Source organism: Eptesicus fuscus, chromosome 7, assembly GCF_027574615.1.
Source record: "Eptesicus fuscus isolate TK198812 chromosome 7, DD_ASM_mEF_20220401, whole genome shotgun sequence".
NCBI classification, from domain to species: Eukaryota; Metazoa; Chordata; class Mammalia; order Chiroptera; family Vespertilionidae; genus Eptesicus; species Eptesicus fuscus.
In genome coordinates this window covers 23,778,384-23,850,472 of record NC_072479.1, presented here as the reverse complement: position 1 = coordinate 23,850,472, position 72,089 = coordinate 23,778,384, and the positions used below count along the sequence as shown (strand labels likewise).

Sequence of the window (72,089 nt, the reverse complement as noted above, 5' to 3'; positions counted from 1 at the left end):
TTCAAATAACAAAATATCAAAAGGCAAACTTTGCAAACATCATAGTTTTCCCCCAGTTCCTGTAGCTAGGGTCTGTGGTGGGTGAATCCTATATAATAAAAGGATAATATGCAAATTGACCAAACAGCAGAATGACCGGTTGTTATGACAGCACTGACCACCAGGGAACAGACACTTAATGCAGGAGCTGCCCCCTGGTGGTCATTGCTTTCCCATGGGGGAGCGCTGCCTAGCCAGAAGCCGGGCTCACGGCTGGCGAGTGCAGCAGTGATGGCAGGAGCCTCTCCTGCCTCTGTGGCAGTGCCAAGGATGTCTGACTGCCAGGGAGTGGGCCTAAGCCATCAATCGGACATCCCCTGAGGGCTCCTGGTCTACGAGAGGGTGCAGGTCAGGCTGAAGGACCGCCCCACCCCCCGAGTGCACAAATTTTGTGCACTGGACCTTTAGTAGATGAATAAAATAAATTTTCTTATGAAATACATAATAAAATATCCCAGGTACCTGCTAAATACTGGTTACACTATTTCATTTTTATAGTGACACCCTAAGGTAGGCACTGTTATCAGTCCCATGTCGTAAATGGAATAACAGAGGTATAGAGAAGTTAAGAATTTTACCTAAGGGCCTGTGGCTGATATTTGAGGCCAGGTCCATCTGAAGTCGAAGGTTCTGCTCATAATTATAGCCCCACAGTGGTTGTTTTACAGGTAGAGAGAGAAATGTAGGAAGGCATGCCATGTAAGGATCTGGTGAGTTTCAGAAGGTGAAGATATTGGCGATGTAGCTGTGTTGAAGCCAGCTACACCTTAAGGAGCGCTCAAGAGCTGATTGTTAACTATTCAGGAAATTTGCAAGCTGATTGTTAAACTATGGATAGCATGAAATCAGCTATGGTGGATGTGTTTGCACCTCAGAAATCAGGGTTTTGTTTCCACAGATTTGGTTTTCCAGCACACCACCACCTACTAGAATATTGGAGTTAGCACACAGCATGCATAAAGGGGAAATAGTTGGAGAGGAAGATAGAGACATACATTAAGGTCAGTTTGTAAAGAGCTTAGGTACATGTGAGCATTGCTATGTTACTAAAATGCAAATCAGATTATGTCACTTCCCCACTTTCATCCATAAACTTCCACTGTCAACTGGAACAAGATCTAGACTCCTACCCTGGAGAATGATGTATGCTTTTCTCTTCAACCTTGTCTCTGCAGTTTCCTCCCTCTCTTGGTCTCACTCTCTCATCAAGCTACAGCCACAGTGCTCAACTCATTTCAGGTTCTTAATAAGCCAAGCTCTTTCCAGATTTAGTCCTTCACATTAATTGTTCCCTTTACCTACTACTGTGGTTTTTGCATAGTTATATCCTTCAGGTCTCATTTTATATTTCACTTCCTGAAAAGGCTTTTCTTGACTTCCAAATCTAAAGTAGCTGCCTATTCCCTCTGTCACTTCAGCCGATTTTTATTTTATTTTATTTTTTTTATTATTTTTTTTTATTTATTTTATTTTATTTTATTTTTTTATTAAATTTCTTTATTGATTAAGGTGTCACATATTTGTCCTCATCCCCCCATTCCCATCCCACCCCTCTCCCCACGCATGCCCCAATCCCCTTTTGAACTTAACCGTTGGATAGGCTTATATGCATGCATACAGGTCCTTTGGTTGAACTCTCCCCCTCCCCCCACCCTCCCCCTACCCTCCCCTATCCTCCCTCTGAGGCCCGATAGTCCGATCGATGCCTCCTTGCTTCTGGTTCTGTTCTTGTTCCTCAGTCTATGTTGTTCATCATTTACTCTAGATGAACGAGATCATATGTCACTAGATATATACTAATAAGAACTGAATGTGAGACAAGCAATAATATTTATGCTGACAGGCAAATGAATCAATCTGTAGCGAGCTTCCCCCTGGACCAACAGTTCTTTTGAGACCCAATTTCGATGTCCAGTAGTTCCTTATGTGTACATGTCAGCACTGACCCCTCAGCTCTGGATGGTGGACAAATGGTGGTAATGGAGGTCCGACTCCCTCTGGTTTGGTCTCGGCCGAACCCAGGGGCACGGCGTCACCCGGACTAAGAGGCACGTGGCCTCACCCATACCCAAGGGGCGCGTGGTCTCACCCGGGCCTGGGACCCAGCCTCACCCGGATGGATCCAGGGGCGCACGGCCTCACCCGGACCCAGGATCTGGCTTCACCCGTACCCAGGGATGCTTGGCCTCTCCCAGACCCAGGGGCACGTGGCCTCACCCGGGCTTAGTTGCACAAGGCCTCACCTGGATCCAGGGACACATGGTCTCTCCTGGACCCAGGGACGCTTGGCCTCTCCCAGACCCAGGGCCACTCGGGCTCACCCGGGCCTAGGTGCACGAGGCCTCATCCGGATCCAGGGACGCATGGTCTCACCCGGACCCAGGGACGCTTGGCCTCTCCCAGACCCAGGGCCACTCGGGCTCACCCGGGCCTAGGTGCACGAGGCCTCATCCGGATCCAGGGACACATGGTCTCACCCGGACCCAGGGTCGCTTGGCCTCTCCCAGACCCAGGGCCACTTGGGCTCACCCGGGCCTAGGTGCACGAGGCCTCATCCGGATCCAGGGACGCATGGTCTCGCCCGGACCCAGGGACGCTTGGCCTCTCCCAGACCCAGGGGCACGTGGCCTCACCCGGGCCTAGGTGCACGAGGGCTCACCCGGATCCAGGGACACATGGTCTCACCCAGACCCAGGGACGCTTGGCCTCTCCCAGACCCAGGGCCACTTGGGCTCACCCGGGCCTAGGTGCACGCGCACTTCAGCCGATTTTTAGACTCCGCTTAGCCCATAGGGTGAGGGGTGAGGGTTAAATGCCGAGCCTCTGAAGTCAGGCTGCTGGGGCCCATTATTTCTTCACCCCTTACTTGCTGTGGGACTTGATAAGTTGCTTATCTTCATGAATCAATTTCCTATTTGAAAAATGTGATGCAATTATTTCCTTTTCATGAGGTTTCTGCAGGACTTAATATGTGGAAAAGAGCACAAACTGCATGAGAAAAAGAGCAGTGACTGGCCCATAATAGCACTTAAATATTGTAGAGATTATTATCACTGATAATGGATACTTATTGATTTGTTGTCCAATTTTCTCAACTAAAATATAAGTTCAATGGGAGTAGGCACCTCATCTTTTCAGATTGCTTTTGATTCTTCCCATCACAGACTTCTAGAATAGTAACTGGCATATGATAGGCAAGGGGGCAGGGCGAGGTGGCATGACGATGGGCAGTTCATTTAGGGTTCCTTGTTTGCCTTTCTGACTTCTCTCAGCATTCTGTGTCAATGCTATTTCTGAATCTAGAACAGTGAAAACAAGCCTGTCTCCAGCAGCCCTGGTGGGGATGAAACGAAAGAGCACACTTCATCCTCAGACCATGCTGGCTCTTCGGGAATGTGGGCTCAGTATTGTCAGAACTTTGATTTATTATGAGAAGACAAAAATGTGGACAATCTTTAGTGTGAAATCTCAAAGATTTAAATGTTTCAAACAAATTGAAAGTTTTATAAATTACCTCTGACTAAACTATGTGTACAGGCTAGACTTAGCCAGGGAGCAACCTGTGATCTTGAACTTGATCTCTTTCTTTAAAAAAAAAAAAAAATGTTTTCATTGATTTCAGAGAGAGGAAGGAAGAGGCAGAAAGAGAAAGAAACATTGATGAGAGAGAAATATTGATAAGCCTCCTGCATGCACCTACTGGGGATCGAGCCCACAGCCCAGGCATGTGCCCTCACCGGGAATGGAACCAGTGACTTCCTGGAGCATGGGATGATGCTCAAGCAACTGAGCCACACTGGCCAGGCTGAACTTGATCTCTTGATTTTTGATTGTGAGGTCAGTGTCTTCTTCTCACTGTCTGACACCTTGCAAGCAAACTACCACACTCTGCAGTGACATTTCCCTGAGTCTCAATACCTGGTATTGTGTACTCACCAAACATACCCTCCCTGAAATGATGCCCTTTGGTTTGGATCCTGTTCCTTAGATTTAACAGCTTATTCACTGGAGAGTTATGTGGCTGACACCAAGGTAGGTGGAGCATGCCATGAGTGTAAGGATGGGCAATCTGGGTCTTTTGTTTAAAGGTTTATTATTTAAAAAGAAAGAAAGAAAGAAAAAGATGTCGCCGAGGAAAAGGACTTTTATTTCCCATTTCTCCCCTCCCTCATTTTTCCTTTCCTCTGCCCTATCGTGACATTAGTCTGATGACTATCTTAAGTGCAAATGTTTGCTCTGAGTGATTTTAGGAGAGTTACTATGACACTAATGACTTCCCAATGTTGTCAGACAAGGACCAGGACCAAGGGAGGTCTGCTGCACTGGTCTGGAAATGGGTTCTTGCTAAGTTGCAGGACAAGCATTTCAGGTACTCAGGCACAGGAGGGTTTTAGGTATAGCGGCAGAGTGAATGGAAGGGCGTGCAGGGCATAGGTGCCCCTGGCGAGGCTGCCCCACTGCCTCATCTATGGCTCAGTTCTTCCCGCTGAGGAAGAAGCCTGGCCTCTGGGGTTGCAGGCCCACACTTACCATCGCTAGGCCAGGAGGAGGGCCAGGATGCAGGGCCATTAGCACAGCATATGAGGTCTCAGTAGCCTGGATTAGTCTCTGCTCCGTCCAGTCCACAGTAGGCACTGGCTTTGGCCAGGACAGCTGCTAACAGGAGATGCCATGGGTGCTACCCACAGGGTCTTTGTTAGGTTTCCATTATATTTCCTTGGGTTTGGGAATCAGTAAGCTTCCTTTCAAACTACCCCATCCCTTTCCTGGACCTTTCAGAGTTTTGAGCCATTATCCAATCCAATCCTTTCCCAAGCTAATCTCCTCCCCTTTTGGTGGCCATTTTGGCTCCTACTGTGCATGCCTCAGAGTTTTGCTTCTTCCTCTGGCTTCTACTGCGCATGCGCCCAGGGGAGAAATTCCTCTCTCACTCTCTATCCCTCCCCCTGGTAATCCAGGCAAAAGGACCAGATATTCCCCGGGGAGATGGGAAAGCTGGTCTTTCCTGCCTGCTCAAGAATAAAGTCCCTTTGGCTGAGGATGTGTCTGTCCCTTGGGGTGTCTGTGAAGCTGTAGCTTCCTAGTTAATCTGGCTTAATTAGGTGTCTGGCTCCCTTCTCTTTCATTAATTTCTAATTAGCTACCTACTATAATACCAATGCATCCTTTCTTCTTACAAATATTTGGCTGAAGGAGGGAAGTAATCTAGGACAGTGGCATTTAACATTTTATTTTTGCATCAATAAAAAAAATAAATAGGAGTTATGGTCTGAATCTGTGTCCCCCTAAATTCATATGTTGAAATCCTAACCCCCAAGGTGATGATATTAGGAGGTGGGACCTTTGAGAGGTGATTAGGTCCTTAGGGCAGAGCCCTCCTAAATGGAATCAGTACCCTCATAACAGAGTCCAAGAAAGCTCCCCATTATAACATAGGCAGTTATAATGTAAGGATGACCATCTAAGAAGCTGGCCGTCACCAGACACCAAAGTTGCCATTGCCTTGACCTTAGACTTCCTTGTCCCCAGAACTGTGAGAAATAAGTTTGTTGTGTCTAAACCACCGGTTTATGGTATTTTGTTAAAGCAGCATAAATAGGCATATATCTCCACATATATATATTTATTTATTACTAGGGGCCCAGTGCACGAAATTTGTGCACTGGGGGTGGGGGGGGGTCCCTCAGCCCAACCTGCCTCCTCTCACATACTGGGATCCCTCAGGGGATGTCCTACTGATGGCGTAGGCCCAATCCCCACAGGAAGTGGGCCTAAGCCGCAGTCTGGCCTCCCTTTGTGGGAGGCAACCAGCCTGGTCAGGGGAAGGCACCAGCCCCATCACCCTGCTGCTGCAGCCACTGCCAGTCACCACAGCCACCAAGGTGTTTTCATCAACACGGACTCCAGTCCCTTCACCAAGAAAAAATGACAACTTTCTTTAGGCATTTTCAAGATGTGTCTTTCATAGGATATGCATTTCTTTCTTTTTTTTTTTTTTTTTTTTATCCTCGTCTAAGGATATGTTTCTATTGACTTTTAGAGAATGTGGAAGAGAAAGGGAAAGACAGAGAGAAACATCAAAGTAAGAGGAACACTTTGATTGGTTGCCTCCTGCATGAGTCCTGATCTGGGCCCTAGCCAGGGAGGAGCCTGCAACCTAGGTACATGTCCTTGATCAGAATCAACCCAGACCCTGCTGTGGGCAGGCCAAGGCTCTATCCACTGAGTCAAACCGGCTAGGGCAGGATATGACATTTCTTAGCCCTCCAGCAGCGGACCTTCGTTTTTTTCTCCAGAGTGTGGTGGAAAAACCCTAGATCACCTTTTTGGATTCTTATTACCCAAGTTACTAAGAATATTACCAGTGGCATACAGGAAGCTTAGCCAATGTGCAGTCAGAAAAGGTGTTTCCTCTATAGGTCACACCAATCACTGGCTGTGCCCTGCCCAGGTCTAAAGCCTCTGGCCAAAGCTTTAAGGCCTGGGAAGGGGACCTCCAGCTCCCTGTGATTGCAGACACCACCCATTGGGCAGGGGACCCCAGCTCCCTGCAATCCACCACAGGAGCAGATGCCCTCGCAGGAGCGGACCCCTAGTTGCCTGTGATCCATCGCAGGCTCCCCACTGGTGCCCAAGGCTGGCATGGCAGGTGGGCTTGGCTTGTGGGTGTAGTGAAGGTATGGTCAATTTGCATATTACTCTTTTATTAGGTAGGATGTTAAATTTAATCTAGTGTTCTACTGTGTTATGCACATTTTAAAATGCAGGTAAAGTATCAGTTTAAAATAGAGAGGTAAAAAAATGGGATAATGTTCATTACTTTTTTTTATACTCCAAGGGGGATTACCAAGTATATACTTCATGGGTGGACACAACCCTGATCTAACGACACATCAGCCTTTAAAGAGGATGCTTTACCAGACCAGGTGAGTGAGTGGCTGTCCTGAGGTGCTTTTTCTGTCAGTTTTACTTTGGAACGCTGTCAGGATGAAAGTGCTCTGGCATGGACACAGCTGGGACTTCATCCTGCAGCACATCCGCTGGGAATCACAGCAGGCCCGTGGGGTGAAACAGCTGCTTGCTGAGCCTTTCCCCCAAACCCGGGAACTTATTTATGTCTCTCTTCTCTTTGGCTTCTTTTCTTCATTGTACCAGGGTTGTGCAGATCACCCAAAACATAACAAAATGATGGCAGCTGTGTACAAGTCTCACTCAGGGCAGAAAAGGTGACTGTCAATCCAAAAACACCAAATCTGCTATCCGAAGGCAATCTGAAGAGTTAATGTGCTTGCTAGTAATGTGTTCATTGAACCACAGTGCCCATTTCTAGGCTTTCCTGCCCCTTATGGGAAGAAGGGAGTTTGATTAGCATTTCTTGACGTTATCGAGGTGTTTGTTTTATTCTCGGGATTACTGAGTTTGTAATCTCTGAGCTAAACCATGATGCCAGGAACAAAGTCAGAAGCTGCAAAGTCTGAGGCCTCATCTCCCTCCCCAAAACTCTAGGACAGATTTATTTTAACAGCTGTTCACTACCTGATCAGAATTACAGGACTTGTGAAAAGGTCAAGGACAAAGAGCTAAACAGCACATCTGTTCCATCACAGTACTGTATTTCTAGGAAAATGGGAAAAACAAAACATTTGTAGAAAATCCCAGCAGTGATTTTAAGCATGATTCAACTGTGATTGTAGAAGAAGGTATTTGCCTTCTTCCTTAACATTCCTTTTCGTAGAATGCAGTTCTACAGTAAAGCTATTGCATCCATTGGAGAATTTTTTGAACCCAGGCAAAAAGCTGACCTGATTTTTTTATTTTACACAGAGTATTTTTTTTTCTACCATCTAAGTTTGTGGTTAATTATTGGAAACTTTATTTCTGTTATGTGCTGTCTGATTGACACCAATCAGAAAGGACATATGCACTCCTAGGTTCATAGCAGCACAATTTATAATAGCTAAGATTTGGAAACAGCCTAAGTGCCCATCAGCGGATGAGTAAATTAGAAAACTATGGTACACCTACACAATGGAATACTATGCTTCTGTAAAAAAAAAAAAGAAGAAGAAGAAGGCATTATTACCATTTACAACAGCATGGATGGAACTGGAAAGCATTATGCTAAGTGAATTAAGCCAGTCAGAGAAAGACAAATATCACATGATCTCACTCATTTGTGGAATATAATGAACAACATAACCTGATGAATAAAAACAGAACCAGAGTCATATAAGCATGGAATAGACTGTCCCACCTATGAGGAAAGATGGGGGGTGAGGGGATAAGAGCTAATATGTATGCATGCATATGAGCATAACCAATGGACACTGACAGAGGTGGGGCAGGGTTGAGGGCATGTGCTGGGGGTTGGGGATGGCTGGGGAGAGGTTATTGGGGAGAAAAGGAGACTTATGTAATACATTAAACAATAAAGAACTTAATTTTTTTTTCTTTCATTTTTTTATTAAGGAATTATATGTGTACATATCTTACCATTGCCCCCCCCCACTCCCATACATGCCCTCACCCCCCAGAGTTTTGTGTCCATTGGCTATGCTTATATGCTTGCATACAAGTCCTTCAGTTGATCTCTTATCTCTCCCACCTCTCCCTAACCTTCCCGCTGTAATTTGACCTTCTGTTTGATGCTTTACTGTCTCTGTATCTATCCTTTTGTTCAACAGCTTATAATTTTCTTTATTATCCATAGATGAATGAGATCATGTGGTATTTTTCTTTCATGGACTGGCTTATTTCACTTAGCATGATGTTCTCCAATTCCATCCAGGTTGCTGCAAATGGTAGAAATTTCTTCTTTTTTATGGCAGCATAGTATTCCATTGTGTAGATGTACCATAGTTTTCTGATCCAGTCATCAGCTGACGGGCACCTAGGCTGTTTCCAAATCTTAGCTATGGTGAATTGTGCTGCTATGAACATAGGGGTGCATATATCCTTTCTTATTGGTGTTTCCGGTTTCTTAGGATATATTCCTAGAAGTGGGATTACTGGGTCAAATGGGAGTTCCATTTTCAGTTTTTTGAGGAAACTCCATACTGTTCTCCACAGTGGCTGCACCAGTCTGCATTCCCACCAGCAGTGCACGAGGGTTCCATTTTCTCCACATCCTCGCCAACACTTGTCATTTGTTGATTTGTTGATGGTAGCCATTCTGGCCGGTGTGAGATGGTATCGCATTGTCGTTTTGATTTGCATCCCTCAGATAATTAGTGACTTTGAGCATGTTTTCATGTGTCTCTTGGCTTTCCTTCTGTCTTCTTTTGAAAAGATTCTGTTTAGGTCCGTTGCCCATTTTTGTATTGGATCATTTATCTTCCTTTTATTAAGTTGTATAAGCTGCCTGTAAATGTTGGAGATTAAAACTTTATCAGTGATAACATTTGCAAATATCTTCTCCCATACAGTTGGATTTCTTGTTGTTTTGTTGATAGTTTCTTTTGCTGTGAAAAAGCTTTTTATTTTGATGTAGTCCCATCTGTTTATTTTCTCTTTAGCTTCCATTGCCCAAGGGTCAGTATCAGGGAAGAAGTTCTTTCGGCATATGTCTGAGATTTTGCTGCCTGTCGATTCCTCTAGCATTTTTATGGTTTCCCGTCTTAAGTTTAAGTCCTGTATCCATTTTGAGTTTATTTTTGTGTATGGTATAAGTTGGTGATCTAGTTTCATTTTTTTGCATGTATCTGTCCAATTTTCCCACCACCATTTATTGAAGAGACTGTCTTGACTCCATTGTATGTTCATGCCTCCTTTGTCAAATATTAATTGAGCATATTGGTTTGGGTTGACATCTGGATTCTCTATTCTATTCCATTGATCTATATGTCTGTTCTTGTGCCAGTACCATGTTGTTTTGAGAACAGTGGCTTTGTAATACAGCTTGAAATCTGTTATTGAGATCCCTCCTACTTTATTCTTCTTTCTCAGGATTGCTGTGGCTATTTGGGGTCTTTTTTTTTTTAATTCCAGATGAATTTTTGGAGAGTTTTTAATAAATCTGTGAAATATGCCATTGGTATTTTAATGGGGAGTGCATTGAATCTATAGATTGCTTTGGGTAGTATGGACATTTTAATGATGTTGATTCTACCAATCCATGAACATGGTATGTTCTTCCATCTGTTTAAGTCTTCCTCTATCTCTTTTTTCAGTGTCCTGTAGTTTTCTGCGTATAGGTCTTTTACCTCCTTAGTTAAGTTTATTCCTAGGTATCTTAATTTTTTTGGTGCGATGGTAAATGGGATTGCTTTTTTAGTCTCTCTTTCTATAAGTTCACTATTGGTGTATAGAAAGGCCATATATTTCTTGGCGTTTCTTAATTTTGTATCTTGCTACATTGCCGAATTCATTTATTAAGTCTAGTAGTTTTTTGATGGAGTCTTTCGGGATTTTTATGTACAGTATCATTTCATCTGCAAATAAGGATAGCTTTACTTCTTCTTTTCCAATTTGGATGCCTTTTATTTCTTCTTCTTGTCTGATTGCAATGGCTAATATTTCCAGTAGTATGTCAAACAGGAGTGGTGAGAGTGGGCATCCCTGTCTTGTTCCTGTTCTTAGGGGAAACGGTTTTAGTTTTTGTCCATTGAGTATGATGTTTGCTGTGGGTTTATCATATATAGCTTTTATTATGTTGAGGTATGATCCTTCTATTCCAACCTTGTTGAGAGTTTTTATCAGGAAAGAGTGTTGGATTTTGTCAAATGCTTTTTCTGCATCAATTGATATGACTATGTGATTTTTATATCTCAGTTTGTTTATGTGATGTATCATGTTTATTGATTTACGGATATTGTACCATCCTTGCATCCCTGTGATAAATCCTACTTGGTGATGGTGTATGATCTTTCTGATGTACTGCTGGAGCCGACTTGCTAGAATTTTGTTGAGGATTTGGCATCTATGTTCATGAGGGATATTGGCCTGTAATTCTCTTTCATTGTGTTGTCTTTATCTGGTTTTGGTATTAGGGTGATGCTGGCTTCATAGAAGGATCTTGGAAGTGTTCTTTCCTCTTGAATTTTTTGGAATAGTCTGAGGAGGATAGGTTTTAGTTCTTCCTTGAATGTTTGGTAAAACTCTCCTGTGAAGCCGTCTGGCCCCAGGCTTTTGTTTGCTGGAAGCTTTTTGATAACTGCTTCAATTTCTTCCATAGTTACTGGCCTACTGAGCTTTTTAGATTCTTCCTGATTGAGTTTTGGAAGGTTATATTTTTCTAGGAATATGTCCATTTCCTCTAGGTTGTCCAGTTTGTTGGAATAGAGTTGTTCATAGTATTTTGAAACAATCCTTTGTATTTCAGCAGGGTCTGTTGTTATTTCTCCTCTTTCATTTCTGATTTTATTTATTTGGGCCTTCTCTCTTTGTTTCTTGGTGAGTCTGGCTAAAGGTTCATCAATCTTGTTTATTCTTTCAAAGAACCAGCTCTTGGTTTTGTTGATCTTTTGTATTGTTTCTTTGGTCTCTATGTCGTTTATCTCTGCTCTGATCTTTATTATTTCCTTCCTTCTGCTTACACTGGGCTTTTCATGTTGCTCTCTTTCTAACTCTTTGAGTTGTAGGGTTAGGTAATTTATTACCATTGTTTATTGTTTTTTGCAGTAGGCTTGTAGAGCTATGAACTTCCCTCTCAAGACTGCTTTCGCTGTGTCCCATAGATTTTGGATTGTTGTGTTTCATTGTCATTTGTTGCCATAGAGTTTTTTATTTCTTCCTTGATGTCTCTGGTAACCCAGTCATTGTTTAATAGCATGCTTTTTAGTCTCCATGTGTTTGATTTCTTTGGATTGTTTTTATTGTAGTTGATTTCCAGTTTTATGCCACTGTGGTCTGAGAAGATGCTTGATATGATCTCTATCTTCTTGAATTTGGAGAGACTTTGCCTATGTCCTAACATATGGTCTATCTTTGAAAATGACCCATGTGCACTTGAGAAGAATGTATATTCTGTGGCTTTGGGGTGAAATGTTCTAAGGATGTCAATTAATTCCATCTGGTCTAGTGAGTCATTTAGGATCAATGTTTCTTTGCTGATTTTTTGTTTAGAGGATTTGTCCAGTAGTGATATTGGTGTATTAAAGTCTCCTACTATGATTGTATTGCTGTAAATCTCTCCCTTGATATCCTCCAGGAGTTTTTTTTATGTATTTGGGTGCTCCTGTATTGGGTGCGTATATGTTTACCAGAGTTATTTCTTCTTGTTGGATTGCTCCCTTTAGTATTATGAAGTGGCCTTCCTTATCTCTTGTTATGTCCTTCACTTTGAGATCTAATTTGTCAGATATAAGTATTGCTACCCCAGCTTTTTATTCATTTCCATTCGCCTGGAAAACCTTTTTCCATCCCTTCACCCTCAGTCTGTGTGCATCTTTTTTTCTGAGGTGGGTTTCTTGTAGACAGCAGATATATGGGTCTTGTTTTCTTATCCACTCTGTTACCCTATGTCTTTTGATTGGGGCATTTAATCCATTTACATTTAAAGTTATTATTGATAGGTACTTATTTGTCACCATTTTTATTCTATACTCCTGTGTTTCTTCTTCAGTTTCTATTTCTCTATTTCTTCTTCTTATTTTTTTTTTTTTACAGCAGACCCTTTAGCATTTCTTGCATTGCTGGTTTGGTGGTGGTAAATTCCCTTAGCCCTTTTTTGTCTGTGAAGCTTCTGATTTCACCTTCAATTTTGATTGATAGCCTTGCTGGGTACAGTATTATTGGATTGAGACCCTTCCTTTGCATGACTTTGTATATTTCATTCCATTCCCTTTTGGCCTGACGAGTTTCTGTTGAGAAATCAGTTGCTAGTCTGATGGGGGTTCCTTTGTATGTAACTTTCTGTCTCTCTCTGGCCACTTTTAAGATTCTTACTTTGTCGTTGGTGTTTGCCAATTCAATTATAATGTGCCTTGGTGTCGGTCTTTTAGGGTTCATTTTGCTTGGGACTCTGTGAGCTTCTTGGATTTGTGTGGGTTTTTTCTTCCCTATATCAGGAAAGTTTTCTGTCATTATTTCTTCAAACAGGTTTTCTATTCCTTGCTCGGTTTCCTTTCTTTCTGGAACCCCTATTATGCGGATGTTGTTTTGTTTTGTATTGTCCCAAAGTTCCCTTAGGCTCTCCTCCTGCTTTTTCATTTTCTTTTCTAGAAGCTGCTCTACTTGGGTATTTTTTTCCATCTTCTCTTCTAGCTCACTGATGCAGTCCTCTGCTTCTTCTAGTCTACTCTTGATGCTTTCCATTGAGTTCTTTACAGCAGCGACGTCATTTTTCATTTCTTCTTGGTTCTTCTTCATTTCCTCTTGGTTCTTACTCATATTGTCGAATTTGTCTTTCATTCTTTTCAGCCACCTTATGACCATTTCTCTGAATTCTTTCTCTGATAGGTTGCTGGCCTCTAATTCGTTTATTTCCTTTTCTGGTGATGCCTGCTTTTCTTTCTTATGTAGGCTGTTTCTTTGTCTCCCCATGGTCTCTCTTCTCTGGATGTCTGGTTATATAGTTCTCTCTCTCCTGCTTTGATTTAAAGGCACAAAATACAACACAACCAGGTACAACACACAAGGCACTGAACAGTGATGTATTCATGATATTAATAATCTCCAATAAAGGTGACCACCAGAGAAAGGCAAATTAGGGGATCGGAGAGAAAGAAGAGTAAAAAGAAAGAAAGAAAAAAAGGAGTGTCAAAAATGAAATTGGGGAAAGGAAAAAAAAAGAATGAGAGAGACTAGAATGAGACTAAGAGAGAAAAGAGGAACAAACTATATATATGGGGAGAAAACTCCAATAGAACTACCAGTAATCACAGCAAATGCCAGCAACAAGTACCTGGTGATTAATACAACCTACAACACCAACTAATATCAAACTAGGTAAGGGATAACAGAAGTAAAAAAACAAACAAAAACACAGCAAAAAAAAAAAAAGAATAAGCAAAACAATCTCACAAAAAAGCATAAAAATTCGATATAATCAACATTCAAGCAAACAACAACAAAAGGACAGAGAAAAAAATTTTTTTTTATATAGTTAAGACAGTGAAGAGAGAGGTGTGTATGGACTTGAAGCAGGGGATTGGAGATTAGATATATAGGTAGTGTGAAATTTTAGCTAGGGGTAAACAGAAAGAATAGGGAAAATCTAGAGCAGCAAAAGGTTAAGATAAACAGGACACCAAACGGGAAAGGTTAGGCAGAGAGTGATGGCATAAAGGTAGAGTTGAGATAGAATAAAACGATGGTGAAGGAAAAGTGAAAATAGACTGTAGAACACTAATCCCAAAGTAAAATAAAGAGAAAATAAAATGACACTTAAAAAAACAAAAACAAAAAATAAATATAATAAAAAAGGTAAAATAGTAGTAGTAATAATGTTGATTGCAAATAAAAATGTAATAATTAAAAAGGTAAAATCAAGTGAGGAAAAAATAAAAAAATAGTTTCTTAAGTAAATGATGCAAAAAATGAAAATTAAAAAAAATAAAAAATTATTTAAAAAAAAAAGTGCAGTAGTTAAGGTCATTCACTTCCTCTATTGTTCTTTTTGGCATGCCTGTTTCCCAGTCCAGAGAGTATTGCAGTTCCCTGTGTTTCACTGCTCCTCAGTGTTGTAATTCAGTCTTGATTTTTAATCAGGGGGTGTCTTAATTTCTGGTGTTCCTTTATTTTTGATTAGACCAGAGTCAATTTGTGATTCAGCCTCTGGGTGGCAGTGTTTCTGGGTTGACTTCCAGGACTCTAAGGCCTCTCTAGCCTTTTTTCCTCTATGGCACTCACTACCGGTTTGCAGAGGCTGGTGGGCAAGTTCAAGCCAACTGCACACCCCTGAAACTCCCAGGCTATTCCTCTGCATCAGATCAAAACCGGTTGCTCTTTAGAGATTCCCCCCTGTTAGCAGCTCTGAGGCCCCCTTCCACAATCACGGATCACACCAGCCCCAAAAGCCACGGACCTCTCCTGGCTCAGACCTCAGTGCTCTGGGCTGTCACCACAGTTGTTGATTTTCAGGCCTTGGACAAAATCCACCTTCCCTTTCTTTCTTTTTTTTTTTTTTAAATATATTTTATTGATTTTTTTTACAGAGAGGAAGAGAGAGGGATAGAAAGTTAGAAACATCAATGAGAGAGAAACATCGATCAGCTGCCTCTTGCACACCCCCTACTGGGGATGTGCCCGCAACCAAGGTACATGCCCTTGACCGGAATCGAACCTGGGACACTAGAGTCCGCAGGCCGACGCTCTATCCACTGAGCCAAACCGGTTTCAGTCACCTTCCCTTTCAAGATGGCGAGATTTCGCTGTCCATGCCCGTAGCTCCTGCCGTGGGGGCTTCCCTGTCAGGGGAACCCCGTCCAGCAGTCCCCCACCTTCTCCTGGCTGTCCCTCAGCTTGCTAACAAACACTCCCAGTGCGACCCTCAGCTGTTCTCTCTTTCTGCTCCAGGACCAGGCTGGGAACACATCTGCCTACTCTGTCACCATTTTCTCCTCCCAAGAACTTAAATTAAAAATAAAAAATAAATAAAATGCAAAAGAAAGAAAAAGAAATGACCAACAATCCCAAGTACGCTCCTGTCTTTTTGTCATTAAAAATGCCTTCCACTTGTTTTTTTTATTTTATCCTCAGCTAAGAGAGAGAGAGAGAGAGAGAGAGAGAGAGAGAGAGAGAGAGAGACATTGATCTGAGAGAAATATAGCGATTGATTGCCTCCCATATATGCCCTGATTGGGAATCAAACCCTCAACCTAGGCATGTGCCCTGACCTGGAATCAAACTGGCAACCTTTTGTTGCACAGAATAATGCTAATCAACTGAGCCACTCCACCAGGGCTATCCTCGGCTCTTTTAAAATTACATTTCATTAACTGAAATCATCCTCTATCTAAACTTAGGAAGGCATCCTGAGTTGGACAAAGCCAAACTATGCATTCCTCTTAGTAAACTGTCAAACCTAATCTGTAATGTCCCTGCTGTTACAGTCTTAATTCCTCACCGACAACTGTGCATGCATGTGCTATGAGAAGAGACAGCTGGGTGAAGTGTCACATTTTGACAAATATTCTCAATGGTTCAGTGTCAGCCTGGGGAGACACAACAAATGGCATTCCACAGAGGTTACTTATTGGGCCAGTTAACATATTAATTGGTGATTTAGAATAGAAAATATGCTTAGAATATCTGTGATGGACAGTAATTTTCATGGTGGGAATAGATCCAGTTCCTGAGCAGCTCTCTCTACCTTGTAATCTTTCTATTGCATGGAAAAGCTCTGGATGATTTTATATGAAGAAATGGAAATTCGAGGCACCTGACTTTAGGTTGACTTTGCCACTTAAATTGAGTAAGTAATTTTAAAATGGGCAAGGCCTCGACTACCTACACTTTAGACTGACCTCTTTGCCTTCTCTTTGCTTTCATGGGCTGAAAGCATCTCAGTTGTTTACTCTCATTCCTGATTGCCACTGTCTGCAACTCAGCCTGGATTTTCAACACACCCACAGTTGTACTTTCTGAAGTATAAAACCTCATTCAGGGTTTTTAAGGATTTAATTGAAAACATACAATGAAGTAGAAGGTGTTTTTAAAACCCAAATAATAGGAATTATTAAAAACTAGAAAAGCTCTTAAAAGTAATACTAATAATAGGCTTGCTGGTCTATATTAAAACCCAAATGGAGTCAGCCAAAGAATCCCAAACTCAGTCATTCACTTTCTCTCGGTCTGATGGTGACACCTGTCAAGTCCAGAGTGTACACCAAGCTCTTCAGAATCCAGGCTCAGTAAATTCCCACTGGCCCAATGGGATTGCTACATCTTTTCTAGTTAGGCTCCCTGGTCTTCTCTGTGTATCTTCTAACTCTTTGTCTCTGAGTCCCAAGCCTATTATCTTTACCTCAGAATTACTCTGGCTCCCATGGGTCCTTTATTTCTTCTTGGCAACTTAAAAGAGAGAGACCATCAATAATTCCCTTCTCTGAACTTCAAGAAATTATGTATTGACTAAAAATTACCCATTTTTGTCCTTTGGAATTCCTACCTTCTCCTCTCTCAGTTTTTATTTGGTTTACTTGTACACTAGATAGCCATTGAGGCTCATTCTTACAGCTTCACATGATACTCTGAATACCTGTGTAGGCTTAATTTCCTATTGGGCATGAGACCTCAACAGTGTGACTCCATCTAGATGTTACCCTCTCTGTATCATTTCTCATCTCATTAGTCTACAGAAGGCAAAACCATTTTTAAAAATATATTATTATTGATTTCAGAGAGAAAGGGAGAGGGAGAGAGAGATAGAAACATCAATGATGAGAGAGAATCAGTGATTGGCTGCTTCCTGCATGACCCCTACTGGGGTCAAACCCACAACCCAGGTATGTGCCCTTGACTGAAATTGAACCCAGAACCCTTCAGTCTGCAGACTGAAACTCTATCCACTGAGCCAAACCAGCTAGGGCTATAGTACTGTTTTCTATGAAACTATGTTTTTTTTATTTGTACCTTGTATTTCCAAAACTTTATGTCTAAGAAGGCAATTGGATATTTAAAACTCTAAGAACAGCTGAGTTTCATGATTCCAGCCCCACCCAAGGGCTCAACTGTGGCACCTACAAAATGCCATGGATTCCATATGTCTGGAATCTGTCTGTATTTTGCCTCCCAAACCTGCCCTGACTGCCTTGCTTGTTCTTCACTCTGTAGGCTTTTCTTGATGTCTGTTTTCTGAGCTCTACCCTCCTTTTAGACCTAATATTTTAACTCTACTTGCTTCCCAAAACCTCATCTGAGACCAGGGCATCAATCACCTTTTGTTCAGCCAAAAGCTTATTTCCCCTCCCCCATTCCCACACTTAATCTCCGCTCATGGAACTGTAGTCTCTGCAGAGCTAGCACAGGCTCCCCACATTCCTGGGAAGAGAAGTCAGCAATAGCAGGTCAGACACAAAAGTATGAGGCTCGTGTGTAGTAATAGAAATTGTTTTTGTGTGTGATTTTAGGAATTCAATCTCATTGCTTCAAATATTTTTATGTTCTTAATTATTTCTAGTCTTACTGGTTGTACTTTACTCCTTGATGGCATTATAGCCCATCAATGTGTAAATGTGTTGCCATCCTGATGATGAGATAGAAAAGACAAGGAAGGATTAGGCTGCAAAGTGTTTTATAAAGAAGGACTGTTTTCTTATTTTCCAGATGGGTCAGGGAGGCACAGCTGGAAAGAGAATCTGGGTTTTTATCCAAATCCTGTGCTTTCATTTGTCTTGGCAGCTACATTCTGGATATTATGAATTACTGAGAGAATGCAGCGCTCTGGGCTGAGCTCCTGTGCAAGGTAGCACTTTAACTGTAGAGCTGTGCCCTAGCGAGTATAGCTCAGTTGTTTAGAGCATCATCTGACACACCAAAACATGGTGGATTTGATTTCTGGTCAAGCAGGGCACATGTCCAGGTTGTGGGTTCATGCCCCAGTTAAGGATGCATGTGGGAGGCAGCCAATCCATATTTCCATCTCACATGGATGTTTCTTTCTCTCTGTCTCTCATTCTTGCTCTCTCTCTCTCAAATCAATAACAATTAATAAAAAAATCAGTAGAGCTGTGCACATCTTATACATACCTTAAACACTATCTAGGTTATTTAAATCACTCTGTAATCCCTACACACAAAAAGAGACTCTACCCACAAAATGTAGTTTAACATTTCTTACAGATCCACTTCAATCAGTATAATTTTGCTGAACTGAATTCTCTCATTTTCAGAGCTCACATGATTATGCTGCCAATATTACCATAAGAAGAAAAATGAATAAATTTCTCAAAGTAACTTATCTGAATTTGTAATTAAATACCTGCTCTCTCTTCTCCCTTACCTCATATATTCCCCAAATATTGAAAGAAAAATCAGGAATTGCTATTATTTATTTTTCACTTATTATTATTACTAGTGGCCCAGTGCACGAAATTTGTGCATGGGGGGAGGGTATCCCTCAGCTGGGCCTGCACCCTCTCCAATCTGGGACCTCTTGGGGGATGTCAGACATATCCCTCTCGCAAACTGGGACCACTGGCTCCTAACTGCTCACCTGCCTGCCTTCCTGCCTGATCACCCCTAACCACTCTGCCTGCCAGCCTGCTCACCCCCAACTGCCCCCCTGCTGGTATTCTCACCCCCAAATGCCCCACTTGCCAGCCTGATCGTTCCCAACTATACCCCCCCGCCAGCCTGCTTGTCCCCAACTGCCCCCTCTGCCAACCTGCTTGCCCCCAACTCCCCCCTGCCAGCCTGCTCACCCCCAACTGCCCCCCCTGCCAGCCTGCTTGTCCCCAACTGCCCTCCCCTCCTGGCCTGATAGCCCCTAACCGCCTCTGACTCAGCCCCGCCACCATGGCTTTGTCCATAAGGACGTCCGAAAGGTCTCCCAGAAGGTCTCCTGGTCTAATTAGCATATTACCCTTTTATTAGTATAAATTAGTTATAAATTTTTGATGTTCACTATTTTTACTTCCTCTAGCTATATAAAATCAATGATGACTTCTAGCAAAGGCCCCTGATGATTTCAAGAACGTTTATCTGTTTCATAGCTTAATTTTCATTTCTTTTACATTAAATAGCATCCTCAATTAGGGAATAACTATTATGCAAAGTACAATTGCTTAATGTGATCCAGATTACATCCATATCTTGCTATAGGTAGGAAGATTGTTAAGGTTGGAAAGAGGGAGTCTTTTCGTGATAGCTATCTAGTCTCTTCCCTCTTCTATTTCTATCTTTGCCTTTTCCAGTTCTTCCTTCTTGTTTTCCTTTGTATTGCTCTGTTGGCATTATTCTATTGACTCTGGGAAGGCAATGTTATCTCCTTGGTATTTGTTTGAAACCATAATACACCTGAAATTTTCATTTCAACAAGACAGGCTAAATTGGGACTGCATTATCTATGAAATTGTTTGCTACCCAGGCCAAAAATTGTTAGACCTTATAACTCAATCGAAAGGAAAGGATAAATTTAAAATTAACTTTCAATAATACTGTCAATAACTTACCTATCTTCACTTATTCTCCCTTTCTTTTGTATACAATGCATGCTATACCTAATTTTATTTCAGTTAACTAGATTTAAAAAAAATTATTGGGGCCCTGCAAGGAACAAAAAGGACTTCCCCCAAACAAGAAGTTGTATTGGTGTCCTCAAAGCTATTGGCATATCCTAATGAGATCATATAGTTTTAGGAACTATTCTCAGCAATTTTGTCCACTTGGTATTCCAGTAGTGAATACAAAAAAAAAAAAAAAAAAATCAGCAAAATCCATACTGTTCTCTTTTTCCCCTGCCCAAGACTAAAGTATTTTTCTTTTCTATTCAAGACATATACACAAAATTTATTTGAGAATGACATCTCACAGTATGAAATAAACTATATCTAGTTTGTTAAATAATTTTTATGGATATCAACTATAATTTTAAGACAAATGTAAACTGTGGGAACAAGAAACATGTCCATCTTTTCATTTTGGACCCTTAGCACCCAGCACATTGTTTGGAACATTGTAAACACTGAGTGGATATTTGTGAATTTAAAAATCATTAATAATACATTATGGGTATTTGAGGTAGATCTGGTTTAACTACCAACCCCTCCTCGCTGAGTTCCTTAGTTCAAAATGGTTCTGGAATGTTTAAAGAAATAACTGTGATATTCATCTCTGGGTCAGCATCTCTTTGTGGCACTGATTCTGCATTATGATACTGGTTCTCGGTTGTCCACATCTATTTTTGTGTTCATTTCTGGTCTGACACAGTGTGAGTCAGGCTGCATTTTTCTAGGTGGGGTGTTTTCATGTGTTACTCCTGCTCTCATTTGTATGCTGCAATAGTTCAGTCTCGGGTCCTGCATTCAATTTTTCCTCATCCATCCTCCTCATCTCTTGTGTTCTTCCTCCTCTCTCTCCACTGGCTCTTTTCCTACCAGCAAATATTTGGTATTTATAATAATCAAGACATACTCGTTTTAAGAACAAACAAATAACAAAAGGAAATAAACGTCAGGTCACTTGAAATACAAGTCTATCTGGAATGTTTCTATATCCTTTTCTCCTGCTCTTTCTATATCCCATGATAGTATCTCTTCTGCCTATAATAATTCACAAAAATATATTTCCTAAGACCTTCCATCTCAAGATGACCTTCTATGATGTAGAAAGAAAATTCTGTAATTTGTAATTCCATTTTTATTAGTGGTCATATTCTCATTGACATTGAAATTTGGTTTATATATCAGAAGATCACATGTTAAGTCAAATAATGGATCATGAGGGAAGAGTCAGAGACCCGGGATAGTGATGTTTCTATGTGTCAGTTTATTGGTATGTATTGAAGTTTTGAGTTATAAATATACTTCTATTCCTTGTAGGAAAACTTACTCTGTCATATTATAAATTAGCTACAATAGCAGCCTAACAGGATCTAACAAGAAGTAGGCTGAAAAAAATTGAAATCTATTTAAAATATTTATTTACATCAACTACCATAAAGATGAAGTACACCCTAAGTGCTTTGAAATAATCCTATCTAATAAAAGAGTAATATGCAAATTGACCATCACTCCAACACAAGTTGGCTGCCCCCATGTGGTCAAAGATGGCTGCCCCCATGTGGACACAAGATGGCTGCCACAAAATGGCTGGCAGGGGAGGGCAGTTGGGAGGGACCAGGCCTGAAAGGGAGGGCAGTTGGGAATGATCAGAACGGCAAGGGAGGGCAGTTAGGGGTGACTGGGCCAGCAGAGGAGGGCAGTTGAGGGGGACTAGGCCTGCAGGGGAGGGCAGTTGGGGGCAACCAGACCTGCAGGAGAGGGAAGTTGTCGGAGGACCAGTCATGCAGGGGAGGGCAGTTGGGGGCAACCAGGCCTGCAGGGGAGGGCAGTTGCGGGGGAACCAGGCCTGCAGGGGAGAGCAGTTGGGGGTGACCAGGCTGGCAGGGGAGGGCAGTTAAGAGCAACCAGGTCTGCAAGGGAGGGCAGTTAGGGGTGACCAGGCTGGCAGGGCAGGGCAGTTAAGGGTAACCAGGCCAGCAGAGGAGGGCAGTTAGGGGCAATTAGCTGTCAGGGGAGGTGTCGATCAGGCTGGCAGGGGAGTGGTTAGGGGGTGATCAAGGTGGCAGGCAGAAGCAGTTAGGGGCAATCAGGCAGACAGGCAAGTTAAATGTTGGGAGCCAGCAGTCCTGGATTATGATGGGGCAGTTGGACATCCCTCAAGGGGTCCCAGATTGGAGAGGGTGCAGGCTGGGCTAAGGGACACCCCCCCCCATGCACGAATTTCATGCACCGGGCCTCTAGTAACTAATAATATTAGCAAAACATTAATAATAACTGTCAATATTAGGGCCTTTAAATATATTACTTAATTCATCTTTTATTCTCATTAACTTTTATGTTATATAATGGACACAATCCATTGGTATAGTGCTATAAATAAATAACTATACACATATGGTTGTATGCTCAAATAGTTTTCACTCTTGGATCATACAACCAAAAAGGTTTGGAGATCACTGCTTTATATTGCTTCACCTGTTTATGGTAGATGACTTTCCTATAGTCAAAGAAAAAAAAAAAGTATTTTCTCATCAATTACTTTTGGCAAATGAAGCAACCTGTATTTGTCATTGGATAGCTACAATGTGCATTAGCATGCTAAGTGTTCTGAAATGTTCTGCAGTAAACATATATTTTTTTCATTTTAATTGGGTTTGTAAAGCATGTCTCAAACTTATTTAAGAAGCAGTCTTTTTGTTTTTCGTTCTTTTTTGTTTCATGCCCTTTGATAAGTTTTGGTGGCACCACTCTTAACATGTTATGGATTAGGGTTTCACAGACTATTATCGTGGGTTAAGGAGAGAGCAGCAGTAAAGGAAATAGAAACATTCCAGATAGACTTGCATTTCAAGTGACCTGGCCAGGAAAAGGAGGAAGTCTTTTCTAAAAAGGTGTAAATGTCAAAGAAATTTATTTCCTTTTGTTATTTGTTTGTTCTTAAAATGCTGATTGCTGACCCAGGTCTGGTACAGAATTTGGAATAATATCTAAGAAGCATTATTAAGTGAGAAAAGAGATTCCAAAATAATATGAATAGTGTGATTTTATTTAAAAAAAAAACCCTATATGTGCATAAAAATATCTGAGCTGAGATAGATACATACTAAGATGTAAAAACTAAATGATGGATTTACTGATGATTCTGTTATTCCCTTTTGATTAGCACAGTAGTACTTTGCTCCTATCTCTTAATTATTTAAATTCTCTGTGCTTCAATTTTCTCAATTATAAAATGTAGGGTTTAAATGTTTTACTTGATCTAACCTATTTGTATTAATATTTTATACTAAATAAGTATAAAAATATTTTTATACTAAACAAGTATAAAAATATTAGCATAAATAATTTAAATACAATAATAGTCTAACAGGATCTCACAAGAAGTTACTGTGAGCTAATCATAGTGAAAGTGACTCATTTATATTATTTAAAACATTTTTAACAACTCCCACAATTCATAAATGTTAAATTTGAAATAAAACTTATGGCACCATTCAGACCCATGGTCCCTTCAGCCTAGTAGTGCCCCGGACCTGGCTCCAGTGTGTCAAGTACATGCAGTGTGAATGTGCTAATCAATCGGGGTCCTTGATGTTGATATCAAATGTCAAGAACATGGTCTAAATATCTATTTTTCCTTAATAACCCAATATTCATAATCACAATCTACTTTTCTGTTTTACCCCATTTTCTTTATCTGTTTAATTATGGCAAACCTCATTTGGAGGTATTTCTACTTTGTACTATCTCTTAGGGGTTTAGAAATTCCACAGATTTCTTACATGATTAGCTAGAAAATAATAGTTTTTATGTATTTAACTATGTCTTACTCATATTTTATTTTTTGAGCATCCAATAGGACTAGTGGTCAGGGATTTTGTTGCCGTATTTATTAAGTGACACATTGGTGAAGAGCCGGAGAACATCCTGTGGGAACAATCCAAGAATCAGTCAGTCTCAGGAGAATCTCTCTGGAGTAATAATGTGTCATATTTGTCTAGTATTTGCTTCTGGAGTAGTCTGCACTCTCAAGTACCTGAGTGACTACTTTGCCTTGTAAGCCTGTATAGAGTGAGAGGATGCCTAATAATATGGGCAAAAACAAGAATAAAAACTGTAATGCAGCTTTAATTTGCTTTATGTATTTACATGCTTTCTATATTGTTAAACATATGCTCTCATTTTCATGAACACTAAATTCAAAATCTACTTCCCTTACAGTAAATAAAAAACCCCCACATTATTAGGTTAGAAACATGTTTTCTAGGCTGGCTTCTCACTCTGGCAGTGACAACATTAAAGGGAGTGGACTCTTCTGAAGCACTCATCTTGGGTTCATCTTTTAAATCAAAGTTTTCCAACCACAATACTATGATATTTGGAACAGGATAATTCCTTTTTGTGCATTGTTAGCAGCATCCCTGGCCTCTACCCACTGAATGCCAGTCAGTAGCAAGCCCTCTCTGCTCCAAATGTAACAAACAGGAATGTCTACAGATATTGTCATACGTGCCCTGGGGAGGGGGGACATACACATCCCCAGTTGAGAAGCACTGCTTTAAATATTGAAATTTTTTCATTCTATTGATGCATTTGGGGATATAACAGATTAATATTTGATGTCTAGTAGGGAGTCTCTAAAAGAAATACATATTTTCCTGTGTTTCAATTATTTTAGAAAGGAATTTAAGTAATTTTCTTGTAATCTGTAAATATAATCCTAGAGACCTGAGAAAATGGTCTAGGTATAGGTAAAGTGTTTATTTACCTAAGACTTCATACCAGATGTGAATACAAGTATCAGAAGACATATTTTTTCAATGCCTTCCTAAATAGACTGGTGATTGGTTTCAGTCAGTCTATGAAGATATTATCAGTTGGCCTTGATCATGTTGTGCCAGGGACCAAATGTTTTCCTGAATGTTCAATATGCATCCTACTTTTACATGTCTTATAGGTGTCTTGGTTTGGCTTCTATAATAAATCTAACATAGACTGGGTAGCCTAAAAAAGTAAATTAATTTCTCATAGTTCTAGAGGCTGTGAAGTTCAAAATCACTTCCTGGTTTACACCATAAACAGGTGATTTAGATTTGTTTCCTGGTGAAAGCTTCTTCCTGTTTGTGCCTTCACATGGTGGGGGTTAAGGAGAGGGAGAGAGAAAGAAGGAACTCCTGTTTCTTCCTACTCTTCTCACAAGGGTGATAATCCTGTCATGACAGCTCCATCCTCCTGGCCTAATTACCTCCCAAAGGATCCATCTCCAAATATTTCAACCTATGAGACACAAACATTTTGCTCATAAGAGTAGAGGAATTTTGTCATATGAAAAGGCTGAAAGACTGACATTTTCTGTCCAAAGTTTTGTAAAATGTAAGAATGAAAAGTAAAAATGTTAAAAAGTGAGATTAATCTCATGTATAACTGGGAAAATATAAGTATATAAAATTAACTAGGTTTAATTATAGTCTCCTTGATACCGTTACAATAGTCTGGTTATTATTTAACAGGAAATAGAGAGGGGTTTTCAATCTCTGCCCTATTGGAATTTGGGCTGAATAAATCTTTGCTGTAGGGACAGTCCTATGCAATGTAGGATATTTAACAACAGCAATCCTTGCAAGATTGTGACAATCAAAATGCCTCCAAACATTGCCAAATGTGTTCTGGGGAGCAAAATCATGCCAGTTGAGAAGCATTGCCATAGAAGTATAAAGCTAGACTATACCTGAGAACTGTCATAAAAAGAGCGAGGTGGGGGAAGAAGGAATTAAAAAAAGGAGAAAGAAACAACCTTTTGAGCCTCCTGGTGTTTTACTTGACACCTTTTAGTATCACAGAAAAACACATTTAGAGATAATAGGGATTTAAAACGGAGGCAGACAAAAGTGTATCATTTCAGTGTAATTGAAGAGAAACTGAACCCTTGCAATAGTCTCAGTAGGACAGATAACAATTGAAATTGTATCTTTTGCAACTTCTGTGCTTTTGAGGGAATGGCAAAAACACTCATCATTCTGACTGCTACTTGTATGACTTCTGCACATTTCCAGAGTCTATTTTAGGCAACTATAGATTTGATTTAAATGCAAACTATACTATGAGCCATATGTACTCACTAGGGCTTGCACTGATCCATTTCTATTTGACACTCTAAAAGGAATAGCTAGGGCACATACTGAAAAAAACACCATCACTCCAGTACAATAGAAGCCCGTGATGCAACCTGTTTCCTTTGTTGTTCAATGATAGCAACTCGAAATAAAGTTGAAGCTTGTGTGTGCTGCTGTTTGCTAGCTCCACCTTTTTATCTTTTTCCGAGTAACTGTGATGTCAAGCTTCCCACTTGGACCCCTATAAATATCAATAGATATCATTATTTTATCTGCACTAAAGCAGTATCAGGTCAGTGGCTCTGAGATAAAAGGAAGCACAACTGACAACAAACCTGTGGGGGGTCCCTGCTAACATAGAGGGTCCTACGGATGTCAGCCCCTAAAGGTTCAGGCTACTGATTTCTCTACCAGAGTGGAGACAGGGCTAAGCTAAATAGGACAGAACTCCTTGTGTCTGGTTCCAGGGAACCTACAAAGGAAAGATACCAAACCCTTTGTCTTGTTTCTATGACTGATTTTTTCCCATATACTCAAGTATTCCAGAAGAAGAAATCCTTATCTAGCTAAGAATATCTGTTTGGTAATTAAGAAGTCAAAAGAAGAATGTTTCCTTTAAAAGGGTTAAGTTTTCCCAGAGTACCTACCTCCACTCAGGTAGATCCAATTAAGAAGATATTGGCTGGGTCCTTCCAGATGGTAGAGGCTTCCCAGAGTACCTGGGCTTGGGTTGACTCTCTAAGGGAGGCAGCATTTTCAGTGTTTGGACTATCAGCAATGGCTGATCTATTGAAAGCAATAAAATCTTTCACCTGGACTACAGGCTGTTTGTACATTTTGTCACTTGTGCTATATACAACAGATTATATTTGTAGTTGTAGAACACAAAATTTCTGCAATATATAATCTTGTTTGATTGATTTTTGTGAGCACAGATATTGTTAACCAATACACTATAAGCAATGCATATTTATGGCACTGTTTTTTTCCAATGCACACCTTCATTCTTGCACCCACCCATGCAGAAGAAAGCACTATTACTGCAAACTAATGCACCATATCATTAAAGCAAGAAGCAAAAGCATTGATCTATGTGCCCAGGGACAAAAATGAAACAGGGCAAGTCTAGTGTAAACCAGGAAGTGATCCTAAATAAAATATAAAGACCAACTAAAAAGCCAATAACAATCCACTCATAAAGATTGTTAGAATTAGCAAGAGACCATACATATGAAATATACAACAAATTAATATAGTTTCTATATACTACTACAAATATATTAGAAAATAAATGAAAAGTAATATTTAATAACTATTACCTTAAAAAAGTATGTATGACCTGATTATAAAAACAAAAGAACTAAAAATTATTACTCAGACATAAGCAAAAAAGATACATAAATGCAGACATATGCCACCTTGCAGACAAGGAACAATTTATGCACATATCTAATCTAATCCCAGTCAAAATAATGGTAAAACTTTCCTTTTAAATCTTGACAAGATAACTTAAGAATTTATCTACATGAAAAAAATGGAAACTAGCTAAGGATAATGAAATAGAATAATGTTAAGCAAGAATAACTCCCCCAAATACTAAAACATATTCTGAAACTATAACTATTAAATTAGTACAGAAAGTGTACACAATTAGTCTAAAATAAATTATGTTATATAATTTAATATATAATAAAATGGAAGCAGTAATCAGCAATTATTCAGTAGAAAGAGATGGGATAATTGGTTAGGTGTTTGGGAATAAAGTTAGATCTCAAATAAGACAGAAAACTGATTGTAGATTACTTAAATATTCTAAAGTAAAATTTAGACTAGAAAGTCTAGACTAGAAAGTCTTTTTAGACTAGAAAGAGGCAGAAGAAACTGCTTTGTTTCTAAGAATTGTGAAAGGCATATCTTAAAATAAATGTTCACAAATAGTTTCAATAAAATGGAAAATGATTTTTATAACATTAAATTAAAAACAGTAAAATTCTACATATAAAATATTTCAATTTTGTGTGGCATTATATGTATAAGTAAATCAAAACATTTATTTCTCTACAACTGATATCATCATATATTCCTAAGACTCTATTTTTCTGCTTTTTTTGGCAGAAAAATTACAAACTTGCCAATTAAACATATTTTAGTTTCTCAAGGTTTTTTTTAAAAGAGCTTTTACTCCTCATCTATCCTCTTGCTTTCCCTTCAGCCATCAGGCCCTCCTTCCATGATCCTACCTGAAATGCTGCCTGTACATAGGGGAGGGTTAAATTTGTTTCGGTCAAAGAGATGTAACTTTGATCTATCTGCTGTCCCATACTTCTCTGCTGATCTCAGCTGCAGTTGGGTAGATTTGTCTTAATCTATTACCTGCATACTTGTGCTTTTAGTCTCTGAGAATTTAACTAATTTAAGGTTGTTATGATGGTAAATATCCTATATAATAATCCTATATACTAAAAGGGTAATATGCAAATCAACCAAATAGCTGAATGACCAGAGTGCCCATGGCCCCTCTCCCTGGTCAGCCCTGCCCCCGATTGGCCCCCTGCCCCAGCCAGCCCACCCCTGATGGCCCCATCAGGGCGGGCTGGCTGGACCCCACCAGTGCATGAATTTGTGCACTTGGCCTCTAGTTCCTAATAATTTTCTGACTTGCCATAGTCTCTGAACTCAGAGTCCTCACATTGTGAGACTTCTTTGTCCCAAGACCAGGCTTCACCTGGCACACAAGTTGTCTCAGCTCTTCTGTCCTGGGCATATAGAAACTTACAGATTTCCCCCTTGTTCTGCATACTCCTATATAACTACAGAGATACAAACAACATCTATCTTGATGGTTCTATCACTTGTTGAAACTTTCCCTCATATTTTGGTTACAAGGGGAGAGCCCAGATACTCACATATAAAGTCCTGCCATTTTTTCTCCCTCTTGTTTCTTAAATGAGGACACTTTTTCTACCACGAGGGACCTTCCTTTATGTGATATTATTTATGTTCTATAAACTACAGTGAAAAGAAAATACTATAGTTAGAGCCCCAACTTAGAAAATATTTTTATTATTTACTAGAGGCCTGGTGCACAAAATTTGTGTACAGGGGAGGGCCTCAGCACAGCCTATATCCTCTTGCAATCTGGGACCCTTTGGGGGATGTCTGACTGATTGCCTCTAATTGCATCTGCCTGCCAGCCTAATTGCCCCTAACCACTCACCTGCCTGCCTGATCGCCCCTAACCACTCACCTGCCTGCCTGATCGCCCCTAACCACTCTGCATGCCTGCCTGATTGCCACTAACCACTCTGCCTGCCTGCCTGATCACCCCTAACAGCCTTTGCCTCGGCCCCTCCCACCACGGCTTCGTCAGGAAGGACGTCCAGAATGATGTCCAGAAGGTTGTTCAGCTGTCCGGTCTAATTAGCATATTATGCTTTTATTATTATAGATTAGTTTATTTTCTTTTAAAACAATGCATATGTATGGACTCTTGTCTCACTAGAGCCTTGAGAAAGCCAGAATTGAGATGAAGCTGAGAAGTCCTTTTTAAAAATATTCTAGATGATATTTTCTGTTTCTCTATACATTGGTTCAAGGTATAGAAAAAAATCAGAAAATTATGATTAAAAAAGAGTGAAAATTACATTGTTTAATTGTTTCAAAAATCTTATCCCAAATGCATTATGTGTAAAATATGAATATAAAAACTTCTAGTTTTAAAATCTTTTTTTAAAATATATTTTTATTGATTTCAGAGAGGAAGGGAGAGGGATAGAGAGATAGAAACATCAATGATGAGAATCATTGATCAGCTGCCTCCTGCATGCCCCCTGTTGGGGATTGAGCATGCAACCTGGGCATGTGCCCCTGACCGGAATCGAACCCAGGGCCCTTCAGTCCACAGGCTGACGCTCTATCCACTGAGCAAAACCGGCTAGGGCTAGTTTTTAAATCTTGAAATAGCTCTACCCCTGTCTCTTCTTGGGAACTACCCTCAAACAATAAAGAGAAAGAAAAACAAGTGCAATCTTTATATTTGATAAAATTGAAATCATATTAACACAAACTACAATATGAGAGGGTGGCTTTCCAAATACCATAAGTATTAAACAGGTGCAGATTTCAAGAAAGGCTGGGAGAGCATTGTAAAGTAGATGACACCTCGTAGAAGGGAAAATCAGCTGGTCCTTATTTTGTGCAATGGAAACAGAGTGCATCTATTGGTAAGCACTGCCCTGAATGAGTTGTGGTTCAAGAAGGAAGGAAGGAGCTGCCCCGTGTAGATGTACAAGACACACTTATGTTCAGGAAACAAATGCAGGCCAGTGAAACAGAGGTAAACAGTGTGCAACTATCAATCACTGGACAGGAAGGAGTCAAGTCACTAACTCACATAACCTTGTGCTATAAGGAACTTCACATGAACCAGGAAATACTCTTTTGTGCTTAGAATATGGCTCAACTTTTCTCTGACTCCTCATTCAAAGATGAATAATAATTAAAAACAAAAACAAAAAAGTTATATATAACAATATTATAAAGAAATGAACGAAGAAGAAAACCCTTCTTGGAGAAAAATGTTGTTTTAAACAGATAAATTTGGTCACCACATATATCACTGTGAATTATAATAAGTTAATGTAGTAACTGCTTAATGTTAATGTAGTAACTGTAGTCAAAGCAAAAAACAACAGTTCAGGGAAATGTCTGGCTGGTGGTGCTCAGTGGTTAAATGACAACCCAGGAACCAGGAGGTCATGGTTCAATTCCTTGGCAGGGCACATGCAGGGGTTGCAGGCCAGATCCCCAGTAGGGGGTTTGCAGGAGGCCAATTGATGATTCTCTCTCATCATTGATGTTTCTATCTCTCTCCCTCCCCCTTCCTCTCTCTGAAATCAATAACATATTTTAAAAAAGGATTTTGGAGGAAAAAAGTGAAATAAAATTAGAGGAGTTAAAATAGGAGCATGTCAAGGAAGGAAGGAAAAATAGGCCCATCAACTGAAATTTACCTTGGAGCTAAATAAACTTTAAAAAACATAGGCACATATTTTTAACACATTCTAGGCTCCTGTGCCATTTCAGGCCTCTAGGAAACAGACATTGAAACAAAGTAAAGGGTGAAAACAATTTATTGGAGCCTGCCTCTTGCTGAACAGTGCTGCAGCTGTCCGCACTCCATCACTAAAAGGGATGAAGAAGGAAAATGCATGTGATGCCTTCAGATCTGTGGGACAAAAGTGAGGAGGAAGCAGAGGGCAGTAAGGGCCTCAGACCAGGACACAGACAGGAACAAGTGTCAGCCAAACCAATGGGAGCTTTGGAACAGAGAAGAGTCTTATTTTGTAAATTGTTTTTATTTTCCAATTACATTGACATAAATATTATATTAGTTTCAAGTGTACAACCCAGTGATTAGACATCATAAAACTTAGTGATTATCCCAACATAGCAACATTTTCAACTGGTGTGCCTCAAAATATTTTAAATATGCAATACCCAACTATTTAGTCAGGGTACTGACCTCTTTTCCCTCAGGGCAGTGATTTTTAACTGTTTGTTTATTTTTTTAATCTCATGGCAAATATAAACTAATTATTAAATTCTGTGGCACATAAAAATATATATTTTTGCCAATCTGACCAAAAAACAGGTATAATTTTGATTTATTCACACTGGAAAACTATTGTTGTGTTGGCTGTTGTTATTTGTTTGTTTGTTTAGACAATCTAGGAGAAAAGACGTCAGTGCCCCTGACTACTCAGGTATTGCATGTCTTACAAACTTTTGTCAGAGCTACTGTTTGCAAATATCATCTCCCATCTGGTTGGCTGCCTGTTTGTTTTGTGGTCCATTTCTTTCACTGTGCAGAAGCTCTTCAGTTAGACATAGTCCCATTCATTTACTTTTGCCTTTACTTCCCTTGCCTTTGGGGTCAAGTCCATAAAATGTTCTCTACCACCCAGGTCCATACGTTTGATACCTATATTTTCTTCTATGTAACTTATAGTAACTTATAGTTTTGGGTCTTATGTTTAGGTTTTTGATCCATTTTGAATTAATTTTTATACATGGGGACAAACTGTAATCCAGTTTCATTCTTCCAAAATATATAAAGAACTGGTAAAACTCAACACCAAACAACTAAACAATCCAACCAGAAAGAGGGCAGAGGACCTGAAAATAAACCTCTCTCAAGAAGACATACAAACAGCCAATAGATATATGAAAAGATGTTCAACCTCACTGGCAATCAGGGAAATGCAAATTCAAACTACAATGAGATACCACCTTATATCTGTCAGAGTGGCCATTATCAATAAGACTGAAGCATCCATCTTATATAAAAACTGCTGTTTGAAATTTTAACCCTGCTATTTGGCTTCTGTAAATGCTTGCTTGCTTAAATAATAAGGAAAATAAGACTACTCCCACTTGGAGAGGCCATTAAACCTTCCCCGGATGAGGTTATCAGTGCTGGCACCAGGTCTCAAGGCCCCAGCACATAGGGGCTCTTTAAGAACTTGCAAAGGAGGCCTGAAACACCCCATATTTGGGAGACAAAGAAGGTAAAAACATATAAATAGGGAAAGTTCCTCCATGTTGGGGCCCAGAATTTGAGAGACATTTTCCTCTGGGTCTGTGTGTAATAAATGTAACTCCATCTCTCTAAGTGTTGCTTGGTTCTTCTCCAGTTTTCTGTAACAAGACAAGCAATAGCAAGTGTTAGAGAGGTTGTGAAAAAGAAGGGAACCCTCATTCACTGCTGGTGGCAATGTAGACTGGTACAAACACTATGGAAAGCAGTCTGGCAATTCCTCCAAAAATTAAAAATAGAGCTGCCTTATGACCCAGCAACCCCACTCCTGGGTATGTACCCAAAATACTCAAAATCATTTATTCCCAAAGATATATGCACCCCTATGTCCATTGCAGCATTATTCACTGTGGCCAAGACATGGAAACAACCAAAGTGCCCTGCGATAGAGGACTGGATAAAGAAGATGTGGTGCATATACACAATGGAGTACTACACAGCCATAAGAAAGGATGAAATAGTGTCATTTACAACAACATGGATGGACCTTGAGAACATTATGTTAAGTGAAACAAGCAGACAGAAAAAGTTAAGGATCATACGATTTCACTTATATGTGAGAAATAAAACTGAAACTTATGAACCCAAACAGCAGTGTGGTAGTTGCCAGAGGGAGGGGGTTGGGGGAGAAGAAGGTCTTAATATGAGGTGACAGAAGATTTGACTTTGGGTGGTAGGCACATGGTGCAATATACAGATTCTGTAACTTAGAAATTCACACATGAAACCTATATGTTCATGTTGACCAAAGTCACCCCAATAAAATTTAATAAAAATAAAATACAATAAAGACAAAACAACAATAACAACAACACCCAAAACTTTTGTGGCACAGTGGTTGAAAATTGCTGCTGAGATGAAAAACGTTGAAAAATGCTGTGATAGAGGAATCCTGTGTTGGACAGAAATGAGTAGGCCTTGTATTTCTTTAATGCTCAGTCTTCGCCAGGAGTTGCTCAGGAAAAACAAAACTGAAAGTTGAGTCAGATCCTGCAAGCAATCAGGCTGCAAGCTGTCTTCCTAACTGCATTATTGCAAAAGATCGCAAATTCTTTTTTGTAACAACAGACAGGGGCATTTGATGGCTGTTGCAGTCTACCTCATGCCATAAAAAGCACTTCTCCCTATATGTTTGGGATGCAGATCTCCTCAAAGTTTCCAGTCAACCTCTCTTTCCTGGGAGAAACTTAGAGGAGGGAGTTTAGTGGGATGAATTATTCTAGTAGCCTCACTGATGCAGCTGTATTCAGGAATACATCTGGCACTAGTCTCCCATCTTCACTATTGATTGTAAGTTCCTTTTGCCTTCAGTTAGCACTTCCGCCAGTCTTGGTGGCTTAAAGTTGCCCAAATCCTCTTTCCCAAATCTAAGTTCCCGGTAATCATACTATTCTGAGTAGAATTAAGCATTTGCTCAGTGATAGTCACAAGTGATCAAGGGAGTATCAAGCAGCATCCAAGCTGTTTACTTGACTCTGAATATGTTATCTCTAAACCCTACCTTATCTGTCTGATTAAGGTTAATCACTAATGCCAATGATAATTCCTCTTCTTGCCTGCTGGTCTCTGTACAAAAACACACACACAACAAAACACCTCCTAAGTGCTCAGGTGGCAGCCATAGCTTGTAGTTTCAACAGGATCCTTATTTTATTTCTTAGAGAGCATAACCCCTTAGGCAAGAGGACCTTTACTCCTCCTAGGACAGTAAGTCCTTTGGAATGCCATTGGGAATGATGGCTACGTAAGTGGCATCATCTTTTCCCCCCATAACCTTTGGTAGCTAGACTGATGTATCCTTTCTATCTGAGAAATGGTATTTACAGAGAGGTCTCAGATTTGATGTGCATACTGAATGCTGGAAGGTAATATCCCATCCTTGCAGAGTATTATCTCTTCAGGTGTACCACTTCAGAAGTACCTTCACTGCAGTGTCACTTCAGGTGTGCTTTCAGCAGTTTGTTTAATGCTCTGTCAGAATGGCCACTTCTGGATGGTGGGATATGAAGTGCAAACAGCGTATTCCTGTCGTCAGACATGGTACCACTCCTTTACCTTCTTTGCTTTGGAGGGTGTCCCCTGTTCAGATCACGTTCGATTTCTGTAGCTTCCAAGAAAGTAGTAGTGCTAGGCGAGGATCTGTGGGCAGGAAAGGCAAACTCATCCTATCTAATAAAGAGAGAATATGCTAATTGACCATTCCAGCAGAGGTAAATTAATTAAATCTGGCCATGTGTCACCAGATGGCAGATATGGGCCCTATGCTATCCCTTACAGAAATTGGAAAGGCCCTGGAGAATGATTTTAGACCATAGCAAGCTGAACTAAGTAGTAGCCCTGATCACAGTTACCATGTCAGACATGGTATTTTTATTACAGTAAAATAATAGAGATGTAATGTCAGAGGCTGCCATTAGGCTCCTCTTCTTGCCAGATTTTACCCCGATGGCCAATGTGGACTAACTCTAATGTAGGGGTTAATTCAACTTCCAAGTATGTTGATCCTAATTATACATTCAGGAACTATAGAACTGGGTATGTCTGTGGACTCATTAGGCTCAGTGTACATCAGACTTCAACTAGGACTCCATAACCACCTCTCAAATGTCCTTATTGTTACTCTAACAATGGGGCCTTGATAATGCTTCAGTTTTTCAGATAATATCAACTCCAATTCTAGGACCAACAGTCCTTGAACTGTCTGGAATTCCCCTTTTCCCAATGCATAATCAACCAAGTAAGTGGTCATAGTGGCTACGGTGACCCCAAATTTATGAAGAGTCAGGGAACATAATGTAACCTAAGCCATACAAATAAAAGACAGTGGCTTCTTTTGTATATCCTTAGTTATAGGACTACTGTTCAGCTAGACTTCCAGACACTGCTTAGTGCTGATTGTTCTAAAATGGAGAACTTGTGGTAATTTTTATGTGGTCATGAAAGGAGGGAACACAGCATTTACCTACTCTGCCATCTTGACTCCCCCCAAAAAACACAAAATCAAACTTTCATTTTTGAAAGATAATTTTGCTTGATCTAAAATTCTTGCTTGATGGTTGTTTTTGTTTTGTTTTGCTTTTGTTTTTTACTTCAGCAGTTTCATTATGACATTCATCTCCACTTAGCTTTTAATGTTTATGATAAATCAGCTGTTAATCATATTGGGCTTTTCTTATACGAAATTAATCATTTTTTCTCATTACTTTCAGAATTTCCTTTTTATCCCAACATTTTAATTATGATATATATTGGTATGGATCTCCTTGCTTTTATCCCATTTGGACTTTGTTGAAATTTTTGGTTGTATAGATTAATGTTTTTTCATCAAATATGGGAAGTTTTTAGCTATTATTTCTTCAAATATTTTTATGCACCTTTCTCAGTTTTTTCTCTTTTTCTGGTACTCTCACTATGCATATGTTGATGCATTTAATGGTGTCCCACATTTCTCTGAAGCTCTATTCTTTTTTGCTTCTTTCTCTTTTTCTCTGTTTTTCCCCCCATATTGTATAATTTCTATTTACCTATAGTTAAGATCACTTATTTTCTCTACCAGCTCAAATCTACTGGTTAGTCTCTGTCTGAATTTCTCGATTTTTGTTGTTTTTATATACAACTATAAAATTTCTATTTAGTTCTTTTATTATATCTTATGTCTTTTTATTTACATTTTCTATTTGATAAAACGTTTTCATCATACCTTCTTTAACTTTTAGACATGGTTTCCCTTAGTTCTTTGGACACAGTTATAACTGCTAATCTGTTAAATCTAACAATTGGGCCTCTCAAAAGCATTTTTATTGTCAGCCATTTAACAAAAAACTATGAGTGGGGATACATTTTCTGTATCTTTATATGTCATGTAATATTTTTTATTTAAAAGTAGACATTTTAGCTAATATATTGTAGTAACACTGGTTACTGATTCCCCCTGGAGGTAATGTTATTGTCATTTTTTTCTTGACCATTTGCTTATGTGCTTAGTGCGTTTACTGAACTTATTCTCTGAACTCTATTTCCCTCTGTTGTATGTAGCCTTTTATATTTTTGCTCACATTTTTTCCCCCGTCTTTTAGCAGCTACAGTCCCTGTGTCACTGTAATTCATGTATTGATCAAGGGCTGTATTTTAGTCATCTTAGTCAGTTAGATATTTATCCTTTGCCATTGAATTTGTATGCCTGGCCTAGAGGCTGTGTCATAGTTTAAGAAGTTTATAGTTTTTTCTGCATGTTCAGTCAGGGTCTGGTAGCTTGTTTGTTCCCTATCTGATCACACTTGAGAAGGCACATCTTTGTGCATGACCCCTACCCATGACATTTCCATGCTCTGTTCTAAATAAATGCATTTCCCTTATAGCCTTCTCTTCCACACAGCAGAAGCTCTGTGCTTTTCACAGTAGCTGGAGGTGGGGGCAGAGGCTGATTTCTCCTGGACTCACACCTCAGTTCTATAAGGGTACACTAGGAGGGAGGTTAGCTTCTGTCTTCCTGGCTTGCCCATTGGATATGGAACCTTTATTCTATAGGTGAACTAAGGTCAGGGCCCCAATATTCCTGCACTTTTTATGTCTGAATTAAAGCTTCTTTCATACAAGTAGGGGTCAGTTGAGTAAAGAGAGTTTTTGTTTCCTTAGTTCTTTCCACCTAGAATACAGTTTGCTACATGGAGTTAGGAGGCATGAAAAATACTCTGGAGGGGGAGGGAACCCTGGACATCTTAGTTGTATGTACCCAGAGTAAGATTCCATAACTTGGAGCTGAATGTGAGGAAAGGTACCAAGTAATGGCTCAAATTGTACAGACTCTCACTCTTCTTACTGAAATTTAGTATATTTTTTGAGAGACTATTTCTCTATTTATGTCCTTAGGACAATACCCAGAAGCTAAATTATTTTTTAAAATAATTTTCTGCAGTTAAATAGCTGTTTTGTAGGGCAGTGGATATGTCAAGTTTATTACTCTGCTATTACAAATTTGGGTGTTTTCTAATTTTTCTTTTTTAGTTTATTAATCTGCTGTTTTGCTTTGTTTAGTCTTATTTAAACCCACTTATTGATTTCTTAATTTCAATTATTATAATTTCTATTTCTAGAGCAGTGTTGCCCAATAGAACTTTCTGGGATGATGGAAATGTAGTCTGTACTGTTTAATATGGTAGCCAGTATTATATGTAACTTTGAGCTCTTGAAACGTGGCCAGTTGGACCAAGAAACTAGTTTTCAATATTATTTAACTTCAAGTAATTTGAATTTTAAAACCACAAGAAGCCAGTGGTTAACAGATTAGCACAGTTAGAATTGACTTTTTAAATAAATTCTAAATCTCTGCTGACATTCTTCATGTGTTTCTCTATTTTATTGCACACAATATAGTTATTTAAAGATTATCTAAATCATCTGTTGGTCTCTTTCTTTTGCCTCTTTTTTAAAAAAAACATATTTTTATTTATTTCAGAGAGGAAGGGGGAGGGAGAGAGAGATAGAAACATCAATGATGAGAGAGAATCATTGATTCTTTGATCGGCTGCCTCCTGCACACCTCCCCCAACACCCCACTGGGGATTGAGCCTGCAACCTGGCATGTACTCCCAACCTGGAATCAAACCCAGGACTCTGTAGTCTGCAGGATGACGCTCTATCCACTGAGCCAAACCAGCTAGGCTATTTCTTATATATTGGTCCTCTTTTTTTATCATGATAAGTAAATTTGTATTAGATTAAATTATAATTGCTTAGATTTATTAAATTAGACTCATTAGGTTGAAATTGTGGATGTAAAATTGTAGTAGCGCTAGATGCTATTATTCTCTACTAAAAATACTTGAACTTTCATTTGGAAAGTAGAGTCCTTTCTTCAGTACAGAAGACATTAGTTTTTTTTATTGACTCTATCACTTGCTAACTCTGTAGCCTTATGCAAATCATGCAAAAGATCTGAACCTTAGTTTTCTCATCCATAAATAGGCCTGATATTCATCTTGCCTAAAACAAAGATTGTGAGAGTGAATAACCGATGTCTTAAAGTTTTGTGAAACCTACAAGGTAATACAACTGTAAAATTTCTATTAGCCATTCATTCTGCATACATTCAGCACTATTTGTACAGGTTGCTTGGAAATAAAAACAGGATTATGTTGAGTAGAATTTGTTCGTATTTTTACAAACAAGTTACTTTATTTGTAAGTATAATTATTTCTGAGTAGTCCATGATAGAAGACAGTAACTAATTTCTAAAGGCCATGACTAGTTATAAAATCAGCTATTAATTAATGGTCTTACAATGACAAAATGGGAACAAATTTAATATTTTTAGTTTGTACTCTTTTATGAGATTTAACAACAGTAGGAAAGAGTGTGAATAGTGGCCAGAATCTTAGGGAAAACTCAAATGTTTATGGCACATTTTGAAATTTCAAGTCACTAAGAGAATAAACTTTAGAAAAACCAATGGCATCATGTTTGTTTTATTCTGCTCAGAAAGTAAAACTCTTAATTTTTAATGGACATACACTTCCTTGTTCCAATCCTCCAGTGCAGTACAAAAAAAAAGATCGTTCTCTTATCTTGCATTTTATTCAGAAGAAAAAATATTCCCTTGCACTTAAAACATCATTTTCCTATAAACAGAATGATTAACTTGATATTGTTCCAAATAATTTCTGAATATCTAGATAAGATTAAAGGCATTTATTTTTCCAAGCACATGAATTACTCTTCTCTTTTATTTTGCTCTCTGTCATTTAAGCCAAAAGTTTTTTATTACCCACTCAAAAACTGTTGCATTTCTGCCCTAAATTTCAGCAAGCCTTGAAATGCTTTGACATCATTTCATTGTAAAATAATTTTTATTTTTCAAAAACAAAATTATTTTCAAAATAAGTACATATCACAAGAGATATTCTTTTCAACTTACATTCTGGCAAATAATTGATACTTACCATCTATTGCTCTTCAAAAAAAAATGATTTTCTAGTACATTGACTACCAAGTTAAAAATGTCTTTAAAAATCTGCTTAAGATTTCCTTTCTAATCTCCTTCACAATGTGTTTAATGTGCTTGATTTGGGTAATAACATCCAGCACTCAGGAAAGACAGAAACAACTATCTTGATGATTCCCTTGGCACACTTATGCATGAAAAGAGTCTTGATGCATGAACAAAAACACTTCAAGGTCACCCTCTTGACCTTCCTTCAGATTATCCTTTTCTCTTAAGAGTAAACTATCATGCTTCCTCTCTTATAAAGATAACTGAGAGGTTAAAACATGCTGTTCTCACAAAGCCTAAACCAAAATAGCTATGTATAAATATTGATAAGCAATGGGCAATGGTTCTATAGCATTGGATAAATACACCAAATATCTTAGGCAGCTTCTTTTGACAGCTATTTACTTCTCTTCATTAATTTCAGCTTTAGAACAACTGAAAAACCCCAAACCCCAACAACCCTATTTAGAATGACATGCCTCTGTGTTACAACTTTTCAGCATGGCATGTCACAGAGAAATGTACAAATCAAAGAACATTACGAATATCATAGCAAAAATTTCGATTTAAAATACTCTCCAGCTATAGTTACTGCAATGGAAAACACACACATTTCTTTCAGCTATTATTTCTAATGTTGCTAGAGACGCACTTGGGGAAACACTTATCAGATATACTAAATCAGCAGTACAGATGTATGCCAAGAGACCAGCAGAAGCTATAATTGCAACCAATTTATTTTTTATATGCTTTGTTTGCAAGAGTTGATTGATGGCTACATTTTTAAAGATAATATATAACTGTCATTAATTAACCCAGGGTAGTGATACACATATACTCAAAAGCATGAAGAAGTATTGGCGCATATAAGCATATACATATATTTATAAAATAAGCAAAAGACTATTTCATGCTTGACTATTTACAGAACATCCTTTTAAAGTGTCATATTGACATTAATTCTAGATTTACATTCAGGAGATTGGGACAATGGGGAATGTCTTAAACTGGGCTCCTCAACCCTGGTACTAATCACATTGTGGGTTGGATGATTTGCTGTGAAGGCCTATCCTCTGTCTTCTAAGATGTACAGCAGCATCACTGGCCTCTCCCCACTAGATCCCTGCAGCACCCATGCTCAATTGTGATAATCAAAAATGTCTCCTGACATTGCAAGACGTTCACTGAAGAAAAAATTGCCACTGGTTAAGAACCACTGGAAAGAGCTGAAACCGGTTTGGCTCAGTGGATAGAGCGTTGGTCTGTGGACTCAAGGGTCCCAGGTTCGATTCCGGTCAAGGGCATGTACCTTGGTTGCGGGCACATCCCCAGTAGGGGGTGTGCAAGAGGCAGCTGATCGATGTTTCTAACTCTCTATCCCTCTCTCTTCCTCTCTGTAAAAAATCAATAAAATATATATATTTTTTTAAAAAAAGAACCACTGGAAAGAAATAAGGCAGAGGAATAAAAACACTTTAATATAGCACAATATTATCATATCACATCTAGGAAAGCTGTGGAATTTTTCATCACCCATATGCTTCCTGGCCACTCCATATCTATAGCAATACCCCAAATTTCAAATCTCTGAATGTATTATTTCTTGATTCACAGGAAGTCCAGTTTTTTATTTCCTCATTGCAATTTTCCTGAGTAATTTCTTCTAGGAGTTTTTGAAGAGGCAACGTTCTGACATGAACAGAGCTACTTCTTGTGGTTGTGCAGTCCTTCTGTTCCCGTGGTCATTCCTCTGGTCATCCCTGACCCCTGTTGCTCAAAGGTTGTTGTTCATGTAATTGCCAGTGCTGCCACAGATAGTATCCATGTTTCATGTGCCCATCAAAAACAAATGTCATTCCTTTACATGACCAGTTGTTTCAAATGTTTTCTCATAGCAGGTAGTTGGGCCCCTGGTAGATTCTTCCTTTAGTCTACATCATTCTCTTTCTTAGCAAATGGGCCTCCCAAGCGGCAGTGTCAGGGGATTGTGAGGCCTAGTCTCATGTTCTCCCTGAAAACATTATTGCTCTTTCCAAACTCAGGTTCTTCTGCTCTACTTATACACTCTCTGACTTAGTTTTTACTTGGATATTTTTGTCATAGAGTCCATTGTGCCTCACATATCAAAATCTATTACTGGAAATCTGTTGCTGTGCTCTAGGACATTCCAAAGCAATTCAGACGCTTGTTGATCAAACCATGAGCATCAGAGGCTGGCTCTTCCCAGGAATCGAGAAGAAGCTTACATGTATTAATGAGATATAACTTCTAATTTCATCTAATAGAAGTCTTATATCTGACAAAGCTTTAAATATTCTGTTATATATTTTTATTTTATATAGTATATAATATAAAGCTAGCAACTTTAATGTTTTGTTATAATAGTTTTGATGGAATATTACAAATATGACTATCATCCCCTAATTAATATTTGAGTGTTATTTAAAAATTCAATTTTTTAAAAACTTGACATATTTCTAAATTTATCTAACAGAATGCACAGATGAAAGACAGAATAATACAGGCAGTCTCCACTTTGTGTGGCTTGGTGTTAACTAAAACTGGTGTTTATCAGACTGTGCCCTCACTTTGCACAGTTTCATGGTAACTGAGGAACCGTGCAGATTAAGGAAACATTTCTGACATACATGTTTCACAGAATGCACAGTACTGTGCAAAACTGTATTGAATAATGAAGGAGGACTTGTCTGTTACATATAAAAACACAAGACACAGCACTAGAAATAAAATACAATAGTCCCTACATAAGAATCGATAACTAGTGCTGTGAAAAAAGTAATAGAGGAGCATCCAGTAAAATTTAGTTTAAAGGAATTGATTTCCTTTCCTTCGGACTTGGATCATACATACTGTCATCATTAATTTCACACATGACTCTTTTTCATTTAATCACTTGCTCAATATCATATACTTATTTATAATACTAGAGGCCCAGTGCGCACGAAATCATGTGTGGTTAGGGTCCCTAGGCCTAGCCTGGCCTCCGTCGCATGGCCTCTGCCGCCCTGTGACACTTGATGCTCCCTGCCCTGGGACGCTCACTGCTCCGCGAGGCTCACCCCGCCCCTTGACTGCTCCACAAAACTTGCTGCCACCCCATGAAGCTTGCCCTGGATGCTCCGCAAAACTCCCCTGCCCTGCGACTGCTTTGCGGAACTTGCTGCCGCCTGGGTGACTGCTCTGCTAAGCTCATGGCCACTCTGCAAAGCAGCCCGCCACCGCTGCTCAACAGTCCCCAGTCCCGTCCAGCCACCAGCCCCCCCCTCATGGTGAGCAGCTCGGGGGCAAGGGGAGAGGGGGGACAAAGAGGTGCTTCATGCACTTCATGGTGACCGGTTGCCCCTTAGGTCGTGAGGCCACCTAGCTCCTTATATATATTAGGATAACTAGAGGCCTGGTGCATGACATTCGTGTACTGGGGTGGGGGCGGGGGGGGGGGGGGGTTCCTCAGCCCAGACTGTGCCCTTTCGTGCAGTCGGACAACCTTAGCGTTGCTGTGGAGGCTGGAGAGGCTCCTGCCACTGAAGCTGAGCTTGCCAGAGGTGAGCCAGGCTTCTGGCTGAGCGGCACTCCCCTTGTGGGAGCGCACTGACCAACAAGGGGCCGCTCCTGCATTGAGTGTCTGCCCCCTGGTGGTCAGTGCACATCATAGCGACCAATCCTTTCACCGTTTGGTCAATTTGCATATTAGTTTTTTATTATATAGGATAAGTACCTATGAAATTACAACCCAAGCCAAGAATGTGAAGAGTATAGAATCTTATTCTTTTCTAAATATTCCTCACCCACTACCCTTAGTGAGAGAGTGAATGGTTGAATACATTTTGAAATGTTATGCAATCCTTAAACATAATGAATTAAAACTATACTAACTTTCTTGTTTTTATTCCCCATAGATAATTATTGAGTGTAAAATGCAGACACAGAAAAATGTATATGTTATGATTATATATTTCTAAAAAAGTTAGTTGTACTTTAATTTTTTAAAATATGTTTTTATTGACTTTAGAGAGAGAGAGAAAGGAAGAGAGAGAGAAAGAGAAACATTGATCTGTGAGAGAAACATTGATCTGCTACCTCATGCATGCCCCCTAGCAGGGATTGAACCTGCTGTACATGTACTTTGACCCATAATCAAACCTGTGACCTCTTGGTGCATGGGATGACTCTCAACCAACTAAGCCACACCGGCTAGGGCTAGTTGTACTTTAAATGTATGTTTACATTTATGTGTATTCATAGGTGTATTATTATGGAAGCAAGGAAATGTATATGAAGAATATATACTAGTTTGCTAATATGGGTTACTCAGAGTTGTTAGGGATGTACATTACATGAATAGAGTAAGGGGAGGGAAAGTTGGAGGAGGCAAACAAAAGGAGAAATACACATGTATGAAGTCACATTTATAGATGTGTGTAAAATTATATGTCTATATAATAAATTAAGATGATAAAAGAAAAAATAATGGCACAAGCTCTAAATTTCAATAGAAAAACAGATTAAATAAATCCCAGGAGAAAGTTGTGGAAAAGCTTGTTAGCTCATATCTTCATGCAGAAATTGAACTTATATCATTAGTGCCAGTGGAAAATAATTAATATAATTGATTAAGCCCAGGCACGATCAATATCAGATCATATCACAAGACATAATTGAAGATACAAAAATAATAAAATGTAAGTAGTGTTAGCTTCAATTTTGATACTTACTAAGGCTTAAAATTTTCTAGAATAAATATTCCATATCAGAGTGGTTTTTTTCCATAACTATCAAGTCAAAGAGAAAAAAAACATCACTCTAACTAATCAATCCTTGGTGGTGTTTTCCTCCTCATTACATAGGCTGTTTGTGACAATATCACTAGTGATTAGTTTATTTCTGAAGCCTGAGCATCCAAGCTCAAAGAACATAAAAATCAAACAGGATATTTTTGCTTGTTTTTATAGGCAGAAATTCTTGCTCTAACAAACTGGTTCCCAGAGTGTGGTCCAACTACCCTTCCCTAAGACTTTTTCAGGTACTCAAGGTTAAAGACTTCTTTTGGAATACTACTAAGTCATAATTTTTTAAAAATATTTTTTATTGATTTCAGAGAGGAAGGAGGAGGGAGAGAGAGATATAAACATCAATTATGAGAAATAATCATTGATTGGCTACCTCCTGCACACCACCTACCGGGGATAGAGCCTGCAACCTGAGCATGTGCCCCAACTGGGAATAGAACCGTGACCTTCTGGTTCATAGGTTGATGCTCAACCACTGAGCCACACAGGCTGGGCAAAGGATCTCAATTTTTAGAGTGCAAAAGGGATTATGAAGCAAAATATCAGAAAACTATTGCTAGAATAATAGTGTGTTAAGCAATCTCCTTTCACACAAGACTGTCACCATTTAGGAGGGCATGTTTTATGGCAGAAAGAAATGGGGATTGTAAAGTACAGTTGCATTTATATACCATTAACATAATGTAAAAGCAATAAAGAAATGATCAGCTTTATTGATTAAAAGAGGCATGGAAGGCTGACAAACCTACAGCCAACATCATACTCAATGGGCAAAAACTAACACCATTTTACCTAAGAACAAGAATGAAACAGGATGCCCACTTTTAATACTCCTGTTCGACATAGTTCTGGAAGTGCTAGCCATAGCAATTAGACAAGAAGAAAAAATAAAAGGTATACAAATTGGAAAAGAAGATGTAAAACTGTCATTATTAGCAGATGACATGATACTGTACATAGAAAATCCTAAAGACTCCATCAAAAATTATTAGACTTAATAAATGAATTTGGCAATGTAGCAGGATACAAAATTAATGCCAAGAAATCTATGGCTTTTTTGTTGTTGTTGTTCCCATGCTTTCTGCACAGAGTCATCCACATGAAGAATAACCCTGTTTCCTAAGCTGGGGTTTAGTTTCAGCTCACCACTGGAATGCACCAGCCAACAGGGAAGTGGTCAGGTGCAGTGGCGGGTGGCTAATCTATGGCATTTTTATACACAAATAGTGAACCTTCAGAAAGAGAGATTAAAAAACAATCCCATTTACCATCACACCAAAAAAAATTAAGATACCTAGGAATAAACTTAACTAAGGAGGTAAAAGACCTATACGCAGAAAACTACAGGACACTGAAAAAAGAGATAGAGGAAGACATAAACAGATGGAAGAACATACCTTGTTCATGGATTGGTAGAATTAATATCATTAAAATGTCCATACTGCCCAAAGCAATCTGTAGATTCAATGCACTCCCCATTAAAATACCAACAGCATATTTCACAGACCTAGAAAGAACTCTCCAAAAATTCATCTGGAATAAAAAAAGATGCCAAATAGCTGCAGCAATCCTGATAAAGAAAAAAAAGTAAGAGGGATCTCAATACCAGATATCAAGCTGTATTACAAAGCCACTGTTCTCAAAACTGCCTGGTACTGGCATAAGAACAGACATATAGACTAATGGAATAGAATAGAGAACCCAGAAATCGACACAAACCACTATGCTCAATTAATATTTGACAAAGGAGGCAAGAACATACAATGGAGTCAAGACAGTCTCTTCAATAAATGGTGTTGGGAAAATTGGACAGATACATGCACAAAAACAAAAAAAAAGAAAGAAAGAAAGAAAGAAAGAAAGAAAGAAACTAGACCACCAACTTACACCAAGCACAAAAATAAACTCAAAATGGATAAAGGTCTTAAACATAAGACGGGAAACCATAAAAATATTAGAAGAATCCACAGGCAGCAAAATCTCAGACATATGCCAAAGCAATATCTTCACCGATACCACTCCTAGGGCAATGGAAACTAAAGAGAAAATAAACAAATGGGACTACATCAAAATAAAAAGCTTATGTACAGCAAAAGAAACCATCAACAGAACAACAAAAAAGCCCACTGCATGGGGGAGCATATCTTCTATAAGGGTTTAATCTCCAACATTTACAGGGAATTCATACAACTTAACAAAAGGAAGATAATCAATCCAATCTAAAAAATGGGCAATGGATCTAAATAGATACTTTTCAAAAGAGGACATAAGGAAGGCCAAGAGACATATGAAAACATGCTCAAAGTCACTAATCATCTGAGAGATGCAAATCAAAACAACAATGAGATACCATCTCACACCTGTCAGAAAGGCTATCAACAAATCAACAAAGGACAAGTGCTGGCTAGGATGCAGAGGAAAAGGAACCCTTGTGCACTGCTGGTGGGAATGCAGACTGGTGCAGCCACTGTGGAGAGCAGTATGGAGTTTCCTCAAAAAACTAAAAATGGAACTCCCATTTGACCCAGTGATCCCACTTCTAGGAATATATCCCAAGAAACTAGAAACACCAATCAGAAAGGATGTATACACCCCTATGTTCATAGCAGCACAATTCACCATAGCTAAGATTTGGAAACAGCCTAAGTGCCCATCAGCAGATGAGTGAATTAAAAACCTGTGGTACAGCCCTAACAGGTTTGGCTCAGTGGTTAGAAAGTCTGCCTGTGGACTGAAGGGTCCCAGGTTCAATTCCAGTCAAGGGCATGTACCTTGGTTGCGAGCACATCCCCAGTAGGGGGTGTGCAGGAGGCAGCTAATCGATATTTCTCTCTCATTGATGTTTCTAACTCTCTATCCCTCTTCCTTCCTCTCTGTAAACAATCAATGAAATATATTAAAATAAATAAATACATTTCCATAATTTTTTTAAAAATAAAAAACTGTGGTACATTTACACAATGGAATACTACGCTATGGAAAAAAAGAAGGAATTCTTACCATTTGCAACAGCATGGATGGAACTGGAGAGCATTATGCTAAGCGAAATAAGCCAGTCAGAGGAAGATAAATATCACATGATCTCACTCATTTATGGAACATAATGAACAACTTAAACTGATGAACAAAAACAGATCCAGAGACAGAAGCATCAATCAGACCGTCAAACCTCAGAGGGAAGGTAGGGGAGCGGGGGTAAGGGGGGAAATCAACCAAAGGACTTGTATGCATGCATATAAGCCTAACCAATGGGCACAGATACCAGGGGGGTGAGGGCATGAGTGGGGGGGCAATAGGGGGATAAAGACTCATATGTAATACCTTAATCAATAAAGACAAAAAAATTTTAAAAAGAGGCTTGGAAGGGAAAATAACAATACAAAATATGCCTTTTTTTTCAACTGTAAGATTGTTACTCCCATACACTATTTTTTTGGAGTGTAAACCAGTCAATTTTGGGGGAACTATGCCTATTAAATACACAAGTATTTTAACTTTAAATGAATTATGCCCCTTTTCTGTATGCTACCTATGGATATATTAATGTTGACCCAAGTAGGCAGTAAAAGACACAAACCACATTGAGAGCAGCACTGTTTGTAATCACACACACACATACACACACACACACACGAGGAAATCAAAGTGTTCATAAACAGAAAAATTCCACAATAAGTTATGGAATGCCCATTCCACGGAATACTATGAATAAAACTGAAACAAATAATATAGATTCTGTGTCCAAATACAACTATTATAATTATGATTATTACATTAGAGACATTTAAATATGGCATACAACAGTATGAGTAGTAGATTATACACATATATTAAAAAATTCATATGGATTCCAGGATGGCCACAGAGTAAGTGGAAACTATATTAATCTGTTCCCAATGCCAAACTAGATTGACAACTAAATTATAGAACAATCAACCTGAGTAACCACTGAAGGCTAAGTTAACTAAAATATTATAACCAAGGATTTACAGAAGAAGCCACATAGAGATTGGTAAGAAAGGCAGCAACAAGGAAAGAACTGACCCCCACACCCATCTGTAGTGGCTGAAAAGCCAGAGAGATATCTTGGTTGTATGGGGACTCAACCCCACACAAAAATCCCACACCAAGAGCAACAGAGCAATAGAGACAGGAAAAGGAGCCTGCATAGCATCTGATAGTGAAAATCAGTGGGGATTCAGTCTGTATGGGAGAGAAGAGAGCCTGCTAGAGATCCAAACACCACCATACCAGGGTTGAGTATTCCTGTTACAGCACCAGCCTGGGCATTACATCCCCTGGTCCTCCAACTACTGGTGACACTACTCTGCAGTGCTTGGGTCCTGCAGAGGGGTCTGCTGGCTGAACCTAGCAGGACCTTTGGGGCACTCCTTTTCTGGAAAAGCTCTTGATGAGAATCAGTGATTGAACTATATAGCTTTGGAAAGGGGAACATTCTTCCCCACCTCAAGCACACAGCTGGCACTCCCACCCCACCTGTCAAATTACTTAGCCTACCCTTCTACTCTCTGTGGCTCCAGCATGCTGAATTCAGTCTGGCAGAGGGATCAGAGTGCTGCACAGAGCTGGGATTTTTGGAGTATGGCTCCCAGGGAGGCTTTTGTCCAGGAATCAAATGGGTAGGAGCTGTGTTGTGTGGCTACATAGCAATGGGAGGAGATTTCTTGATAGCACCGGGCCCTCACTGCTTAGATCGGTCCCATAGGGTTCAGAATTTCAACCTTCGGTACATGTGGGAAGCTTTTTCCCAAGAAGCTTGCCTACAAGCTTGCCTGCACCTCCTACAAGCTTGCCTGCAGCACCCACAATGGGAGACCATTTGGGTCTACCTCTCTTCCCCCTGCCAAGTCACAATAGTCCTGCCCTGCTCTGCAAGAGGAAGGGAGTGGCGCTCAGAACTGTGACATTCAGATTATGTCTCTCTCAAAGGCTATTGTCTGGGACCAGGATAAAATGCTTGGACTCCTCTTGTGGCTCAGCCTATACCACCCTCAATGGAAAACTGTTTTAATATGTTCTCCCCAGTCCTGGTGGCTCTGCCCAGCTCAGCTTGTTCCTGCAGAGGGGAAGACTGGGTGTACCCAATCTGAATCTGTGGCATACTTCTCTTGGGGGAGCATGAGTTGAAGAACCTGGCAGAGATTGAGTGGTATAGTTCTGGAATAAGGCCAGTTTCCCCTTATTGAGTGACTGGCCATGTGGCCCCCAAGTAGGGAACCCACTAGCCCGCCCTACCAAGCTCATGACCTGTGGAAGGGTCTGTGAGGGACAGCCAGCCTTGGCCCACTCTACAATCTTTCTTCAGAGGGCTCTGGAGGAAGACTAGGCAAACTCAGGGATGTGGATTAACTGACAGGTGGAGGTAGACTTTAGAGAATCTTGTACTTTTTATAGGTCTGCCCCCAGCTCTAAGCTGGAGGAAGCTGAGCCTTGTACACAGACTGACTCCTCCAATGAAAACCCAAGCCCAGTAGATTCATCCACAAACAGTGAATAATGAGGTAGCATCAGACAGGTAGCCAAAGGTTACACACAATGCCTAACATTGACCTGTATTTAAACCCTGACCAAGTGAAACCAGAACCAATACTACCAGTGGTGGGCTTCAGACCACACCAGAGATCAGCTCAGAGAGCCACACAAATAAAACATCCAAAGGGGGAGTCCAGCAGGCACCAAATTCTGATGGGAATAACTCTGCCTCAGGGGGCAGTCCCTGTACAGTGACTCAAACATGCTGATCAAGGTTTAGAGGCCCAGTGAATGAAAATTCATGCACTGGAGGGGCGTCCCTCAGCCCTGCCTGCCCCCTCTCACAGTCTGGGAGCCCTCAGGGGCGGGAGGCGACCCGGCGATCAGGGGAAGGCGACGCCCCCATCACACCTCTGCTGCTGCTGCTACTGCCGATAGTGCAAGCCTCAGCTGGCCCTGGTTACCTGAGCCTTGGGCAGCCCTGGGTGGCTGGGCAGCCGCCATCTGAGGCTTGCCTGCACCTTGGGCTGGCCCTGGGTGGCTGGGGGGCTGAGGGTGGGTCTGGCCACATGCCTGACAAACCCCCCCACCCCCAGCAGGGCTGAAAGGACTGGAAGACTCCGGCAGGGCTGAGGGGACTGGGCACCGCCATCTTGTGGCTATGGGCACCACCATATTTGTGATGGTGTGATGGTCAATTTGCATATTCCCTCTTTATTAGATAGGATCATCCAGCTTGAAGGGTTAACTCCACCCATAAAAGTATCAACAGGATTCAAGACTCAACTACAACAAAAGGATATAAATAATCCACAAGAAACATTTTTGAAGTACTGAGCTCTGGAAGATTGTGCCACTGAGCCCAACAAGACACTTATACCATAAAGCCATCATAACAAGTTGGGAGTCATAGCATATCTACCTAATATACAGGCAAAAAAAATGGATAGACAAATATGCCCCCCAAAAAGAACAATAGAAATCCTCAGAAAAAAATTAGATGAAATGGAAGCAACCAAAGTACCAGATGCAGAGATTAAAACAATGGTTATAAGGATGCTCAAGGACTTTAGGGGAAGAATGGATGATCTCAGTAAGAATTTAAACAAAGAGATAGTAAGCATTAAAAAGGATATAGAAACCATAAAAAAACAGAAATGAAGAATCTAATATCTGAAATGAAGAATATACTAGAAAAATCAACAGATGATTATATGAAACAAAGGATCAAATCTGTGATTAAAAGGACAAGATAACAGTAAGCACCAAGCAGAGCATCAAAATAAAAAGAGAATTTTTTTTTTTAAATTAGGAAAGTCTAAAGGACCTCTGGGGCAACTTCAAGCATAATAACATCTGCATCATTTGAGTACCAGAGGGAGAAGAGAGTGAGCAAGGTGTTGAGAACCTGTTTGAAGAAATAATGGCTGAAAACTTCCCTAAACTGGTGAAGGAAAATGTCACATAAGGTCAGGAAACACAAAGTCCCAATCAAGATGAACCCAAAAAGGTCCACACCAAAACACATCATAATGAAAATGACAAAGATTGAAGACAAAGAGAGAATCTTAAAAGCAGCAAGAGAAAGACAGTTAGTTACCTTCAAGGGAGCTCCCATAATGCTGTCAATTGATTTCTCAACAGGAATACTTCAAGACAGAAGATGTTAGCATGAAATATTCAAAGTGATGAAAAGCAATGACCTACAACCAAACCTACTCCATCCTGCAAGGCTATCATTTTAAAATTGAAGGCAAAATAAAGACCTTCCCAGACAAAAATAAAAAATAAAAAAATAAAGGTGTTTATTACCACCAAACCAGTATTGTAAGAAATGTTAAAGGTTCTCAAAGAAGGAGAAGGAGAAAGAGAAGGAGAAGGAGAAGGAGAAGGAGGAGGAGGAGGAGGAGGAGGAGGAGGAGGAGGAGGAGGAGGAGGAGGAGGAGATACAGAGAGGAACATAGATATAAAGAATAAAATGGTAATAAATAAGTACCTATCAATAATAACCTTAAATATAAAAGGATTAAAATACATAGGATAGCTGAGTGGATAAGAAAACATGACCCATGTATATTCTGTCTAAAAGAGACCCACCTCAAAACAAAAGATGTTCACAGAAAAAATTATTTCATACATATGGAAATGAAAAAAAAATAGCTGGGGTAGTATTACTTATATCAGGCAAAGTAGACTTCAAAACAAATCCATAACAAGAGACAAAGAAATTCACTACATAATACTAATGGCATCAATCCAAAAAGAGAATATAACCCTTGTAAACATATATGAACCCAATACAGAAGCACCTGAATATATGAAGAAAATCTTGGTGGAAATTAAGGGAGATATTAGCAGCAATACAGACATAGTAGCTGATTTTAACATCCTACTGCCATCAATGGATAAATCTTCCAGACAAAAAATCTACAAGGCAACAGCAACCTTAAATGACAAACTGGATTAGATGAATTTAACTGATAATTATAGAATATTTAATCCCAAAGCAGCATAATATACATTCTTTTCAAGTGTACATGGAACATTCTCAAAGATAGACACATGTTAGAACATAAAATAAGTCTTAATAAATTTAAGAAGATTGAAATCATTAAAGATGCTTGATATGGAATGAAACTAGAAATCAATTATAACAAAAACTGAAAAAATTTAAACACATGGAAGCTAAATAATATATTAGTAGACAATCAATAGGTTAACAAAGTGATCAAGGAATAAATCAAAATTTACTTGGAGACAAATGAAAATGAATACACAATAACCGAAATCTATGGGATACAGAGAAAACAGTTCTGAGAGGCAAGTTCATAGCATTACAGGCTTACCTAAAGAAGCAAGAAAATTTTGAAATAAACAATCTAACACTACACCTAACGGAACTAGAAAAAGAACAACAAACAAAGCTCAGAGTAAGTAGAAGGGAGGACGTAATAAAGATTATAGTGGAAATAAATGACATAGAGACTAAAAAATCAGTACAAAGTTCAATAAAACCAGGAGGTGGTTCTTTGAAAAGATAAACAATATTGATCAATCTATAATCAAACTCATCAAGAAAAAAAGAGACAGGACTCAAATAAATAAAATCAGAAATGAAAGAGAAGTAACAACTGATACCCCCAAAGTACAAAAAATTTTAAGAAAACTAGAGGCCCGGTGCATGAAATTTGTGCACCGGGGTTGTGTGCTCAGCCCAGCCTGCACCCTCTCCAATCTGGGACCCCTTGAGGGATGTCTGACTGCCCGTTCAGGCCCAATCCCGGTAGGATCAGGCCTAAATGGGCAGTCGGATATCCCTCTCACAATCCAGGACTGCTGGCCTCCAACTGCTCACCTGCCTGCCTTCCTAATTGCCACTAACCGCTTCTGCCTGCCAGCCTGATCACCCTCTAACCACTCCCCTGCCAGCCTGATTGATGCCTAACTGCTCCCCTGCCAGCCTGTTTGCCCATAACTGCCCTCCCCTGCAGGCTTGGTCACCCCTAACTGCCCTCCCCTGCAGGACTGGTCCCCCCCACTGCTCTCCCCTGCAGGCCTGGGTCTCCCCCCCCAACTGCCCTTCCCTGCAGGACTGGTCGCCCCCAACTTCCCTCCTCTGCCAGCCTGGTCACCCCTAATTGCCCTCCCCTGCAGGCTTGGTTGCCTCCCAAAAACCCTCCCTTGCAGGCCTGGTCCCTCCCAACTGCCCTCCCCTGCTGGCCTGATCCCCCACAACTGCCCTCCCTTGCAGGCCTGGTCCGTCCCAACTAACCTCCCCTGCTGGCCTAATCGCCCACAACTGCCCTCCCCTGCAGGCCATCTTGTGGTGGCCATCTTGTGTCCACATGGGGGCATCCATCTTTGACCACATGGAGGCAGCCATCCTGTGTGTTGGAGTGATGGTCAATTTGCATATTACTCATTTATTAGATAAGATAGAGACCTGGTGCATGGGTGGGAGCCAGCTGGTTTGCCCTGAAGGGTGTCCTGGATCAGGGTGGAGGTTCCCTTGGGGCATGGGGCAGCCTGAGCGAGGGGCCTGTGGTGGTTTGCAGGCCAGCCACGCCCTCTGGCAACCCAAGTGGAGGCCCTGGTATCTGGGATTTATTTATCTTCTAGAATTGAAACTTTGTAGCCTTGAGCAAAGCCAAGCCTCCTGCTTGCTCTGTGGCCACAGCCATTTTTGTTGGGATTTATTTATCTTCTATAATTGAAACTTTGTAGCCTTGAGTGGAGGCCTGGGCCAGCCAGGGTGTGCAGAAAGCTTGACTTCCTCCATTGCAGGGGAAACCCAAGCCTCCTGCTCGATCCGTGGCCACAGCCATCTTGGTTGGGTTAATTTGCATACTCGCTCCTGATTGGCTGGTGGGCGTGGCTTTGTGGGTGTAGCGGAGTGGTGGCTAATTTGCATATTACTTTTTTATTAGATAGGATACCATGAACAACTATATGCCAATAAATTAGACAACTTGGGCAAAATGTATTAAATTCCTAGAAACATATAATCTTCCAAAACTGAATCATGAAGAATCAGAACATCTGAATAGACCAATTAAAACTAAGGACACCAAAGCAGTAATAAACAAAAACAAAACGAAGCAAAACAAAACAAAAAACCTCCTACTAAACAAAAGTTCTGGATTGAAGGGCTTCACAGGTGAATGTTATCAAACATTCAAAGAAGAATTAACATTAATTCTTCTCAAACTATTGCAAAAAATGAAAAAGTAAGGTAGATGCTAAAGTCCTCAACAAAATATTAGCAAATCAGATCCAGCTATATATTAAAAAGGTCAAGCCTTTCTGGCATGGCTCAGTGGTTCAGCATCAACCTATGAACCAGGTTACAGTTCAATTCCTGGTCAGGGCACATGCCCAGATTGCAGGCTTGATCCCCAGTGTGGGTTGGGCAGGAGGCAGCTGATCAATGATTCTCTCTCATCATAGATGTTTCTATATCTCTCTCCCTTTCCCTTCTTCTCTGAAATCAATAAAAAATATATATTTCTTAAATAGGTCATACACCACCCTAACTGGTTTGGTTCAGTGGGTAGAGTGTCAGCCTGAGTACTGAAGGATCCTGGGTTTGATTCTGGTCAAGGGCATGTACCTTGGTTACAGGCACATCCCCAGTGGGGGTGTGCAGGAGGCAGCTGATCGATGTTTCTCTCTCATCAATGTTTCTAACTCTCTATCCCTCTCTTTTCCTCTCTGTAAAAAATCAATAAAATATATGTGTTTTTTTTTAAATGTCATACACCAGGACCAGGTGGGATTTATTCTGGGGATGCAAGGTTGGTACAATATCTGCAAATCAATAAATGTAATATATCACATAAACAAAATGAAAGATAAAACTACATGATCATATCAATGGATGCAGAAAAAGCATTTGATAAAATCCAGCACCCATTTATTATAAAAACTCTCAGCAAAGTGGTAATAGAGGGATTATACCTCAATATAATAAAATCCATATAGGAAAGCCCACAGACATCATACTCAAGGGGCAAAAACTACAAGTGTTTCCTGTAAGATCAGGAACAAGGCAGCTATGTCCCTCTTTCATCATTCTTATTCAACATAGTACTGGATGTCCTAGCCATGGCAATCAGATAAGAAGTAATAAAAGGCAGTCAAATTGGAAATGAGGAAGTAAAACTATCATTATTTGCTGATGACATGATATTGTATATATAAAATCTTAAAAATTTCACCAAAAAAACTACTATACCTAATACAAAATTAGTATCCAGATATTGGTAGCATATTTGTACACCAATAATAAACTATCAGAAAGAGAAATTAAGGAAACAATAACATTTACTACTGTGACAAGGAAGATACCTAAGGAATAAATTTAACCAAGGAGGTAAAAGACCTTTACTTGGAAAATTATAAGATATTGAAGAAAGAAACTGAAGTAGGTACAAATAAGTGGAAGCATATATTATGTTCATGGATTGGAAGAATTAACATCATTAAAATATCCATACTACCCAAAGCAATCTACAGATTCAATGTAATTCCTATTAAAATACAAAATGACATATCTTACAGATCTAGAACAAATATTCCAAAAATTTGTATGTAACCACAAAAACACCAAATAGCCTCAGCAATCTTGAGAAGAAGAACAGAGATGGAGGTAACACACTACCTGATATCAAATTATACTACAAGGTCATAGTAGTCAAAATCTTATGATATTGGCATTAGAACAGGAATATAGATCAATAGAACAGAATAGAGAGCACAGAAATAAACCCAGCTTTTTATGGTGAATTAATATTTGACAAAGGAGGCAAGAACATACAATGGGATAAAGACAGTCTCTTTAATAAACAGTATGAGAGAAATTGGCCAGATACATACAAAAAAAATGAAACTAGACCACCAATTTACACCATACACAAAAATACACTCAAAATGGATAAAAGACTTAAATGTAAACCGTCTACACTAATAAAAGAGAAACATGCAAATTAACCATCACTCCGCTACACCCACAGCCAATCAGGAGCGAGTATGCAAATTAACCCAACAAAGATGCTGTCAGCAACAGAGCTGGAGTGAGCAGGAGGCTTGGGTTGCCCCTGGCGATGGAGGAAGCCAAGCGTCCTGCCCACCCTGGCAGGCCCTGGCCTCAACTCAAGGCTACAAAGTTTCAATTATAGAAGATAAATAAATCCCAGATACTTGCTTCCAGCCAGCCCTGGCCTCCACTCAAGGAGGTGCTGAAAAAAGAGAAAGAAAGAAAAAAGCCCCTTATCCATGGGGTGAGGGTCCCCACTGGGGGGCTTGGCCAGCCTGAAAACCACCACAGGCTTCTCTCCCAGGCCACCCCATGCCCCAAGGGAACCCACACCCTGATCCAGGACACCCTTCAGGGAAAATCAGCTGGCCCCCACCCATGCACCAGGCCTCTATCTATACTAATAAAAGGGTAATATATTAATTAGACTGGGAGACCTTCAGGACATTCTTCTGGACAAAGCCATGGTGGCAGGGCCAAAGTAGAGGCAGTTAGAGGCCAAGAGGGGATGGCAGTTGTGAGTGATCAGGCCGGTGGGGGGGGCGGGCATTGGGGTAATCAGGCAGGTAGGGGGGTAGTTGGGGGTGAGCAGACCAGCAGGGGGGGCCAGTTTGGGGTGAGCAGGCCATCAATGGGGGTCAGTTGGGGGTGATCAGATCAGCGGGGGGGGGCAGTTTGGAGTGAGCAGGCCAACAGGGGAGGTGGCAGTTGGGGGCAAGCAGGCTGGCAGTGGAGGCAGTTGGGGGTGAGCACATTGGGAAGGGGGGCAGTTGGGGGTGATCAGACTGGTGGGGGGTCATTTGGGAGCAAGCAGGCTGGTGGCGGGGTGCAGTTGGGGGCGAGCAGGCTGGCAGGCAGAGTGGTTAGGGGCAATCAGGCAGGCAAGCAGGCAGACAGGTGAGCAGTTAAGGGCCAGCAGTCCCGGATTATGAGAGGGATGTCTGACTGCTGGTTTTGGCCCAATCCCTGTAAACCGGCAGTCAGACATCCTTCAAGGGTCCCCAGATTGGAGAGGGTGCAGGTCGGGCTGAGGGACACCCCCCCCACCCGTGCACGAATTTTGTGCACTGGGCCTCCATTGAAACTATAAAAATCCTAGAAGAAAACATAGGCAGTAAAATTTCAAGAATTTCTCATAGCAATATTTTTGCAGATATATCTCCTTGGACAAGGGAAACAAAGGTAAAAATAAACAAATTGGACTACATTAAACTATCCTATCTAATAAAATAATAATATGCAAATTAACCATCACTCCATCACACCCATAAGCCATGCCCACAAGCCACACCCACCAACCAATCAGGAGTGAATATGCAAATAAACCCAACCAAGATGGCTACAGCCACAGAGAGCAGGAGGGAGGCTTGGGTTTCCCAGGCAATGGAGGAAGGCAAGCTTTCTGCCTGCCCTTGCCCGCCTAGGCCTCCACTCAAGGCTACAAAGTTTCAATTATAGAAGGTAAACAAATCCAAACAGAAATGGCGGCAGCCACAGAGCTGGAAAGAGCAGAAGGCTAGGGTTGCCCCCGGCAATGGAGGAAGCCAAGCTTTCCGCACATCCTGGCCTGCCCAGGCCTCCTCTTAAGGCTACAAAGTTTCAATTATAGAAGATACATAAACCCCAACAGAAATGGCTGCTGCCATGGAGAAAGCAGAAGGCTTGGCTCCGCTCCAGGCTACAAAGTTTCCATTGTAGAAGATAAATAAACCCCAGATACCAGGCCTCAGCTTGGGTCACCAGGGGGCGTGGCTGGCCTGTAAACCACCACAGGCCCCTCACCCAGGCTGCCCCACACCCCAAGTGAACCCCCACCCTGATCCGGGACACCCTCCAGGGCAAACCAGCTGGCTCCCACCCATGCACCAGGCCTCTATCCTATCTAATAAAAGAGTAATATGCAGATTGACCATCACTCCAACACACAAGATTGCTGCACCCATGTGGTCAAAGATCCTGCCCCCATGTGGACACAAGATGGCCACCACAAGATGGCCAGCAGGGGAGGGCTGTTGGGAGGGACCAGGACGGCAGAGGAGGGAAGTTGCGGGGGACCCAGGCCTGCAGTGGAGAGCAGTTGTGGGGGACCAGACTGGCAGAGGAGGGAAGTTGGGGGTGACCGGGCATGCAGGGAAAGGCAGCTGTGGGGGACCCAGGCCTGCAGTGGAGAGCAGTTGGGGAGGACCAGGCCTGCAGGGGAGGGCAGTTAGGGGTGACCAGGCCTGCAGGGGATGGCAGTTAGGGGCAAACAGGCTGGCAGGGGAGCAGTTAGGCATCAATCAGGCTGGCAGGGGAGTGGTTAGAGGGTGATCAGGCTGGCAGGCAGAAGCGGTTAGGGGCAATCAGGAAGGCAGGCAGGTGAGCAGTTGGAGGCCAGCAGTCCTGGATTGTGAGAGGGATGTCCTGCTGCCCGTTTAGGCCAGGATCGGGCGTAAATGGACAGTCGGACATCCCTCGAGGGGTCCCAGATTGGAGAGGGTGCAGGCTGGGCTGAGGGACACCACAACACCCCCCCATGCACAAATTTTGTGCACTGGGCCTCTAGTACAACATAAGAAACTATTAACAAAATGAAGAGGGAACCCAGTAAATGAGAAGACATATTTGTGACTGATAAGTCTGATATGGGGTTAATTCCAAAAATATATAAAGAACTTATACAACTCAAAACCAAAAAGACAACAATATCACTAACCATCAGAGAGATGCAAATTAAAACCACAATGAGCTATCACCTCACACCTGTCAGAATGGCTATTATCATTATCAAAATTCAACAAATAATAAGGGCTGGTGAGTATGTGGAGAAAAGGGAACCCTCCTGCACTGTTGGTGGGAATACAGAGTAGTGCAACTACTATGGAAAACTATTGATTTTCCTTAAAAAATTAAAAATGGAACTGCCTTTTGATCCAGAAATTCCACACACACATTCAAAACAATATGTGCACCCCTATGTTCATTGCAGTGTTATTTTCAATAGCCAAGATCTAAAAACAGCCAAAGTGTTCATCAGTAGAGGAATGGATAAAAAAGCTGTGGTACATTTACACAATGGGATACTATATGGCCATAAAAAATAAGGAAATCTTACCTTTTGTGACAACATGGATGGACCTAGAAATTATTATGCTAAGCGAAATAAGCCATTCAGAGAAAAACAAATACTATATCAACAAAGTGAAGAGGGAGCCCATGTGGAATCTAATGAGCAATAGAAAATGACAAACAAAACAGAAACAGAGGCATGGATACATGGGACAGACTGATAGCTGTCAGGTGGGATGGGTTGGGGGGGCGGGATAAAAGATGGTAAAAAGATTAAGCAAACAAACATACAACAGTGTGGTGATAGCCAGAGGTAAAAGGTTGTGGGTGTAGGCAGAGGTGGGCAAAGTGGGAATAAATGAAGAGGAAAAGAGACTTTGCTTTGAGGATGATGGATGCACAGTGGAGTGTGCAGAAGATGTTTTGTTGAGTTGTATATTTTTAAAAATATATTTTTATTGATTTTTAGAGAGAGAAGAAGAAAGAGATAGAAACATTGATAAGAGAGAAACATTGACCAGCTGCCTCTGCATGCCCCCTACTGGGGATCAAGCCTGCAACTCGGGCATGTGCCCTAACAAGGAATCGAACTGGTGATCTCTTGGTGCATGGGTGGATGCTCAACCACTGAGCTACATCAGCTAGGCTGAGTTGTGCATTTGAAGTCTGTATGATTTTGTGAATCAGTGTCACCTTAATAAATTCAATTAAGAAAAAAGGAGACTAGAAAAATACAGGGTGTTCCATAAAATGTATATACACTTTGTCTATAGATTCCATTACATTTTGAAAGTGCAGTTTATTTTAATAAACACTGCCTTTATAATTATTAAAGGTGTGTACACATTTTTAGGTCACCCTGAATATATACAATCATGAGAAAACCTAGACAAACCAAAATTAAGAAAACATTCTAAAGATATTGCACCAGTACTTACAAAAAGTGTTAAGGTCATGAAAAATAAGGAAAGAATGAAGAACGAAGAACTGCCACAGATTAAAAGAGACTAAAGAGACAGAAAACTAAATACAAGTACAATGAAGAAGCAATGCTTCAAGCTTCTTTGACTCTTGGAAGTGACAAGCAATTTGGTGCTGTTGGAGAATGAAGTCCCGAGGGCCATGGAAGGAACAGTAAAATCAGAGATAGTGACAGGACCTAGATCATGGAGGGCTGGCTGTGCCAACCCAGGGCTGACTGTGCCAGCTCAGCTCACGCTCTACACTTTCTAGGAAAGAGAGGAAGGACTGAAGAGTGTAAGTAGAGAAGCACTCTGATTAGGTGTGCATCTTGGTGGGATAATTCAGGCTACTGTGTCCCAACATGAGCTGCTGGGACATCAGACCTGAGACAGGAAATATGAAAGCCATATCTCTAAGATGGCACCCTATCATCTTCACCTTCTGGCCTTCATGCCCTTGCATGACTCCTCCCACATGACATAAAGAGTACATATTCTAGTTTCCCTTGAAGCTAGACATGACCATATAGCTAAATTCTGGCTAATGGGTTGCAAGGTGAATTGTATGTCATTTCCAAAAATTATTCGTAAGTGGAGGAATGTACACATCTTTGCCCTTTCTCCTTCCTGATGGTTAAAGTATAGACATGATGGTTGAAGCCCAAGTAGCCATTTGAGAATATGAAGTAAACCACACATTGAGGACAGTGAAATGAAAAAAAATAGAAGGAACCTGAATCCATAAGCCACTTTTTAGCCCTAGAACACTAATCTCTAAACTTCATTTATGAGAAAGAAAAGGGGGTTGTCTGTCCAGAATTCACAATAAAACTAATAGTAACTCTGTTAAAAAACGGAAACTTAAAAATTCCCATTTAGGTCACAAAAGAAAGCCATTTTTTTAGGTGAGCATGTGATAAAATCATATCTATTAAATACCAAATCAAAAGAATGTATATGTACAATTTCTAGTATTTGAAAATGTGTTTGTTCAGTGAGCATGAGGGTGTGTAAAAATGGCAAATGTGTGTTTGCATAGCTATTTTCTTCAAGGATACACAAGAATAAATTAACAGTGATTATTTCTAGCAATGATAAAGGTGGGGGTCATGAAGCCTTTTTGGATTTATTTAATATACATCTTACTTGAATTTTTAAAAATTATGAGTTTGTATTTTTAATACATTTTAAATAGTGATCTTTGTGTTCCTCAAAAACTATCAATGAACGATTATCTTCTTTTAGGAGTTTGCCTTCAGGAAGACATAATTTTATTAAACATAAATGCTCTTGGAAGGTATGAACAGGTGAGTTTGTCCTATGATAAAATTAACTTATAACCAATAAGCATTTGTCAGTTATGTACTAAATGCACAACCAATACTCCATGCTGTGCATGGGCCTGAGGAAGCCCTAATATGAACTCTTTGGACCCCGCAGTCTGCCAGTATGAGCTCTAGTTGCCTTAATCAGCTCTGCAGCAAGAATCGGATAAGGTTGAAGTAAGAAAGATTCACCAGAGCTTGAAGATTAGTCGGAAGAAAAGCCCAAGGAAAAACTTTCCCTCAGGGAGTTGATTAACATATTATAGTTCTGACAGGATGTATGCCTGGGAACAGAAGTGACAGGCAAGAGGAGAAAATAAAGAAGACAGAAGAAAAAAGCAGAAATTTCATAGTAGTGACAGGAGCAGTATTTTCTCTGTCTAGAAAATAGGACTTAATAGTTATTGAGATCTCACCCTGGGCTATGACAAAAAAAATAATAAATATTATAAATTGGTAGTATAACAGTCTATAATATTATATCAATACAGCATATGACATACTATGCATATTGCATGTTATATCATATATCATAATTTATCATAATATCATATAGTATTAGCAAATAGCTAAAGTAAATTGATAGTATTATATTATTACAATTTTTATTTTCTCAAGTTTTTATTACCTCCTTAGGATCCTTTCTGGAAGATGTGACTCCTTTCTGATGAAAGGAATAAAAGTCTCTGAAGGTTTGAGGACTTGTTCAAGGTCTCATGGCTAGTAAGCAGTGACACCAAGTCCCTAATTTCAAAGTCCTTAAAAATTTCACTACACGTTTTATTTACATATAATATGTTATATTGCAGTTTATGTGGCACAGAAGCAAATTTTCCTATTTTATCCACTGAGGTTGCACAACAATTTTAAATTTGGTGTCTCACGTTCGGTCACATTTGTAGTATTAAAATTGTCCTATGGTCTCATTTTTTAATGAGCTCTTAATGACATCACCAACAGAAATTTACTGAGTACCTATTGTATCCAGGGCATAAATAGAAATTAATTAAGAAATAATCTATGTTTTAAAGAGGCTAATAACTTATTTCATTAAACAGGAAACATGTAGAAAAGATGATAGTACCGTATGGCAAGACATGGCGAGTGCTGGATAAACAATAGTCAGAAAGTGACATGAAAGTTCAGAAGATGAAATGTCTACCAAGCTTTGTGGTCTTAGGCAACTTGCTTACTTTTTCTTAGCTTCAGCTTTCATATCTGTAAAATGGGTTTGTTGTGAGGATGAAATCAGATAATATATATAAGCACTAAGTTAAGTGCCTGACACATGTCCTATAATAAATAGAAAATATTATTGATGTTTCATCGTCTTCCTTCTCTTTTCATTTTTCTCCTCTTCCTTTTCTGAGGCCTCAGTGAACCTTTTAGGAAGATACAGAGAAGTGAAAACTCATGGGAAAGGATTTTTTCTATTTAGATAACATTTTATGAACATATTCCACATTAGAGTTTATGTGTGTTAGAAGAGTCTTGAGAATGCTCAATAACTAGCACCCCTCTTCCCTACCTTCTTCCATTCTGTCTCTGACCAAGTGAGAAATTTAAAAACAAAACAAAATAAAATGAAACAAAACCCAGCAAGACAGATAAAGGCCTTTGTGATTGCCATTGCTTTACTGAGAAAGGCTGAGTTGAAAGACTTAGTTCAGTGCGAGAGCCAAATGGGTTTGCTACCTAACCCCCTGAGAAGACAGACATTCTCCAGTTCATCATGGTCGCGTTGCATAGCACAGAGCAGCCCCCCCCCCCCCCCCCCCCCGCAGGGACAGCACCTCCAGCTCTGATCTCATGCTGTCGCTGAGAAAAGCAAGAGGCATGTTCTGGGAAACCAGAGAGGAAAACAGGGGAAATGGCTGGGTTACACCTACCTCCCTCTTCTTCCAAATTTACCAACTAGTTAACTACTCTGCCTCAATGAGTGGGATAGCAATGGGAGTAGGGAGACAGCAAAAGGACAGAAAGGTTTTAGGAGATTCTTTCTCAACAAAAACAGGGGGACAGTTAGGCATTACATTCACATGTGCACATGCACACATGCACACATGCACACACTCCGAAGACAGCGAGGTTGCTTGTTCAGGTCTCTTGCACAGACCCCTTAGGCTGTCTACATTTTCTAGCTGATTATATAAACAATACGTAAAGTCTGAATATGAGCCCTCTGTCAGTCATATGTGTGCATATTTCTCCTCTTGCTCTGGCCCTTGTTTGTTTTCAATCCCTTAATGGTATCCTTGATAAACAAAATTTCTTCATTTTCATATTGTTTGATTTAATAATGTATTTCTTTATAATTAATGATTTTTATACCCTGCTTAAGGAATAATTCACTACAAATCTACAATTCACTGCTAATTAATTTTTGTATATGGTAAAAGAAAAGTTAATTTTCTTTGTGTGGATATCCAATTGATTCATCATAATTTATTAAAATGACAGTTTTTCCCCCAAGAGAAATGAAAACTATGTTTACACAAAACAATGCATGTGAATGTTTATACAAGCTTTATTCATAATCTCCAAACACTGGAAAGAAATCAATTGTCTTTCAAGAAATAATGAAAAAAAGACTGCAATATATACATGCAATATAAAATTACTCTTCAATAAAAGGTAATGAATTATTAATAACTGCAGCAACATGGATAAGCCTCAAATGCATTTTGCCAGGAGAAAGAAGCCAGACAAAAAGGCAACATTCTGTATGGTTTTATTTATATGATATTTTGACATATACGTTACCATTTAGACCACTAAAGCCAAACTATAGGGGTAGAAAATAGGTAAGTGGTTGCCAGGAGATAGGTTGGGTGAAGGGAAAGCATGAGGGAATATTTTGGGGTGATGAACTTGTTTTACGATTGTGGTGGTGTTTATACAAGTCTATATAGTTGCTCAATGCACAAATATTGAATTTAAATCTTAAACAATTTAAATATCTCAAATAAAAAGACATTTTACCCACTGCTTTATAGTGCCACTATTGTCATAAATTAGTTTGTATGTGCATAGGCTACTTCTGCTTTGTAACACATCCCTCATTCACTTGTTACTTGATAACATTTTATTTTTTATAACTAATTTGAAATTGGTTGCATTGACAATTGGGAGCTCAATAATTATGTTTATGGAATTAGAGATAAATTTAATTACTTCTTTCCAACCAACCCAAAGTATCTGTCTCCTTGTCATGGTGAGATGAGTATGGATATGTGATATCCAGATATCTTTAGTTATTGGGAGTGTTAGCAGAAGTTTTCAGCTATCATCTCCTTCAAAGGACTAGTCATATAAGTCTAACAAAGCACTACTCTGATGAACCTTCTAGCTTCAGACCTTTTAATAGAGTTATCTGAGGCTGTTGAGCCTGCATTATGGTTTAATTTTTTTTTTAAATTATTGATTTCAGAGAGGAAGGGAGATAGAGAGATAAAACATCAATGATGAGATAGTATCATTGATTGGCTGCCTCCTTCATGCTCCCTATTGGGGGAAATTGAGCCCACAACCCAAGCATATGCCCTTGGCCAGAATCGAATCGAACCTGGGACCCTTTAGTCCGCAAGCTGACGCTCTATCCACTGAGCCAAACCAGCCAAGGCTATAGACTTTTAAATTTGATCATGGGATATTAAGTGACTATGCATCCAGAACTGCCCATTATAAACTAGATTATCTTTGACCTACCAATGGACCCAGCAATAAGCCATCATAGATGAAGTGGTTCATCCAAGATCACTAATGAACAGCATCAGCAAGGACAAACAAGGTTATGAGCAGGTAGTCAAGGCTCTTATCATCTACCACTGTAGGACCAGCACTCACACTTAGCTTATACCTAGTGCAGTATGAAGACCTTCTATGACCAGCTGATAGAAGAAGGTGAAACCAGACTTTTGGTTTATGGCGAGTCAGATTGGTATGCAGGGACAAGGAAAAACGGATAGTAACTGTATTACAACTTTACTCAGAAGTGGTCTTGAAAGTCAGCAAAGAGGGACAGATATCCCAATGGGCAGGGTTTTAAGTGATGCATCTGATTATTATCCACTTGTTCGTTTGGGAAGTGGTCCAAATTTACATTCAGAGATGGCATGTCATGGACCTGAAAGAAGAAAGACTAGAGGACAGTTAGGGAAAGACAAATACCACATGATCTCACTTATATGTGGACTCAAATGAACAAAATAAATTGAAGAACAAAATAAGGCCAGAGGAATGGATGCATGGGACAGAATAGCAAATCTCAGGGTGGGGGGCAGGAAGAGATTAACTAAAGAACACATATGCATAACCCATGGACACAGACAATAATATGGGGAAGGCCTGTGGTGGGATGAGGGTTGGGTGGAGGGGGGCAAAAATGGAGATAATGGGAGATATCTTTAATATTGTAAACAATTAAAAAAGTAAATTTATAAAAGAGTATAAAAAAGAAAAAAAGAAAGGCTAGAGGATAAGGAACAAGGAGGTCCGAGACAGAGAATACAGGTGGATGACTGAGAGAAGGCACAAAGTGAGCATTTCTTAGAATTATATGTTAGATTGGAGTGCATTACCATAGAAGAGCTATCAAACAAGGATGAAAGAATGACACAGCCAGACTTTGTTATAAGTCACTTTATGGAAGTGAGTATAGTGGCAAAGATAAAGACTATAAAGTGACTATAGTGGCACAGATTTTGACATAAGTCACTTTATGGAAGTGACTATAGTGGCACAGATTTTGACATAAGTCACTTTATGGAAGTGACTATAGTGGCAAAGATAAAGATGCTTTGTGGGTCCACGAGAAGGAGTGGGCTCTCATTTATCAAGGCAGATGTAGCCAAATATCCAAATTGCCAGCAACAAAAACTCATGCTGATCTCTCAATATAGTACATTTCTCAAAGAGTACAACTGGTCACTTGCTGGCAAGTTGACTACTTTGGGTCCCTTTCAACTGGGAGTAAACAGACATCCATTCTAAGAGAAACAGACACATTCTGTGCATAAATTTGTCTTTCATGCCTGCATGGCCTCAACCAGCATTGCTACCCAAGGTCTTAGAGAATGTCTATTTACCAGCACTGGATCCCATGTAATCTTGTTTCTCACTTTACAGAAAAATAATGTGGTTATTACCATTGGATTTGCAGTTTATATCACAATTTCTATCACCCAGAATCTACTGACTTTATAAAGTGGTAAAATGGTCAACTAAGGGCACAGTGCATATGCCAGCTCATAATCAACACTTTGAAAACAGGGCACTATCCTTCAGTATGCTGTATATGCCTTGAATCAAATGGTGCTGTGCCCCAAACATTCAGAGAGCACATGGGTTTGAAAACCAAAGACTAGAAGCAGACTTGGCTTCACTTATCATCAATCCCCTCAATGATGTAATGGGGGGATTTGGTTATTCCATGTTTGCAAGTCTGGTCTCTTTAGGGTAAAAATTCCTGTTCCCAAAGGGAGACCTCTCCAGTCAGAAGACACATCAATAGGCTTATCCTACCTAATAAAAGAGTAATATGCAAATTGACCACACCTTCGCTACACCCAAGCCACGCCCACCAGCCAATCAGGGCGAGTATACAAATTAACCCAACCAAGATGGTGGTTAATTTGCATACATACCTGGGTCCAGGGAACCTCCTCGGCACCCAGGTTACTCCCAGCCGGCCATCAGGCAGAGGCTTTAGGCTTGGGAAGGGGCCAAGCCTGCCATCGGAGGGGCGGGGGTCCCCTTCCCAAGCCTAAATCCTGGGGTGGAAGCTTTAGGCTTGGGAAGGGGCCAAGCCTGCGATGGAAGGGGTGGCGGGGGGGGGGGACCACTTCCCAAGCCTAAACCTGGGGCAGAGGCTTTAGGCTTGGGAAGGGGCCGAGCCTGCGATTGGAGGTGTGGGTGGGGGAACCACTTCCCAAGCCTAAAGCCTGGGGTGGAGGCTTTAGGCTTGAGGAGATGCTAGGGGGAACCCCTTCCCAAGCCTAAAGCCTGGGGTGGAGGTTTTAGGCTTAGGAAGGGGCCAAGCCTATTATTAGAGGTTTGGGGGTAGGGGGTGGGGAGGGACCCCTTCCCAAGCATAAAGCCTGGGGTGGAGGCTTTAGGCTTAGGAAGGGGCCAAGCCTATTATCGGAGGTGCAGGGGGCCGGGGACCCCTTCCCAAGCATAAAGCCTGGGGCGGAGGCTTTAGGCTTGGGGAAGTGCTGGGTAGAGCCCCTTCCCAAGCCTAAACCTGGGGTGGAGGCTTTAGGCTTGGGTAGGGGCTGAGCCTGTGATCGGAGGTTCTGGGGGGAGGGGACCCCTTCCCAAGCCTAAAGCCTGGGGTGGAGGCGTTAAGCTTGGGGAGGTGCTGGGGGGAACCCCTTCCCAAGCCTAAAGCCTGGGGTGGAGGCTTTAGGCTTAGGAAGGGGCAGAGCCTGAGATCGGAGGTGTGGGGGAAAAATCAATGGAAACATATCCTCAGGTGAGGATAAAAAGAAAAATAAAGAAATGTCATATTCTATGAAAGACACATCTTGAAAATGCTTAAAGAAATTTGTCATTTTTTTTATGGTGAAGGGACTGGGGTCTGTGTTGATGAAAATACCTTGGCAGCTGTGGTGACTGACAGTGGCTGCAGCAGAGGGGTGATGGGGTGGGCGCCTTCCCCTGATCAGCCCGGTAGCCTCAAGCAAAGGGAAGCCAGACTGTGGCTTAGGTCCATAGGACATCCCCTGAGGACTCCCAGTATGTGAGAGGGGGCAGGCTGGGCTGAGGGACCCCTCCCCAGTGCATGAATTTCGTGCACCGGGCCCCTAGTCTATATATATATATAAAAGCCTAAGAGACCAAATGACTGAATGACTGGTTGACTGGTTGCTATGACATGCACTGACCACCAGGGGGCAGACACTCAACACAGGAGATGCCCCCTGGTGGTCAGTGCACTCCCAAAGCCAACCTTCTGCAGCTGGCCAACTTCCCATGGTCCCTGCCCCCCGCTGGCAGGCCAACCTCCCTCAGTCTCTCCATCTGTTCGGCCAGCCCCTCATCGGCCCTGATGGTGGGGGCCTGGCTGGCCAACCTCCTGTGGTCCCTCCCCCCACTGGCCAACCAACCTCCTGCGGTCCTGCCCCCTGGCTAGCTGGCCCTCCCAATTGGCCCCAATCGCTGGCCAGGCCGAGGGACCCCATCCATTCATGAATTTGTGCACCGGGCCTCTAGTTTGACTATAAAGCTGCAAGGGGAGTTTAGTCCTCTTATGTACGGGGATCATCAAGAAACTTGTCCTGAGTAACTGGCCTGGTTACATGAAGAGGTAGGACTGCTATTACCCGGTGGGGGCAGGGAACAATATGTTTGGCATGTGGGATTTACTTGAGCTCCCTTTGACATTTCCTTACATGTTATGCTGGTAAATAAACAAGTGCAACGTGCCTGGTTTGAGAAGGCCATTGTGACCAAGAGCCCTTTCTTTAAGGAAGGCGGACCTAGGTCACATAACCAGGTAAGCCACCAAGACCAGCACCTGAAGGTGAAAGGAATATAGGATAGATAAAATATTAGGGAGAGGAGGATTGTCAGTTATAGCCTAAAGGCCAGATGCAGTGGCCTGGACTATAGCATGTCCCTTTAGACTTTCTCTTCTAAGATTCCTCCAGAAAAAGAGACTCAGTCGAATCATGGAGAACCTCTATTGAATCTATATGAAGGAAAGGGTCATAGAGGTGCAAGGATCATGTGGTGAACACAGAGATGGCCGACCTCACTGCTAGGTGTGTTGTCAGCATGCAGCCTTCAGTTAGGAGCTTCCAGGGCTGCTCCCCATCCAAGAGGAGATCAAGGCAAGGGTAGAAGGTCCTGGCTCATTTTCCTCAAAATAGGACAACTCTGTTGGTCCATTTCAGCTTTAGAACTTCCAGGTTTTTGCTTGGGCTGTTGCGTTGGGCTGGCAGCCCTACTTCTCCCTCTGCTCAATTTTTGCTTCTTTCCTTTTTCTTCCTTGGTTGTTGATCACAAGAGCACTGCCTAATAAACATCCAGCATATTCAATTCTGTCTCAAAGTGTTCTAAGATTCTCCTTCCTAAAAACCCCGACCTGCAGTGTATGGTAACTACCTCCAAGCTTCAGAAGAACTCTTGACCATCTTATGCACCAGCCTGTTATTCTGTAAAATTCATCTTCTTTTCATGATGTCATCCTGTTCCCTCCATGCCCCCAGGAGAAGAAGATACTAATTATGGGTTTGGCCCTTTCTTTTCATGAATCCTTATCAAGCTCCTGTTTCTTTCTCCAGTGTGTGATGTGAGTCTAAATAGTGAGTTCTTATTTGAGAAATGGCTAAATTATTAAAATGGAGGTTATATCATCTCTAAGTCTTTTCTTATGAAGACATTTATAAAGAAATATATTTATACCATTAGTAATTCACCTGTCACCTTTTGCATACTAAAAATAAACTGTGCTTTATAGGTGTCTGAAGCCTTTATTGTATCTCAGCAAAAATAATGTTAGTGTCTTTGAAATTAATTCTAAAAAGCTCAAACTATATGCATTTATTTCTTTTATTTCTTATGTCCATATTGAAATTGGCTCATTCTTCATAATAGAAGTAATATAAATCTCTCTTTTCAAGATGATGATATTTATTGAGTTTGTTCTAATTTCAGGTTGCATAATATTGTGGATTTGAAAAAGTTTTCTTGTATTCTATACCTATTCAATCAAGTTTATCACCAATTTTATTGAGGATATTTCTAGATTTATAAAAATTTTACTTAAAAACAGACATGTAGCTCTTGTTTTATTTTTAATTTAGCAGGAATACAGCTAGTATTTCAATAGGCTGTCAACTTTGAAGAGAAACAAATAATAAAAATAAAATAATTTAAAACAGCATTTCACACCTATTAGAGTGGCTAAATGCAAGATAAATAAAGTAAAAAAAAAACTGACAATACCAAATTCTGGTGAGTATGAGGAGCAACAGTAACTGTCATTATTTGCTGATGGAAATACAAAATGGTACAGAAACTCTAAAAACCAGTTTGTGCTTCTTACGAAGCTAAACATCATCTTACCACATAGTCCAGCAATCATATTCCAAGGTGTTTCCCCAAATAAACTGAAAAACTTAGGTCCCCTCAAAAATGTGCATGTGGATGTTTGTATCAGCTCTATTCATAATTGTACCACACTAGAAGCAACCAAGATGTCCTTTGAGACGTGCATGGGTAAACAGACTGTAGTATATATGTGCAACGAAATCTTAATGATAAAGAGAAATATGCTGCCAAGCCAGAAAAAGACATGTCGGAACCTTAAATTCACGTCGCTTAGTGAAAGAAACCAGTCTGAAGAGGCTACCTATGGAATGATTCTAAGTATATAACATTCTGGAAAATGCCAAGTTATACACACAGTAAAAAGATCAGTGGTTGTCAGGGTTTTGGGAGGAGGGGGAAGGTTGAATAGGTGGAGCACAGGGGGATTACAGGGCAGTGAAGTTATTCTGTATAATATTGTAATAGTGGATGCATGACATTCTGCATTTGTCAAAAACCCATAGAACTGTAACTTGTAGAGTGAAGTCAAATGTAAACTTGAGTTAATAATAATGTATCAATATTGGTTCATCAATTGTAACAAATATATTACACTAATGCAAGATATTAATAAACTGTGAGGGGGATATGGGAACTCTGTAATATTTACTCAGTTGTTGCAAACTTAAAACTATTCTAAAAGATAATTTATTAAGAGAATAAAATATATTTCCTTATCACCTCAAAAATTTTCAACTATTAATATAAATTATCAAATATTTTAAGACAAATAAGATGTATACATTTTTATTATCTTAGAAACATGGAGGAAGAACAAATAGTACAAAGTCAACTACAGCCCAATGTGCATGGCAAAATTGCTTTACTTATGATATTTGAAGGGGGTCAGAGCATTCTATAAATTCAGTTGATTATTTCACTCACTTCCTATATCATTTTTAAAGTAAGATATCCGTGATTTTATTGGAGAGTGTTATAGGTCTGATATAGAGGGCATCCTATGGGAGTTGAATGGATA

General features: G+C 40.3%; 1 non-coding gene across 1 annotated transcript; it reads right to left on the bottom strand.

Moving 5' to 3' along the window:
• Positions 1-45,715: 45,715 nt before the first annotated feature.
• LOC114232344 (small nucleolar RNA SNORA65) lies at positions 45,716-45,845 on the bottom strand. The gene has a single exon (XR_003618389.2). It is a non-coding gene; the product is annotated as a small nucleolar RNA SNORA65 (small nucleolar RNA).
• Positions 45,846-72,089: the final 26,244 nt, after the last annotated feature.